The 70,388-nt window shown below is 44.8% G+C and overlaps 5 protein-coding genes and 1 long non-coding RNA gene across 7 annotated transcripts in view; 5 read left to right on the top strand and 1 right to left on the bottom strand.

Annotated features, from left to right (window-relative positions):
• Positions 1-8,613, top strand: part of LOC129714439 (C-type lectin domain family 6 member A-like) — a 15,685-nt gene extending 7,072 nt beyond the window's left edge. The window contains exons 6-9 of the mRNA XM_055664031.1: positions 505-570; positions 1,025-1,176; positions 3,169-3,281; positions 7,557-8,613. Coding sequence (XP_055520006.1) covers positions 505-570; positions 1,025-1,176; positions 3,169-3,281; positions 7,557-7,689 — 464 coding nt within the window. The 3' untranslated portion in view covers positions 7,690-8,613. The remainder of the gene's footprint in view (positions 1-504; positions 571-1,024; positions 1,177-3,168; positions 3,282-7,556) is intronic.
• A 5,601-nt stretch (positions 8,614-14,214) lies between these two features.
• On the top strand, positions 14,215-29,567 carry LOC129714469 (hepatic lectin-like). Its single transcript, XM_055664081.1, has 8 exons — positions 14,215-14,367; positions 15,448-15,549; positions 16,352-16,426; positions 18,452-18,523; positions 21,207-21,284; positions 23,151-23,302; positions 26,030-26,139; positions 28,866-29,567. The coding sequence occupies exons 1-8, from the start codon at positions 14,289-14,291 to the stop codon at positions 29,002-29,004; spliced, it is 807 nt and encodes a 268-aa protein (XP_055520056.1). The 5' UTR covers positions 14,215-14,288; the 3' UTR covers positions 29,005-29,567.
• A 3,507-nt stretch (positions 29,568-33,074) lies between these two features.
• LOC129714346 (deoxyribonuclease-2-alpha-like) lies at positions 33,075-45,700 on the top strand. The gene is made up of 7 exons (XM_055663891.1): positions 33,075-33,314; positions 35,595-35,707; positions 37,550-37,709; positions 38,075-38,150; positions 39,161-39,322; positions 40,954-41,151; positions 43,064-45,700. Exons 2-7 carry the CDS (start codon positions 35,595-35,597, stop codon positions 43,423-43,425), a joined length of 1,071 nt encoding a protein of 356 aa, XP_055519866.1. The 5' UTR covers positions 33,075-33,314; the 3' UTR covers positions 43,426-45,700.
• Positions 45,701-48,575: 2,875 nt separating this feature from the next.
• Positions 48,576-62,847, top strand: dcaf15 (DDB1 and CUL4 associated factor 15). Of its 2 annotated transcripts, none has more exons than XM_055664176.1 (13): positions 48,576-48,700; positions 50,708-50,805; positions 50,917-51,061; positions 52,136-52,242; positions 53,180-53,316; positions 53,416-53,586; positions 54,343-55,158; positions 56,066-56,154; positions 57,677-57,805; positions 59,604-59,686; positions 60,554-60,658; positions 60,743-60,879; positions 62,110-62,847. In XM_055664176.1, exons 1-12 carry the CDS (start codon positions 48,626-48,628, stop codon positions 60,867-60,869), a joined length of 2,082 nt encoding a protein of 693 aa, XP_055520151.1. In that variant the 5' UTR covers positions 48,576-48,625; the 3' UTR covers positions 60,870-60,879; positions 62,110-62,847. The 2 variants fall into 2 exon arrangements, with proteins under 2 accessions (XP_055520151.1, XP_055520150.1); XM_055664175.1 differs by having other exon boundaries at positions 60,743-60,858.
• Positions 59,145-64,310, bottom strand: LOC129714518 (uncharacterized). Its single transcript, XR_008726358.1, has 2 exons — positions 64,181-64,310; positions 59,145-59,973 (listed from the first exon to the last, which is right to left on the bottom strand). It is a non-coding gene; the product is annotated as an uncharacterized LOC129714518 (long non-coding RNA).
• On the top strand, positions 64,230-69,813 carry clpp (caseinolytic mitochondrial matrix peptidase proteolytic subunit). The gene is made up of 7 exons (XM_055664181.1): positions 64,230-64,391; positions 65,080-65,181; positions 65,858-65,929; positions 66,008-66,104; positions 67,503-67,690; positions 68,694-68,799; positions 69,564-69,813. The coding sequence occupies exons 1-7, from the start codon at positions 64,245-64,247 to the stop codon at positions 69,722-69,724; spliced, it is 873 nt and encodes a 290-aa protein (XP_055520156.1). The 5' UTR covers positions 64,230-64,244; the 3' UTR covers positions 69,725-69,813.
• The last annotated feature ends 575 nt before the right edge of the window (positions 69,814-70,388 follow it).

The following is a 70,388-nucleotide window of genomic DNA, read 5'->3' on the forward strand; positions in this document are numbered from 1 at the left end:
CTGAGTGACTCTTGATGGATGATATGTCCCCAAGCAGGACAAGGGGCCACAGTTTAAGGATAAAGGGGAAATCCTTTAGGACCGAGATGAGAAAAACATTTTTCACACAGAGAGTGGTGAATCTCTGGAACCCTCTGCCACAGAAGGTAGTTGAGGCCACAGTTCATTGGCTATATTTAAGAGGGAGTTAGATGTGGCCCTTGTGGCTAAAGGGATCAGGGGGTATGGAGAGAAGGCAGGTACAGGATACTGAGTTGGATGATCAGCCATGATCATAGAAACATAGAAACATAGAAAATAGGTGCAGGAATAGGCCATTCGGCCCTTCGAGTCTGCACCGCCATTCAATATGATCATGGCTGATATTCATATTGAATGGCGGTGCAGGCTCGAAGGGCCGAATGGCCTACTCCTGCACCTATTTTCTATGTTTCTATGTTTCTAAGCATGCTGTGAGCATGGGAGTTCTACTTGTTAATGTTTCAATCTGTTATTGTTTCCCAGTGTCTGCAGAACTACTGAAAATGCAGGCTAACATAACCAACGTGATCTCCAAGCTGAAACTGGGAAGTAAGTTGGAAACTATTTAGTCTGAAAGAAGTGCATGAACACGACCTCGGGTGAACATAGGGGGAGGATTGACTGAACTTTATTGCCTTACATCACAGTGAAGAAGGTAGACAAAAATGTTGGAGAAACTCAGCGGGTGCAGCAGCATCTATGGAGCGAAGGAAATAGGCAACGTTTCGTCCCGAAACGTTGCCTATTTCCTTCGCTCCATAGATGCTGCTGCACCCGCTGAGTTTCTCCAGCATTTTTGTCCACCTTCGATTTTCCAGCATCTGCAGTTCCTTCTTAGTAAGGAATGCTGGTTCCACCGTGATGGATGTTTATATTAATCTCTATCGTGCGTTGTGTTCTTGTTCCTTGTGTGGCTGTACGATGTCTAAAATATCACTGTACCTTTAATTGGTGCATGTGACAATGAAGGTGAACTTGATTCTCAATCCCCCACTCTCTCCAGATTTCTCTTGGCTCGAGTGCCCCAGCGACTGGATATGGTTCAATGCACACTGCTACTACTTCACAACAGTGTCAGGCTCCTGGCATTATGCCAAAGGGCAATGTGTCGCCATGGATTCACATCTGGTTGCCATCAACAGCGCTACAGAGCAGGTGAGTGTGCACAATTGCTTACTAAGATGGCGCCCCCCCCCCCAGGGTTAGACTATCTGCGGGCAGACCACAGAAGCAGATCTACAATCTCACAAGTCACAATCGCTCCACACTCTTAAATCTCTACTCCTCCAGCAACATGTATGTCAGGACTGTCTTATGAAGAAAGACTGGATAGACTTGGTTTATACTCTCTAGAATTTAGAAGATTGAGAGGGGATCTTATAGAAACTTACAAAATTCTCACAGGCTAGATGCAGGAAGATTGTTCCCGATGTTAGGGAAGTCCAGGACAAGGGGTCACAGCTTAAGGATAAAGGGGAAATCCTTTAAAACCGAGATGAGAAGAACTTTTTTTCATGCAGAGAGTGGTGAATCTCTGGAACTCTCTGCCGCAGAGGGTAGTAGTGGCCAGTTCACTGGCTATATTTAAGAGGGAGTTAGATGTGGCCCTTGTGGCTAAGGGGATCAGGGGGTATGGAGAGAAGGCAGGTACGGGATACTGAGTTGGATGATCAGCCATGATCATATTGAATGGCGGTGCAGGCTCGAAGGGCCGAATGGCCTACTCCTGCACCTAATTTCTATGTTTCGATGTTTCTATGTTTCTATGTATCCCATGCGCTTCCACATTCAACACATCATCCTTTGCAACGTCCTACAATCCAGCAAGATCCCACCTCCAGAATCACCCTCAACTTCACCACGGGACCACTCCATGTGCAACTCCCTGGTCTTCACTTCCATCCCCACCAGCGGTTTTCCAACCTACCCACGCAACCACAGGTTGACAAGAGACTGAAGGAACTGCAGATGCTGATTTATACTGAAGATAGACATAAAGTGCTGGAGTAACTCAGCGGGTCATGCAGCATCTCTGGAGAAAAAGGATGGGTGACATTTCGTGTCGGGACTGAAGAAGAACCCGCTGTCTGACCCGCTGAGTTACTCCAGCACTTTGTGTCTTAAGGGCCTGTCTCAGTGGGCGTCATTAGCACGTCACGCAGATGGCGTGCGAAGATTTCGTGAATCGTATTGAGTATAGGAGCAGGGAGGTTCTACTGCAGTTGTACAGGGTCTTGGTGAGACCACACCTGGAGTATTGCATACAGTTTTGGTCTCCAAATCTGAGGAAGGACATTATTGCCATAGAGGGAGTGCAGAGACGGTTCACCAGACTGATTCCTGGGATGTCAGGGCTGTCTTGTAAAGAAAGACTGGATAGACTTGGTTTATACTCTCTAGAATTTAGGAGATTGAGAGGGGATCTTATAGAAACTTACAAAATTCTTAAGGGGTTGGACAGGCTAGATGCAGGAAGATTGCTCCCGATGTTGGGGAAGTCCAGGACAAGGGGTCAAGGATAAGGGGGAAATCCTTTAAAACCGAGATGAGAAGAACTTTTTTCACACAGAGAGTGGTGAATCTCTGGAATTCTATGCCACAGAGGGTAGTCGAGGCCAGTTCATTGGCTATATTTAAGAGGGAGTTGGATGTGGCCCTTGTGGCGAAAGGGATCAGGGGGTATGGAGAGAAGGGAGGTACAGGATACTGAGTTGGATGATCAGCCATGATCATATTGAATGGCGGTGCAGGCTCGAAGGGCCGAATGGCCTACTCCTGCACCTAATTTCTATGTTTCTATGAATCCCAAAATCCTGGGGCCCCATGCACGACCGCACGTCACTGCCTGCGTCACCATGCACCATGCACACGTAATGCATGCCATGCGCGCATCACATGCGCGTCACGACGTACGGGTCGTGCATCGTGATGCATAAATGATGTCGCGTAAATGACGCGCAAATAACGCCCAAGTGGGACAGGCCCTTTACTCAACTCAACCTCATCGCCACCTATTCCTTCTCTCTGGAGATGCTGCTTGACCAGCTGAGTTACTCCACCATTCCGTGACCATCTTCCGAAACGACATGACCTGAGGAATGTGAGAGTGTTTTTGTTTACTCACAATCCTGTTCAATCTTTTCACAGAAGTTCATTAAAAGAGAAGGAGTCCCTGAACGTTATTGGATTGGCCTGTCCGACTCGGAGGCTGAAAAGAATTGGCAGTGGGAGGATGGTTCAGACTACAGTTCAACACCAAAGTAAGTCTCAACTGTCTGAAGAAGGGTCTCGACCCGAGACGTCACCCATTCCTTCCCTCCAGAGATACTGCCTGTCCTGCTAAGTTACTCCAGCATTTTGTGTCTTTATTTAGTTTAAACCAGCACCTGCAGTTCCTTCAGTCTCTTATGAACAAAATTATATTTCACATAATTTCATGAAAGTTACAGTGACTCTTATGAATAAGAAATAGAGAGACTCTTATGAATAAGCATGAAACACAAGCTTCTCATGAAATGGCATCTGACCTAATGATCCCCTTCAGAGATGAGAGATCATTTTGTCTGTCCTCCTTACCTGGTTTGGATGATGGGTGACTTGAGAATAGGAGTCTGTGTCTGGTTAACCCTTCAAGTCAAGTCAAGTCAAGTCAAGTTTATTTGTCACATACACATACGAGATGTGCAGTGAAATGAAAGTAGCAATGCTCGCGGACTTTTGTGCAAAAGACAAACAGCAAAACAACCAAACAAATTATAAACACAATCATAACACACATATTCTTTTACATTTGCCTCTGCAAAAGACCAGCAAGGCATTCACTTGTGGATGAGCAAGAAAAGCTGGCCTTGCATTAATGGTGTCTGCCTAATCCTGCCCACACTCTGCCAAACACATAGTCCTATATTCTTGGTGTCTGCAGGAAGGAACTGCAGATGATGGTTTACAGCGAAGGTAGACACAAAATGCTGGAGTAACTCAGCGTGTCAGGCAGCACCTCTGGAGAGAAGGAATAGGTCCTGTACTACTATCTACCTTATTGTGGACCCTCGGACTATCTTTGATCGGACTTTACTGGCTTTATCTTGCAATAAACATTATTCACATCATCATGTATCTGTACACTGTGAATGGCTCGACTGTAATCATGTATTGTCTTTCCGCTGACTGGTTAGCACGCAACAAAACCTTTTTGCTGTACCTCGGTACACGTGACAATAAACTAAACTGAACTAAACTAGGTGACGTTTCGGAAAGCCACCTATTCCTTTTCTCCACAGATGCTGCCTGACTTGCCGAGTGACTCCAGTATTCTGGGATTTATTAATGAATATGTGATCTTTATATCATTTAGTTCCTTTTTCTCCTATGTGCAAGAATCATCTCTTCATCTACAATGTCACACTTCCCCATACTCTCTTAGAGTTCTCCACTCCGATGTTTTCTGGGAGAAAAGGGTACCTACCTGTTTACAAATACTGGCATCCCTATGTATTCACCTGCCCAATATGAAGTGTATTCGAGGTACGGTCTAACTGAAGCCGTGTCAACAGAAGTGGTATCTGACTGACATTTCTTACAGCGGAGAGGGAAATTTAATAGAGGGGCTGAAAATTATAAAGGGCTTCAAAGAGTAAAGGGGCTGTCCCACTTGGGTGACCTAATTGGCGAGTTTAGAAGAGTTTAGGAGAGATTGAAAAAATGTTATGTTGAAGACCTCCTTCGACCTCCTTCGACTATGTTGAAGACTAGCTTCGACTAGCTACAACTAACTTCGAGAAAATTGGACACCGAATAGCAGAGAGTGAAGACAATCTCCTTCGATCTCCCTTCGACTATGATGAAGACTATCTACGACTATCTTCGACTACCTTCGATTACCTACGACTAACATGCCGACCTACTACGACAAAACCTACGAGTAAAAAAAGTATCGAATTTTTTCCATGGCGACCTTGTTTTACTCGCGGGCATTTTCCAACATGTTGAAAAATACGCCGCGACCTAGCTGAGGCCTCGAGTACGCGGGGACCACTCTCGAGCATGAAGGAGAGTTACAAAGACCTCCTACGACCTCGTGTCGACCATGCTGCGAGTATGAGTCAAGGGCAAACTCGGCAGAACTCGCGGATTAGGTTGCCGCAGTGGGACAGCCCCTTAAGTAAGGAGAAACTGTTTTGGGAAGATAGGCAAAAGAATCAGAGGGGAAACGGAAATTTATAAACCTATAAGTTGCCAAAACTTACACCTAGCAAGGGCTGCCTAAAGGTTCATTAGTTCAATAGTCCTAGGCCATTCGGCCCATTGAGCCTGCTCCGCCATTCAATCACTTACTTCTCAACCCATTCTCCTGCCATCTCCCCATCAACCCTGACACTGGTAATCAAGAATTTGTCAATCTCCGCCTTAAAAATATATCCATTATAACCTGCCATCCAGTTTAATAACTATTTGGTTTCAATTCTGCTTCCCACAGAAAGAACATACTGTTGTTGACTTCTTGGAGGGAGAAGTGAAAGTGTTCAGAAAGAGAGTTCCCGGAATCGGAGTCCAGACAGCTGGCCATGATGCAGCAATTAAATTTAGAAGCAGTCACGACACGATTAAACAGTACAGAGATATCAAGTTGTAGGGTTGGAGGGGAAAGACTCAGATTGGGCAAGTCAAGGCCACGGAGGGATGTGAACACCAGAGATTTTTTAATAGAAAGCAGTGCATAACCAGAGGAAAATTTGAGTCATTTTTCTTCGACTGGGCGAAACGTACACTAGGTAATACCCAGGTATACCCAGAATATATGCAGCAGAATATCACACATGGAACAAAGGAGGATGTCTATGTTAAAGAGGGAACTGCAGATGCTGGAGAATCGAAGGTTACACAGAAAAGCTGGAGAAACTGAGCGGGTGCAGCAGCATCTATGGAGAGAAGGAAATAGGCAACGTTTCGGGCCGAAACGTTGCCTATTTCCTTCGCTCCATAGATGCTGCTGCACCCGCTGAGTTTCTCCAGCTTTTCTGTGTAACCGAGGATGTCTATGTGCCTTGTATAATGTGCGGAAGAAACAAAGGCATGGTAGCGCAGCGGTAGAGTTGCTGCCTCACAGCGCCAGAGAGATCAGTGAAAGTCAGCGGAACCATCTGGGCTACACCATTACATCAATGACCCCATGGACGTCCCTGGCCAGGACCTGCCCCGAAAGCAGTGGACAACCCTCAACCGCTTGAGGATAGGCATCGGACGCTATGGAGGAGTGATGAAGAGGTGGGGCCTCGTGGACAGTGAGCGCCTCCTGCGAGTGTGGGGACCCAACACAGACAGTGGAGCACATGGTCACCCCAAACACCGGCCACCGAATGGTGAACGAGGTCTGATTGACCTGAACGATGACACGTTGGCCTGGCTCGCCTCAACGGAGCTGCAGGTCTAAAAGACACACGACAGAAGAAGAGCACCAGAGACCCAGGTTCGATCCTGACTATGGGAGTTGTCTGTGCGGAGTTTGTACGTTCTACCTGTGACCTGCGTGGGGTTTCTCCGGCTTCCTCCCATGCTCCAAAGACGTGCAGGTTTGAAGATTAATTGGCTTGGTGTAAGTGTAATTCCAGCGATTCCCGTACACCAGCACTATCCTACACACTAGGGACAATTTATAATTTTACTGATGCCAATTAATCGACAAAACCTGCACGTCTTTGGAGTGTGGGAGGAAACCGGAGCACCCGGAGAAAACCCACGTGGTCACAGGGAGAACATACAAACTCTATACAGACAGCACCCGTAGTCAGGATTGAACCCGGGTCTCTAACGCGGTAAGGCAGCAACTCTACCGCTGTTCCGACCTCTTCTCACGGATAATGCCTGACAACCATTATTGTTTCAGAAGGAACAGCAGATGCTGGAAAAATCAAAGGTAGACAAAAATGCTGGAGAAACTCAGCGGGTGAGACAGCATCTATGGAGCGAAGGAAAAGGTGATGTTTCGGGTCGAAACCTTTCTTCCTCTTCGGAGAGAGGAGGAGGACTTCTTCAAAGTAGGCATACCTTGAGGAGATGTCGCAGTGGAGTAGATGAAATGTTTAAGAAAGAATAGAGTCACTGGATGGATTTAAGAGAGAGTTAGATAGAGCTCTAGAGGCTAGTGGAGTCAAGGGATATGAGGAGAAGGCAGGCACGGGTTATTGATAGGGGACGATCAGCCATGATCACAATGAATGGTGGTGCAAGCTCGAAGGGCCAAATGGCCTCCTCCTGCACCTATTTTCGATGTTTCTAATGGTTAAGCAAGAAGAGTCTCGACCCGAAACCTCACCTATTCCTTCGCTCCATAGATGCTGCCTCACCCGCTGAGTTTCTCCAGCATTTTTGCCTACCTACCATTATTGTTTCAGAGTTTGGACATCTGCAGTATTTTGGATTTTCTATTAATGCTTATTTGCGAGTTGATTTGCTAGAGGATTGTGGCGATAGATTAGTTTGTGGCCAATGCACCATGTCGGACTTGTCAGTAACCATGTGGACTATTATGTGTTAAGGTTCTGGGCTGCTGGTGAACCCAATGATGCCCACACGAGTGAAGACTGTGCCCACATTGACAGCAGAGGATATTGGAACGACATCAGCTGCACCACCAGGTTCAGATGGATTTGTGAGAAAAGCCTTACATGAACTATGCGACACTGGGCTTGAAATTGCCACCAGCTGATGTTGGCAGTCGTTCTATTGACGAACTACAATGTGTCAGGCAAATAACAATGCACCAAACTCTGAAGAAAGGTCTCGACTGGAAATGTCACCCATTCCTTCTCTCCAGAGATGCTGCTGCCTGTCCCGCTGAGTTACTCCAGCATTTTGTGTCTATCTTCGGTGTAAACCAGCATCTGAAGTTCCTTCCCACACATTATCTCAGCTGCTCCTCATCCCTGTCATCCCCAGTAGAATTAGCGCATTTTTTATTATACATTTAAAAAAAATTATGAAATATGAGTGACATTTAATATTCAGATTCTAATTATCATTTAAAATAGACATAGAATAATACAGCATGGAGACAGGCCCTTCGGCCCGACTTGCCCATGCCAACCTAGATACCCATCTAGTCTTGCCCATTGAGAAAGTTATAGTTATATAGCACAGAAATATAAGTGTGTAAGAAGGAACTGCAGATGCTGGTTTACGCCGAAGATACTGGTGTAACTCAGCGGGTCAGGCAGCATCTCTGGAGAAAAGGAATAGGTGACGTTTCGGGCAGAGACCTTTCATCAGACAGAACTATAGATGTTCAATATTGATGTGTTTTAATTTGTCTAGAACTGGTGAATCTATAGAATTATTTGCTACAGAAGGCTGTGGAGGTCAGGTCAATAGATAATTTCAAGGTTATCAAATATCAAAGCAATATTTTTTTTAAAGGGAAGATGCTTCCTGATGGTCTGATTAGTATTTCTCCTACGCTCAGCTTTACTAACGACTAATATCTGCTTAATTTCACATGGTCCTTTGATAGAGCTTACTGCGAATAAATTTGCTGTAATGTTTGTTAGATGATAACAATAAACATGTTCAAATAAAAGTACTTCAATGGTTGTGAAATGCTGTTGGATGCCTTCATTCAAGCCGAGTCTGTCCTCCTTATCTCCTACTGTAACAATTTGTTCTTGTTATTCATGGTTCTCCATTGTATTAAACGCTCCCATCTCTCTTATTGGAGACCTTCAAACTATCTTTAATCAGGCCTGTGTTGGAAGGAACTGCAGATGCTGCTTCAAACCGTAGACACTACATGTTGCAGTAACTCAGCGGGACAGGCAGCATCTCTGGAGCGAAGGAATGGCTGACAGTTCAGTTCGAGACCCTTATTGGACTTTATCTTGCACCACATGTTATTGTATAAAACATCGATAATGTTTTATTCATAATGTTTGATGTTTTATGTGTTATTCCTAACTGTCACTGTATGTCATGTTGTCACTTGCGGGCGGAGCACCAAGGCAAATTCCTTGTATGTGAATATACTTGGCCAATACGCTTATTCATTCATTCATTCCGTTTATCCTGGGTCTGTACACTGTGGGCGGCACGATTGTAGTCACGTATAGGCTTTTTGTTGACTGTGTAGCATGCAACAAAAAGCTTTTCACTGTATCTCGGTGCACGTGACAATAATGATCAAGTCAAGTCAAGTGAGTTTATTGTCATGTGTCCCAGATAGGACAATGAAATTCTTGCTTTGCTTCAGCACAACAGAACATAGTAGGCATGAATACAGAACAGATCAGTGTGTCCATATATCATTATATAAATATATACACACATGAATATATAAACAGATAAGGTGCAAATAAACAGATAATGGTCTATTAATGTTCAGAGTTTTATTTCAGTTGAGTTTAATAGCCCGATGGCTGTGGGGAAGTAGCTATTTCTGAACATTAAATGGAGGTGAGAAAAAGCTTTTTCACCCAGAGTTGTGAATTTGTGGAATTCCCTGCAACAGAGGGCAGTGGAGGCCAAATCACTGGATGGATTTAAGAGAGAGTTGGATAGAGCTCTAGGGGCTAGTGGAATCAAGGGATATGGGGAGAAGGCAGGCACGGGTTATTGATTGGGGACGATCAGCCATGATCACAATGAATGGTGGTGCTGGCTCGAAGGGCCGAATGGCCTCTCCTGCACCTATTTTCTATGTTTCTATGTTGCTTTGAACCTGGACGTTGCAGTCCTCAGGCTCATGTACCTTCTACCTGAAGGTGGGAGGTAGAATGATCTAAACTAAACTAAACTAAACGTACGGAAAGCAGGTCTCCCCACTACACACCTACGGACTTTTCATAGGGGGACAATCGAGAGCACATTAACCTACGGCATCACTTCCTGGTTCGGGAGCTGCAAGGCGTACGAACGGCACCAACTAGACAGGATTGTGAAGACCACCAGCAGGATTATTGGTGCTCCACTCCCTTTCCTGCTGGATATATACAGGAAGAGATGTATCAGCAGAGCCATCTCCATCATCAAAGACCTCTACCACCCATCGCATCACATATTCTCCATCCTGCCATCTGGGAAGAGGTACAGGAGCATTAGCTGCAAAACCAGCAGGATGCTCCTCAGCTTCTTCCCGCAGGCTATAAGACTGCTAAACGGACTTTGCCCCCTGCCAAAGTATCGCGCACCAACCACCAACCTGGACACACTGCAGCAGAGCCACTGTCGTGCCGCTGCCGATCGGAACGCCTGTTGATGTTTAGTAGAGAGTAGAGTGTTTAATTTGTTCATGATATATGTATTTTTATTTCTATTTATTTTCTACTGCACACTGAATGGACACTGGTTGAGCAACGTTTTTGTTGTTTCCTCTATGTGAGTACTCAGGAAAATGACAATAAAGATATACTATACTATTATAGCGAGTCACTGCCTCAAAAAGGCAGCCAGCATCATCGAGGACCCACACCACCTTGGCCACACTCTCATTTCACTCCTACCATCAAGCAGAAGCTACAGGAGCCTGAATACTGTGACCACTAAGTATTAATAACAGCTTCTCCCCATCAACCATCTAACGCTTCAACACCACACAATAGGGTGAAACCTCGATATTAATGCAAAAAGGCCAAAGTCCTTAGTGCAATCAAAAACTCTTCACAGTTCCTCGTTTAGTTAGTGTCGTGTAGTGTGGCACAGTGGTGCAGCGGTAGAGTTGCTGCCTTACAGCACCAGAGTCACGGGTTCGATCCTGACTACAGGTGCTGTCTGTACGGATTTTGTATGTTCTCCCTGTGACTGCGTGGGTTTGCTCCGGGTGCTCCGGTTTCCTCCCACACTCCAAAGACGTGCTGCTTTGCAGGTTAATTGGCTTCGGTAAAATTGTAAATTGTCCCTAGTGTGTGCGTTAGTGTTAATATACAGTGTGATCGCTGGTCGGTGTGGACTTGGTGGGCTGATGGGCCTGTTTCCGTGCTGTATCTCTAAAGTCTAAAGTCTACAGGAGCCTGAATACTGTGACCACTAGGTCTCAGTATTCACTACACCCTAACCTCAACTATGAACTACTAGGGACTGTGTCTTTGGTTGCACCACGGACTTCGGGGAATTTTTAGCGCTGATATCATTGTTATTAATTTATAGTATTTTTTATTATGATATTGATCAGTGCGTTTTGTGTTTACAAGACTATTAAGCTGCTGCAAGTAAGAATGTCATTGATCCGTTTTTGACTGACTCTTGAGATTCATGGCAGCTGCATTTTAACTCCTAGCATTTTTTAAAACTATTCAGTTACTGTAGATCTTCTGGGAACAATAACATTCTTACTTGCAACATAACAGGCCCATAAACACAATGCACACAGACAGATATAATTTTTAAAAAAATCTATACATTAATAACCATAAAACTTGGGCCAAAAACCCCCTGAAGTTTTTTACCGAATAGATTGAAAGTGAGGCATGGTGGTGCAGCGGTAGAGTTGCTGCCTCACAGCGCCTGAGAGCGGGTTTGATCCAGTCTATGGCTGCTGTCCGTGTGGAGTGTGTACATTCCCCCTGTGACCGCGTGGCTTTTCTCCGGGTGCTCCGGTTTCATAGAAACATAGAAACATAGAAATTAGGTGCAGGAGTAGGCCATTTGGCCCTTCGAGCCTGCACCGCCATTCAATATGATCATGGCTGATCATCCAACTCAGTATCCCGTACCTGCCTTCTCTCCATAGCCCCGATCCCCTTAGCCACAAGGGCCACATCTAACTCCCTCTTAAATATAGCCAATGAACTGGCCTCAACTACCCTCTGTGGCAGAGAGTTCCAGAGATTCACCACTCTCTGTGTGAAAAAAGTTCTTTCTCATCTTGGTTTTAAAGGATTTCCCCTTTATCCTTAAGCTGTGACCCCTTGTCCTGGACTTCCCTAACATCGGGAACAATCTTCCTGCATCCAGCCTGTCCAACCCCTTAAGAATTTTGTAAGTTTCTATAAGATCCCCTCTCAATCTTCTAAATTCTAGAGAGTATAAACCAAGTCTATCCAGCCTTTCTTCATAAGACAGTCCTGACATCCCAGGAATCAGTCTGGTGAATCGTCTCTGCACTCCCTCTATGGCAATAATGTCCTTCCTCAGATTTGGAGACCAAAACTGTACGCAATACTCCAGGTGTGGTCTCACCAAGACCCTGTACAACTGCAGTAGAACCTCTCTGCTCCTAGACTCATTTCCTCCCACATTCCAAAGACGTGCAGGTCTGTAGATTCATTGGCCTCTGTAGATTCATTGGCCTCTGGTGTGTAAGATGCAAGAGTGGGATAACATAGAACTAGTGTGTGGGTGATTGGAGGACGGCGTGGACTCAGTGGGCCAAAGTGTCTGTTTCCACGCTGTATCTCTAAACTAAACTCTCGAAACTAAGTTACATTTCTCTGTTGCCCTCACAAAGTGAATCACCTCTATTTTTTGTATCCACTCTCCATCTGCCACCTACAAATAGGCTCTGTATGTTGCACTGTATACACTCCCCACAAATTATATTTAGCGGTAGAGTTGCTGCCCTGCAGTGCTTACAGCGCCAGAGACCTGGGTTCGATCCTGACCATGGGCGCTGTCTGTACGGAGACGTTGTATGTTCTCCCCGTGACCGCGTGGGTTTTCTCCGAGATCTTCGGTTTCCTCCCACACTCCAAAGACGTGCAAGTTTGTAAGTTAATTGACTTGGGTTGGTATACTTGGTTGAAGTGAAAATTGGCCCTAGTGTGTGTAGGATAGTGTTAATATGCGGGGATCGCTGGTCAGTGTAGATTCGGTGGGCCAAGGGCCTGTTTCCAAGCTGTATCTCGAAACTAAAAACTAAACTGGCTTTGCAAGAAATGTATTTTGTCCACATTATCTCCCAGATACAATTAAAGGTTCTAAGCACATCTTTTTTCCTGAGGATATCCAGTGATTCTATCAATAGTACACTGTCTATGTGAGTTTCTAATAATCAGTTGCTGAAACATTACTGGGTGTAACTGATGAATCTCTATAGGATCCAAGGCAAGTGCATGGTTTACCATCAACCTGACTCCTTTCCAAGTCATCCACAGTCTTGTGTCCAATTTTACACACCCAATTAGCCTACAAACCTGCACGTCTTTGGAGTGTGGGAGGAAGCCAGAACACCTGGAGAAAACCCCACACAGGTCAAGGGGAGATCGCACGAACACCGCACAGACAGTACCCGTAGTCAGGAAGGAGTAGGAGGGGAACCCACGGCCCCGTTTATATTAACGGGTCGATGGTTGAAAGAGTCAAGAGCTTCAAATTCCTGGGCGTGCACATCTCTGAAGATCTTTCCTGGTCCGAGAACACTAATGCAATTATCAAGAAAGCTCATCAGCGCCACTACTTCCCGAGAAGATTACGGAGAGTCAAGGAAGACTCTTTCTAACTTCTACAGGTGCACAGTAGAGAGCATGCTGACCGGTTGCATCGTGGCTTGGTTCGGCAACTTGAGCGTCCAGGAGAGGAAAATACTACAAAAAGTTGTAAACACTGCCCAGTCCATCATCGGCTCTGACCTTCCTTCCATCGAGGGGATTTATCGCAGTCGCTGCCTCAAAAAGGCTGGCAGTATCATCAAAGACCCACCCACCATCCTGGCCACACACTCATCTCCCCGCTACCTTCAGGTAGAAGGTACAGGAGCCTGAAGACTGCAACGTCCAGGTTCAGGAATAGCTACTTCCCCACAGCCATCAGGCTATTAAACCTGGCTCGGCCAAAACTCTGATTATTAATAACCCATTATCTGTTATTTGATCTTTATCAGTTTATTTATTCATGTATGTATATATTTATATTATGGTATATGGTATATTGATCTGTTTTGTAGTCAATGCCTACTATGTTCTGTGTGCTGAAGCAAAGCAAGAATTTCATTGTCCTATCAGGGACACATGACAATAAATTCACTTGAACTTGAACTTGAACTTAACCCGGGTCTCTGGCGCTGTAAGGCAGCAACTCTAGCTCTTTGGCAATTTAGAGATGTTCATATTGCTGAGATGATTGCTTTAATTTTGCTGAGGGATACACATCTTGCATTATCTCTGTTCCTTTCCTAATATTCTTAGAATATCTACAAAAGCCCATGTCAGCATTTCCAGAGCTGGTTTCAATTCGTCAACGTGTGGTTGGAGGGGATAGGTTGTGCAATATTATTCATAAAACAATCCACTCCCTATTAAACCCAGTGGGCTGCCTCCCAGTATCTGCACTGTCTTGCAGGAAGGGCCATGGAACCTGCTTATGATGACTTCGAAAATTTCAACCTTGGCGATCAACAAAAGCATCAGAAGGCCAAGTGGACATCAGGTATCTTTTAGTGTGAATCAGAAGAAATGTGCCTTTGTGAGTTTGTATTCACTGGTGATTTGGCCAAAGATAATGGGAGCTGTCCACTTCATGTATATCACGTTGGTTTTGGCTGAGGGTTGAGTATTGGTTAGAAAATTATTCATGATTTTATTAGCTTCTTCCCTACAGCCATTAGGCTATTAAACAATATACTGTAACCTCCAAATAAGCTCTGAACTACATAGACTATCATTGTTATTATTGCGCTATTATTGGGGGGGTTTATGTGTACGTATGTATGCTTGTGTACATATGTATGTATGTATATGTGAGCCTGTGTATATGTATATACATACATATATATGTATATATATATGTGTGTGTGTGTGTATATATATATATACATACTGTACATATATATGTATCTATATATATGTATATGTGTGTGTATGTATATATGTGAAAAGCAAGTGTATATACTGTAGACATACTCAGATATACTCACATACACACACATATATATATATATATACATACATCCACACACATAGAAATATATATGTATGTGTGTGTATGTATGTATGTATGTATGTATGTATATATATATATATGTGTGTGTGTGTGCGTGAGTATGTGTATATACACAATGAACTGTTTTTATTGGTTATTATACTGTTTATACTTTGTTCACATATTCTTGCTGCTGCAGGTAGAATAATGTCATCGTTGCGTCTGGGACATGTGACAATAAAACACTCTTGACTCTTGACAAATATCTTCCTGGGACTTCAGCAATATCCAAATAAATCTGAACATTTGTTTCAGCTGTATTCTTGTTAATTGACCATTATAAAGAGTCTGAAGAAGGGTCTTGACCCGAAACGTCACCTATTCCTTCGCTCCGTAGATGCTGCTGAGTTTCTCCATCATTTTTGTCTACCTTCTATTATAATGTGTGGGGTCTGAAGAAGGGTCTCGACCCAAAACAGCAGCCAGTTCGATTAGTTTGGAGTGATGGTGCATGGGTTAGCATGGACTTGTTGGGCTGTGATACTCATGGAATTGAATATGATATTTTAACTATGTTTGAAATCTCAGGTATCCGAGGCAAGTTGTGCTTCCGTGAAAAGTGGTTGCAGTTCCTCAAGGCCTTGATTCTGATTGTCCTGTTCATCCTCATCATCTATGGATTCCTTAAGTGTAAGTAGTCAGCATGTCCCTACTTCATTCTTTCTTAAGAGATGCGTGTATCTGACGATATGTGTAAGAAGGAACTGCAGATGCTGGTTTAAATCGAAGACAGACACAAAAAGCTGGAGTCACTCAGCGGGACAGGCAGCATCTCTGGAGAGAAGGAATGGGTGACGTTTTTCGGGTCAAGACCCTTCTTTAGACTCTGCTGAACTCTCGTCGGAGAGAGGAGGAGAACTTGTTCAAAGTAGACATACCTTGAGGAGATTTTGCAGTGGAGCAGACAAAATATGTTGGAAGGAACTGCAGATGCTGGTTTAAACCGAAGATAGACACAAAATGCTGGAGTAACTCTTCAGGGTCTCGACCCGAAACGTCACCCATTCCTTCTCTCCAGAGATGTTGCCTGTCCCGCTGAGCTACTCCAGCTTTTTGTGTGTATCTTCATGTATCTGACGATGTTTAGTTTATTGTCTCGTGCACCGAGGTACAGTGAAAAGCATTTGTTGCGTGCTAAGCAGTCAGGGGAAAGACTATGTGTTTAAGAAGGAACTGTAGATGCTAGAAAATCGAAGGTACACAAAAATGCTGGAGAAACTCAGCGGGTGCAGCAGCATCTATGGAGCGAAGGAAATAGGCAACGTTTCGGGCCGAAACGTTACCTATTTCCTTCGCTCCATAGATGCTGCTGCACCCGCCGAGTTTCTCCAGCATTTTTGTGTACCAGCGGAAAGACTATGCTTGGCGAATTTGCCGGGAATCCTCTTAACATCCGGAACTAACAGCACCTCATTTCTGGCTGCATTTTAAGATTCACAAATGAACGGGAGTGTGAAGGAATTTCCATCACAGGTCAAGGAGGAGATCTCACAGGCCATGACTAATGGTGAGTGGACTATCACCGACTACATCAAATCGGAATCAATAGAAGAACATAAACTCAGTCCCAAAGTGTATGTAATGGCAAATTTCCATAGAGGGAGTACAGAGAAGGTCCACCAGACTGGAATGGCAGGACTTTCATATGAAGAAAGACCGGATAGACTCGGCTTGTACTCGCTAGAATTTAGAAGATTGAGGTGGGATCTTATAGAAACTTACAACATTCTTAAGGGGTTGGACAGGCTAGATGTAGGAAGATTATTCCCGATGTTGGGGAAGTCCTGAACAAGGGGTCACAGTTTAAGGATAAGAGGGAAATCTTTTAGGACCGAGATGAGAAAATCATTTTTTTACACAGAGAGTGGTGAATCTGTGGAATTCTCTGCCACAGAAGGTAGTTGAGGCCACAGTTCATTGACTATATTTAAGAGGGAGTTAGATGTGGCCCTTGTGGCTAAAGTGATCATGGGGTATGGAGAGAAGGCAGGTACGGGATACTGAGTTGGATGATCAGCCATGATCATATTGAATGGCGGTGCAGGCTCGAAGGGCCGAATGGCCTACTCCTGCACCTATTTTCTATGTTTCTATATTTCCGACTTTTCCAGTCTCCTCTTTTCCATTGCCATTACTACACAGGTAATTAGGAGTGATCTTACGCAGATCTAATAGAACAGATCTTCCAGTCATTATTTCCAGTTTAATTGGTTGTGTATTGAAGTAGGTGTACAAACAAAGAGATGAACATGCCAGGTTTTCCTTATTCTGCATCCGAGCTGTAGCTGGCTGTTCTCCCTGGTCTGGTGAGAACTGTATACCTTCCGCCCCTGCGCCTGGTCTGTCACTCCCTGTCCACTATGCCCATATTTATATATACGCCCCTCTGTCCATCTGACCATCCCCAAGTGTCCAAAATAATACTGCAAGATATATCTAGCCAAAATAATATATATTGTGCCAACAGTTGCTAGCCTAAACATAAATGGTTTAGACGGTGTAAAAACAATAATCAGGAAAGTAGTCAACCCAGGGATATGAATATTAATTTCTCTAACTTCAAGTAATCCTTGCTGGCTCTGCAAGATATTTGTTTGCATTATCTCCTGTCATCCTCCTGTGCTCCAAGGCCCGCACAACCTTTCCCAATAGCTCAGTCCCTCAGGTCCTGCCAATATAAATGTCAAATGTCCCTAGTGTGTGTAGGAATAGTGTCCTACACACACGGGGATGGCTGGTTGTTGCGGTCCTGATGGGCCGAATGGCCTGTTTCCGCGCTGTATCTCTAAACTGTATCACTAAAAAAGTTGGGTGGCTGTATGACTCCATGACTCGAAGTGGAGGTGGTTTACCCCTTCCACCTGAGTTTGCTCCCATGACTATAAACTTTCATAAATGTGGTACTTGGTGCGATTTGGTTCCACTCTAGTTTAGAAACATAAAAACATAGAAATTAGGTGCAGGAGTAGGCCATTCGGCCCTTCGAGCTTGCACCGCCATTCAATATGATCATGGCTGATCATCCAACTCAGTATCCCGTACCTGCCTTCTCTCCATACCCCCTGATCCCCTTAGCCACAAGGGGCACATCTAACTCCCTCTTAAATATAGCCAATGAACTGTGGCCTCAACTACCTTCTGTGGCAGAGAGTTCCAGAGATTCACCACTCTCTGTGTGAAAAAAGTTCTTCTCATCTCGGTTTTAAAGGATTTCCCCCTTATCCCCCTTTAGTTCTATTTAGTTTATTGTCACGTGTACCGAGGTACAGTGAAAAGCTTTTGTTGTGTGCTAACCAGTCAGCGGAAAGACAATACATGATTACAATCGAGCCGCCCACAGTGTACAGATACAGGATAAATGGTATAATGTGAATAACGCACAGAGCCAGTAAAGTCCGATCACTCCATTGCTCTCGGCAGGGTAACTAAGACAAGGAGTTCCCTTTATCCCACCCTGTATCTCACACTGCCACCAGCCTCAGTCTACTTTCCGAATTCTAACCTTGTGCTTGATTTATTTCTCCTGTTTCAGTTTCCCACAAGGTGGAGATGATGGTGTTAAAGCAGAATATTGAGGACGAGATGGCGAGCCTGAGCTCCAGAGGTGAATGGCTTTCTTTGATGAGTCAAATTATTTTTTATTTCGTTTAGAGATACAGCACGGAAACAGGCCCTTCGGCCCACCTGGTCCGCGCTGACCAGTGATCCGCGTACACTAGCACTATCCTACGCACACTTACACATACACCAAGCCAATTAACCTACAAACCTGCACGTCTTTGGAGTGTGGGAGGAAACCGAAGATCTCTGAGAAAACCCACGCAGGTCACGGGATGAACGTACAAACTCCGTACAGACGGCACATTGGGATCGGACCCGGGTCTCTGTCAATGTAAAGCAGCAACTCTACCGCTGTGCCACCGTGCCACACACTTGAGTCAATAGCAGCAGCAGCGTGGATTTGTAGAATTATTCCAACACACAAGGTGGCTGTTCAGCCCATCGTGACCATGCTGACCCCTGTGAGAACCATCCTATCTGTTCCATCCCTCCGGTATACCTTGCAATATCCAATTCTGTAAGAAATGCCCTGACTCAATGTTACCGACACCCCACTGCAGACCAGATTGTTATTTCCCCCCCCCCCCTCTCTTTCGCTGTGCCCAATTCTGGATCAAAACCATTTCTACTGGTCTTAGTGTCCCTCTTCTCTCCTGCCTCCCCTCTGCCTGACCAGCGCCTTATAGAGCCTCAACATTACATCCTAGTAGCGGCAGAGTTTTAAAATCATTCAAGAGATTACTCCCTCTAGGCACTAAGTCGAACTACATGTTCAAGGAGAATGCCGTAATACGCATGTGAGCTCTCCGTGAGACTTTCAGAGCTTCTTCACAGATAAATCTTCAAAACGCAGTCCTTTGATTAATAGTTTTTGATGATTTATTGTTGAAGAAAAACAATAAGGTTCATCCAACCCTTATACTCCGACTCGTACACTTTAATCTTCATCAAACTCCAGCATATCGCTTAAACATTCGAGAACTCCTCATGTCTCGGTTAAACATCACATGGTCAAAGAGTTAACCTTCCCCATGTGAGTGCAAAACTAAACTAAAAACTAAGCTTCTGCGCTAGAAACCTAGCTCCAAACATGCCCTAGAATACGTCATAAATCCCACTCACATAATAACCGGCAGTCTGAAATTTAAAGACACTCGCCATAATTAATGACCCACAAAATCCTGCGGTCCAGGCATAAGCTCGGGGGTGACCGCGCCTTTGCGGTTGCAGCTCCTAGCCTGTGGAACAGCATCCCTCTTCCCATCAGAACTGCCCCCCTCCATCAGCTCCTTTAAGTCGAGACTTAAAACTCATCTCTTCTCCCAAGCCTTTCTTGACGTCTTCTGTCTGAGCGAGGGCTATATGTATGTAGTGATGTTTGTATTTAATCTATGAACCACTGCTGTTTGTTATACCATTCTTTTACCAGTGTAAAGCACTTTGGCCAACGAGAGTTGTTTTTTTAATGTGCTATATAAATAAAAGTGACTTGCCAAAATAAGCCAAATGGCCACTACATCCCTGTTTTTGTATACAAGGCCTCTCAAAATAAATGCTAGTTCCTGATAGTTCTTGTAAACAAAAGCCAGAGTCAGTGTGTGATTTAAACACATCTTTTATGAGCACTTAGCAGCGTTGAGGACAACAGGTTATCAATGCATCCTGGCTGCTTGGACTGAAGTGCTGGGAACCAGTGTTAGTATAAGTGTTATAGAGGGGTGGAGTTAGTGATGCTGGCTTGTGTGTGATTGGTTCACATGCATCATCAATCTACAGTTTTGATTCCCGTTCCTGGGTAAAAGCTTGTGCATTCACCCTATAAATACATTTAGAAACATAGAAACATAGAAATTAGGTGCAGGAGTAGGCCATTCGGCCCTTCGAGCCTGCACCGCCATTCAATATGATCATGGCTGATCATCCAACTCAGTATCCCGTACCTGCCTTCTCTCCATACCCCCTGATCCCCTTAGCCAGAAGGGCCACATCTTACTCTCTCTTAAATATAGCCAATGAACTGGCCTCAACTACCCTCTGTGGCAGAGAGTTCCAGAGATTCACCACTCTCTGTGTGAAAAAAGTTCTTCTCATCTCGGTTTTAAAGGATTTCCCCCTTATCCTTAAGCTGTGACCCCTTGTCCTGGACTTCCCCAACATCGGGAACAATCTTCCTGCATCTAGCCTGTCCAACCCCTTAAGAATTTTGTAAGTTTCTATAAGATCCCCTCTCAATCTCCTAAATTCTAGAGAGTATAAACCAAGTCTATCCAGTCTTTCTTCATAAGACAGTCCTGACATCCCAGGAATCAGTCTGGTGAACCGTCTCTGCACTCCCTCTATGGCAATAATGTCCTTCCTCAGATTTGGAGACCAAAAACTGTACGAAATACTCCAGGTGTGGTCTCACCAAAACCCTGTACAACTGCGATTGTATTTATTGCTTTTATGTATTGTCCGAATTTTATGTATTGTCTGCTTAACATTCTGACTGTGTTGGCTACTGGACATCTGAATTTCCCTGAGGGGATTAATAAAGTATCTATCTATCTATCTATCTATCTATCTATCTATCTATCTATCTATCTATCTATCTATCTATCTATTCCTCTCATGCTTTTCAGATTTTATTTTGTTAGTGTAATTAGAATAATAAGAAGCATAGAAATATAAGGGTGTCTCTCTGGGATAACAATGTATTCCTCATCTCTTTGCCTTGTGGTGTGTAGTGTTGGCAGACATGTCAAAGAAGCTCGATGACATAATGCACCAGATCATGATCAAAATGAGAGAACTGGCAGAAATCGGTGAGTTATCCAAATATGGTCAATATAAATATAGCCCCATTTTACAAATTTTCACTGTCATAGAAACATAAAAAATAGGTGCAGGAGTAGGCCATTCGGCCCCTTCGAGCCTGCACCGCCGTTCAATATGATTATGGCTGATCATCCAACTCAGTATCCTGTACCTGCCTTCCCTCCATACCCCCTGATCCCTTTAGCCACAAGAGCCACATCTAAGTCCCTCTTAAATATAGCCAATGAACCGGGCCTCAACTACTTTCTGTGGCAGAGAATTCCACAGATTCACCACTCTCTGTGTGAAAAAAAATGTTCTCACCTCGGTCCTAAAAGACTTCCCACTTATCCTTAAACTGTGACTCCTTGTTCTGGACTTCCCCAACATTGGGAACAATCTTCCTGCATCTAGCCTTTCCAACCCCTTAAGAATTTTGTAAGTTTCTATAAGATCCCCCCTCAATCTTCTAAATTCTAGCGAGTACAAGCCGAGTCTATCCAGCCATGTCTGTCCGCACTGGTACACCTGGGGATGATCAACATCGGTTGTGCCCATTCAGTTACATCTAATGGTCACAGCACAGAGCCAGACATTCGGCCCATTTAAACTGCTGCTCCCTACACACTATATGAGTGATCCAGATGAGTCCACTCCTGCCCTTCTTTCAGATGTATATCCAGTCTCCCTGTCCAACACTACCATTGCATCTGTCACTCTGGCCATGAACTGTTGAACTAGCCAATTTCTGTGCTAAATGTTTCATAAGGTCAAAAGGGACAGGAGTAGAATGAGGCCATTCGGCCCATCAAGTCTACTCCTCCATTCAATCATGGCTGATCCATCTCTCCCTCCTAACCCCATTCTCCTGTCTTCTCCCCATAACCTCTGACACCCGTACTAATCAATAATCTATCTATCTCTGCCTTAAAAATATCCATTGACTTGGCCTCCACAGCCTTCTGTGGCAAAGAATTCATGGCTGATCTCTGCTTCCTACTCCCATTCGCCTGCCTTGTCCCCATAACCCTTGACAACCCAAAAACATCCATTGACCTCGGTACACGTCACAATTAACTAGATCAAGGGTTCCCAACCTGGGGTAAATTTACCCCTAGAAGGTAAATATGTTGATTCTGGGTTTTGTACATATTTGTTCTCATTGACTGACTGTGTTTGGTTCTGGTATACGGGTATCTGTTCATCATTAGTTGTTCATAAATAAGTGTAATAACATTGTTATGTGCTATTAATGTGTCCAGCCATAAATGTCTGAGAGTGGGCTCAACTGGTGAGATCTCGAAAGAACTGCCAACAACCGAGTGAGGGGGAGGACCTTTGTCAATGGCCTCTGCTTCCTAGAGGAGCAATGGGCTTAAGGCCCTGTCCCACTTACGTGACCTTGGCACGCAATTTACACGGCCTGAGGATATTTTTAAGGCAGAGATAGATAGATTCTTGATTAGTACGGGTGTCATCGCATTGAGGCACACGGGCATCGTGTGGCCGCGCGGGGCCGGTCCCACTGAGTATGTAGTTGTGCACGACATCGCGCGGGGCTCCGAAATTTTTGTAGCAAACAAAATCTTTGCGCGCCAACGGCCTGTCGCGTAACTGACGGCCAAAGTGGGACAGTACCAAGACCCTGGCGCGACGCAAGGTCTCACCTCCAACAGCAGCAGAAGCAGGCAAACCATCACCGAACTCGGCCTGGGGCTCACGGCCGTTGTGGTCCGGGTCCGCCCCCACTTCTACTCCCAGAGCGGGGCCAAGAAAATTAAAGATAGACACAAAAGGAGATTAAAGTTACCAGGGGTAAGCAGGACGAAAAAGGTTGTGAACCCCTGAACTCGACTGAACTGCATGTTTTTCAGAATGTCAGAACCTTCAATGCCCCAGTAACTGGATCGCCTTTGATGAGAGCTGCTACTTCATCTCAAACAAGGCAGCCACGTGGCACAATAGCCAGCAGTACTGTTCCCTCCACGGGAGCAATCTCCTTGTCATTAATAATGCGAATGAGCAGGTAAGTGGGACCTTTTAGCATTGTGTGTTGTGAAACTCTGCAAGGAAGCATCAGATTTGCACAGATGCTGGTTTAAACCGAAGATAAAGACAAAAAACTGGAGTAAATAAGCGGGCCAGGCTGGAATGGGTGACGTGTCTGGTCTGGAGAAGGGTCTCGACCTGAAACGTCACTCATTCCTTCTCTCCAGAGATGCTGTCTGCCTCTCCCGCTGAGTTACTCCAGCATTTTGTGTGTATCTCTCTAAACCTTTCCTACCCGTGTAGTTGTCTGAAGAAGGGTCTCGACCCGAAACGTTGCCTATTTCATTCGCTCCATAGATGCTGCCTCACCCGCTGAGTTTCTCCAGCATTTTGTCTACCTTCGATTTTCCAGCATCTGCAGTTCCCTCCTAAACATGTAGTTGGCCGAATGTCTTTTGAATGTTGTTATAGTATCTAACTCAACTACCTCCACTGGCAGCATATTCTATCTGTGAAAATATTGCCCCTCCGGTTTCAATTAAATCTTGCCCCTCTCACCTTAAACCTTTATCCTCTGGTTCTTGCTTCCCCTACAATGGGTAAAAGACTATGCAATCACCCTACCTTTAACCTTCCGTGAACCTGTACACGTCAGATTTTACGCATGTTTCTTGTTTTTTGTACTAAATTATATGTATGCACTGAGTACGAGCAGCTTTTAATTTCATTGTACATGTATAGTGACAATAAATGGCATATCTATATGCACCACCTGCTGCACCAAAAAAACCTAGAATATAATAAAGGACATTTCCCACCCCGGACACTCCCTGTTTGAACTGTTGCCGTCAGGCAGACGGTACAGATCCACAAGGACAAGGACAAATAGATTAAAAAACAGTTTTTACCCCACTGCTATAAAAGCACTAAATGTAGCCGCCAAGGAACGCAGGGGCGATACAGACTAAGGGACTGTGGTAACTGTGAAATCGACAGAAGGATGGAGGGTTGGGTGTGTATGCGTGCTTTGTCCGTGATATTTATTTATTTGTTTATCTTTATTATTTTACCGTGGATGTATCGTTAGCTTTAGAAATGTTTGAATGCTGCACTGACTGGCTGACATTTTAAATTTTGTTGTACATGGCCCATGTTACAATGACAATAAAGAAACTATTCTATTCTATTCTATTCTATTCTATTCTATATCTATATCTATCTATATCTATATATATATATATATATATATCTATATCTATGTCAGAATCACCATCCCCATCAAAGATCCTATAGCGGAGCAAGATAGACCACTCCTGCTAAATGCAATGGGCTGACGTGTAGTACGCAACGGAGCGGAACGTGGGCCTTTTTTTCATCCATTTCCGTAACCAGACCCGACCCGACTGGCAGTGTAATCAACGTTGCGGGGGAACAGTTTGTGTTAATAAATTATAATCCTGAAAATGAGGAGAAGATTTTTATCAAAGAACTTCTATTTTTACGAGGATGTTTCCGTAACCGGCTTCCGTCTCTTATAGAAACGCACAAAATTCTTAAGGGGATGGACAGGCTAGATGCAGGAAGATTATTCCCGATGTTGGGGAACTCCAGAACAAGGGGTCACAGTTTAAGGATAAGGGGGAAGTCTTTTAGGACCGAGATGAGAAAATAATTTTTTACACAGAGAGTGGTGAATCTGTGGAATTCTCTGCCACAGAAGGTAGTTGAGGCCACAGTTCATTGGCTATATTTAAGAGGGAGTTAGATGTGGCCCTTGTGGCCAAGGGGATCAGGGGGTATGGAGAGAAGGCAGGGATGGGATACTGAGTTGGATGATCAGCCATGATCATATCGAATGGTGGTGCAGGCTCGAAGGGCCGAATGGCCTCCTCCTGCACCTATTGTCTATGTTTCTATGTATGTCTCTGCACTAGTATCTTTGCTCCGCTACGGGATCTTTGGCGCGGAGACGGAAGCCGGTTACGGAAATGGGGCCGAAAATTACCCACGGATCTGCCCATGACCGTACTACATCGAGTGGGCTATCTTGCTCGCGATAGGATCTTTGATTGCCAGCCCCTGCCTGAAATGACTCATAGTCTGCAGAAGGGTCTCGACCCTCTCCATGTTCTCCAGAGATGCTATGCTGCCTGACCCGCTGAGTAACATTGTATTCGTTTCATTGGTCAGTGGTGTCTGGATGCGTCCAGGGCACTTTCTGCGGCGCACGGCCTTCTGGGTAAGCAGTGCTGCCATTGCTGGCTTGGTTCTGACGTAAACTTGAGTGATCCAACAGTGTTGTGGAAGTTACAAACTGCCTTGATTCCACTGGGGACTGGGTACAGAATTCAGTCTCAGCTTCATTTCAGTTTAGTTTATTGTCACGTGTACCGAGGTACAGTGAAAAGCTTTTGTTGTGTGCTAACCAGTCAGCGGAAAGACAATACATGATTACAATTGAGCCGTCCACAGTGTACAGATGCATGATAAGGGAATAACGTTTAGTGCAAGGTAATGCCAGATCAAAGATAGGTCTAGGGTCACCAATGAGGTAGATAGTAGTTCAGCTCTGCTCTCTGGTTGTGGTAGGATGGTTCAGTTGCCTGATAACAGCTGGGAAGAAACTGCCCTTGAATCTGGATGTGTGCGTTTTCACACTTCGATGCCTTTTGCCAGATGGGAGCAAAGTTGTTTGTGAATTGTTTAGCTAAGTGTGAGTGTGTGCACTTTAATGCTGATGGTGCTTTCTTCAATTATTTTATAGACGTTTATCTTCTTGACTAGTAAACATAATTTTTGGATTGGTCTGAATGACAAAGGGACTGAAACTAATTGGGAGTGGGTCGATGGCACACCCTTCAACACATCAGCGACGTAAGTCCCTTTTAGCTTTCCAAGTTTGCACTCTACTGCAGAGGACTTTGCGGATGCCACAGTGGAATGAGTCAATGTTTGTTGAGGGGTTCAGGGTCATGCTTAGGTATATTATTGTCAGGTGTACCGAGGTACAGTGAACAGCTCATGCAATCCAATCATGGGCGGCACGGTGGCGCAGCGGTAGAGTTGCTGGCTTACAGCGCCAGAGACCTGGCTTCGGGTGCTGCCTGTACGGAGTTTGCACGTTCTCCCTGTGGCCTGCGTGGGTTTTTCTACGGGGCTTCCAGCTTCCTTCCACACTCCAAAAGCGCACAGGTTTGTAGGTTAATTGACTTGATATAATTTATAAATTCTCCCTCCTGTGTGTAGGATAGAGTTAAGGGCCTGTCCCACTGGGCGATTTTTTTCAGCGACTGCCAGCGTCATATCAGGGTCGCCAAAAGATTTTGAACATTTCAAAATCCAGCGGCGACAAAAAAATGTTGCAAAACTTGAGGAAACACCGTGTGTCAATACATCATCACGCCGTGTCACGCCATGAATATTTCGGCGACCTGACACGTCAGTCAATGATGCCGGCAGTCTCCGAAAAAATGTTAAGTTGGACAGGCCCTTTAGTGTGTGGGGATTGCTGGTGGGCATAGACTCGGTGGGCCGAAGGTCCTGTTCCCACACACTATCTCTAAACTAAACAATAACATCGGGCCCCGTAACGCCAACTATGGAGGCCTCAATAGGCCCGACTCTCGGTGGACGAGAGGATGGGGACTGGACTTTGTGCCTTCCCCCACGGTGGGAACCACTGTGGGGGGATGTTTTTATGTTTTAATGTTAAACTTCTTAAATGCTATGTTGTATTTTTATTAGTGTGCTGCAAGGACATCTGAATTTCCCCTGAATAAGGGGATTAATAAAGTAATATCTAATCTAATCTAATCTAATCTAATCAGATCACATCATAATGTGCATCTATGCAATCAATTGGGCAGCATAGTAGCACAGCTGGTAGAGCCTCCACCTCACTGTGCCAGAGACTCGGGTTCAATCCTTAGGTGCTGTCTGTGTGGAGTTTGCATGTTCAAGGTTTCAATTCAATTCAATTCAATTCAACTTTATTGTCATTGCACCAATACGAGTATAGGTACAACGAAATGCAGTTTAGCGCCTGGTCATAGTCATAGTGCAAGATAGTAGAAGTAAAAATAAAAATAGAAAATACTGCTTAACAATGTGTGGATTGTGGATGAATTAAAACTGGTACATAGGCAAATAACTGTATACAAATGGGAGAGTCTAAAGATAGTTAGGTCAGGTCAGTTGAATATAGGTCAGTTTATTGTCAGTTAACGTACAGTGAAATTTGAGTTACCGTACAGCCATATACTAAGTGAAAAGTAACAAGACACACAACCACATAAAAGTTAACATAAACATCCACCACAGTGGATTCCACATTCCTCACTGTGATGGAAGGCAATGAAGTTCAATCTTCTTCCTCCTGTACTCCCATGTTCGGGGCAGTCAAACCATCTGCAGTCGGGGTGATCAAAGCCCCTGCAGCCCCTAACGGGGTGATCGAAACTCCCGCATCCGGGCGGTTGAAACTGTCTCCGTGGCATGGAGCTCCCGAATCAGCCACTTCTTACCAGAGACAGTGGGCTTCACGATGTTAAAGTCTACAGGCCCCGCAGTTGGAGCTTGGACCCCCGGCAAAGGGATCACAAGCTCCGCAATGTTAAAGTCCAGCAGACTCCCGCGGCTTGGAGCGCCCGTCAGGCTCCAGACCTCACATGGGTTTCCTCCCACATCCCAAAGACAGGCAGGATTTGAAGGTTAATTGGCCTTTGTGAAGAGTGGATGAGACAGTGGGATAGTATAGACCTAGAGTGACGGGGTGAATGTGGTCGGTGTGGACTTTTCCTTGATGTACCTCTACACTAAGGGCCCGCTTCCTTGATGTACCTCTACATTAAGGGCCCGCTTCCTTGATGTACCTCTACACTTAGCTAAACAAGGAAGATACAGAGTGCAGAATATAGTTCTCAGCATTGCCGTGCACAGGTGGTCCAATTGATCAAAACTGCTGTTACTGCAGTTTGTGAACATCAACCATCAGATTTTGACAGTGCCAGCTGTATCCAGGGCACACCTGAGCCTCCGCAGTGCCCACCATTCAAGGCTTCGAATCTCCCCATAAACACAGGGACACGTGGGCATGGGCAGAACCCCAGAAGATGGGCAGGCAGTGGATTCCGGATTCCGCCTGGTCCCCCTAGGCCAAGCCCAGGATCATACCGATCACCCCATCAACTCACCACCCCTCCGTACCGGGTGTGGAAAGCGTGGCGCAGTGGCACAGCGATCTCCCCGACACCAACACACACTGGGGACAATGTACAAATTTATTACCAAGAAAGTTTACCGACAAACCTGCACGTCTTTGGAGTGTGGGAGGAAACCGGAGCTCCCAGAGAAAACCCACGCAGGTCACGGGGAGAACATACAATCTCCAAACAGACAGCACCCGTAGTCAGGATCGGACCTGGGTCTCTGGCGTTGTGAGGTAGCTGTAAGGCAGCAGCTCTACCGCTGCACCACCCCATTGTATACTAAATTTTGCTCGGCATAAGTGAGTTTGGGCAAAGGGGTCTGTTTTCTGTGCTGTGTGCCTTTTGACTCTAACTTCATGCTCATTTTCCACTCTGGGGCTCTCCTGGTCTAAGGGACTGGAATGAAGGTGAACCCAACAATGCCGGGCATGGAGAAGATTGCGTTCATGTTCAAAATGCAGGAAAATGGAATGACGCCAACTGTAACTCAAAGCTTCACTGGGTTTGTGAGCAAAAGAGAAAACTGGTATGAACCTCCTCCAGCCTCCAATCTGGACCAGCCCGGCCGATCAGATCTCTCCGCTGGGTCCTGAGCAAAGACCAATCATGCCCACTCCAGAGGCATTGCATTCAACTACACACAACTATTCCCAGGCCAGGGCAGGCAACTAAAGATAGACACAAAAAGCTGGGGCGATTCTGCCGTTCAGGCAGCATCTCTGGAGAAAAGGAATAGGTGACGTTTTCGGGTTCTGAATAAGCTAGAGAGTTGTGAATCTGCGGAATTCTCTGCCACAGAAGGCAGTGGAGGCCAATTCACTGGATGTTTTCAAGAGAGATTCCATCGTCTGCCATTCAATCATGGCCAATATATCACACATCACATTATTTATGCATTCAAGAGAGAGTTTGAAGGGCCTGTTTCTCGCGGAAACAGGCCCTTCAAATTTCCTACCAGTGGGAGAGCCTAGGACTAGAGGCAGGAATCCGATGGCATTGTCTGCATTTCCATTGCCTTCTGCTAACATTTGCACCTGACATTTCATTTCATCTTGAAGTTCAAGTTGGGAGGAACAACCTTGCTATTTCCATTACTGTTTTTTTTTTTTTTTTTTTTGGTTTAATTTTACTGTTTTAATGTTACTGAGGATCACGTCATACAATGAGAGTTGTAAATCTGTGGAATTCTCTGCCACAGAAGGCAGTGGAGGCCAATTCATTCGATGTTTTCAAGAGAGAGTTAGATTTAGCTCTTTGGGCTAACGGAATCAAGGGATATGGGGAGAAAGCAGAAACGGGGTACTGATTTTGGATGATCAGCCATGATAATATTGAATGGGTCGAAGGACCGAATGGTCTACTCCTGCACCTGTTTTCTATGGTTCTATATCTCAACCCGAGACTTCACCCATTCCTTCTCTCCAGAGATGCTGCCTGTCCCGCTGGGTTACTCATCTTTTGGGACTATCTTCGGTTTGAAGCAGTTCCTGCCAACACACAAGGCCCGACAACTAGATCCTCACAACATTCCCTGCGTTACAATTACAAATGCAATGAATGATTGAAAGCCGCAATGTAAATGCAACTTCCCCTAAGCCATTTTCTGTAAAACTGCTATAACTCATGGGACTTTGGTGGACCTGGTTTTCTGTCAATAGTAATAATAATATTAATTTTATTGTGATAATATCATTTTTTAATAATATATTAAAAATGGTTTAATATTATATTAACACTCAGTTTTGCTGGACATTTGGTTTTGCCAGATTGTTAGAGTTTTAACAGACCAGAGGATTTTAGCCAAGAGATGTTCAACATTTTGCTTTTTGCTTTAACGTATTTAATCTCCGTTCTTTAAATTGATTGCTGTTTTTAACTCTCCCCACCAGTTGCTTTTCCAATCACTTTGTCAATTCAATAAATCTGAGAGATCACAATGAAACTACTTGGTGTTCATTTGCATGTGTGTGTGTGTGTGTGTGTGTGTGTGTGTGTGTGTGTGTGTGTGTGTGTGTGTGTGTGTGTGTGTGTGTGTGTGTGTGTGTGTGTGTGTGTGTGTGTGTGTGTGTGTGTGTGTGTGTGTGTGTGTGTGTGTGTGTGTGTGTGTGTGTGTGTGTGTGTGTGTGTGTGTGTGTGTGTGTGTGTGTGTGATTCACTGGAAGGATGAGAGGGTATGGCGGGCTAAATAAGCAAGCCACGTGTGGTGAATCAAAGAGATCTTTATTTCTGAAGCAAAGAGAACAACACACATGCTAATGGGGGAAGGTTGACATTTCATCTCCTGTTCCCAACATTATTCCACCTAATAATAATAATAATAAATTTTATTTTTGGGCGCCTTTCAGAAATCTCAAGCACACCTTACAGAGATGAACAAGAATAATAAAACATATAATCGGAATAAAATAAATAATAAAAACATCACAGAAACACAAATTAAAAACAGAATTCAGCCCAAAAACAAAAAAATCAAAAACGCAATGTGAAGAGAGAGCAGCAGCAGCTAAAGCGCGCCAGTGTCCACTCTCTCTTCCGACACTACTGTGAGCTGCCACAGTGGACGGAGATTGCTAAGAAGGGGTTTTTCAGTGGGATTGCCAGATCTGAAGGAGGAAACTGTGTAGTTCCTCTAACCATAGGTCAAGTTGCTTCACAGTTTGCGTCCACACGTTTTCATAACCCTGAGTTATCCTACCTCCAGAAGTTCAAGTTGGGAGGAACAACCTTGCTATTTCCATTACTGTTTTAATTTTACTGAGGATCACAAGTCATACAATCTGATGATTTGTCAGCTTTCTGCTCCATAATTTCTCTGAAAAATATTGAAAAATGTATGTCAGCATTTCTTCAGTTGGTTTCAGTTCTGCAATTGCTGGCCAACTGGTCAGAGATATTGCAAACGTCCTTGGATTTCAGGAACAGTCCTCCATTTATAAACTGGGACATAAAAGTGGCACCAAACTGGCGACTCTCCATACTATGTTGGTGTGTTACTGCTACTGTATACACTTGTGTTGCATCTGCCGCCAAGGAACGCAGGGGCGATACATACTAAGGGACTGTGGTACACTGTGAAATCGACAGAAGGATGGAGGGTTGGGTGTTTATGCGTGCTATTTTCATGATATTTATTTTAGTTGTTTATCTTTTGATATTTGATCTTGTATGTATCGTTAGCTTTTAGAAATGTTTGAATGGTGCACTGACTGGCTGACATTTTAAAATTTCATTGTACATGGTTCATGTTACAATGACAATAAAGAAACTATTCTTATCTAATAGTCTCAAAGTGCTTATGTACAGTGATACGTGCTGAACTGTACAAAAAATGAATTTTCACTGTACCTCGGTACATGTGACATACCAAAGACACAACATCACTCCAATTCCAGCCTCAACAGACATTAAACAGAGAAATTTCAGAATTTTTTTTTCAATTACATACTGGGGTACAATACACTGTGGTCACTATCACAAACTTTGCTATTGGTCTGATGTGGGGTCCCGACCTGAAACGTCAACTATCCCATGTTCTCCAGAGATGCTGCCTGACCCACTGAGTTACTCCAGCATTTTGTGTCTGTCTCTGTTGCCCTAATTCAGCTTCCACTCGCTCACTGATCGGATAACCTTGTTTGACAGAGTGCCCCGTGGTTGTTGGGGTTACAGCCAGTGAGATAAGACTCAAAAAGCTGGAGTAACTCAGCGGGACAGGCAGCATCTCTGGAGAGAAGTGATGGGTAACGTTTCGGGTAACCCTTCTCGGGTTGAAGACCCCCTTCTTCAGGCTTCTATTCTGCAAGAGTCCCCCCCAACCCACTCTTTCCTCCTCCCCCCCCCCACTCCCCTTCTATCCCCTCTCCCATATAACAATTACAGCCGGAAACAGGCCATCTCGGCCCTACAAGTCCATGCCCAAATTATTTTTTTCCCCCCCCCTTCTCTATCCCCTCCCCCCCCCCTCCCCCCCCTCCCCCCCACTCCCCTCTCCTCCCCTTCCCCCCCCCCTTCTCTCCCCCTTCTATCCCCTCCCCTTCACCCCTTCTATCCCCTCTCCTCCCCTTCCCATCCCCCTCCCCCACTCTCTCCCCCTCCTATCCCCTCTCCCCCCCCCTATCCCTTTCCCCCCCCCTCTTCCCCCCCCCTTCCTCCCCTTCTCCCTTCTCTTCCCCCCCTTCTATTCCCTCTCTCTTCCCCTTCTCTTCCCCCCCTTCTATTCCACTCCTTCCCTCCCCTCCCTTCCCCCTTCTATTCCCTCTTCCCTCCCCCCCTTCCCTCCCCCCCCCCCCTTTCTCTCTTTATCCCCTCCCCCCCCCCCCCCCCCTTTCCCATTCCCCTCCCCTCTTTCCCACCCCCCTCTCCGATTATTTAGTCTGCTTCCCAGTTCTGTCGAATTATCTTCACCCTGGAACCCGAGTTCTCTTTCTCATCTCAGGGACATGAGCCGAGCCTGCAGCCCCTGCCTGCCTGTTAACCAAAGATCCTATCGCATGCTACATGATCTTTGCTGTTAACTGCTGTGCAAAGATCTTTGCTGCTGTGTGTGCGTGCGTGTGTGTTTTGTCCACGGTCTGCTGACCAAAGATCTTTGTTGCTGACTAATAACTCGCCTCAAGCCCTGCCCTCCAGCTCTGCATGCGGCACGCGTATTATGCAAAGACAGTGGTTGTGTAAAAAAAAACAGGAAGTAAAACCTTGTATCTCTCTGGCTTCTTGCATTCACCCAGCAAGCCTTTGCATTTCAGTGCTCCGTTTATAAATATATATTCCATACATAATAAAACTCGATTTATTCAGCGACTGTGTACTCACACATAAGTGGATCAGACGGGGCAAAAAAAGGTAGGTTTCAGATTTAAATCACAACTTTGACCATAACTTTGTAAACAATAATAAAGGGAGAATGAAGAAGGGTGTCGGTCCGAAACGTCGCCGATGCATTTTCTCCAGAGATAGTCACAAAGTGCTGGAGTAACTCAGCGAGACATGCAGCTTCTCTGGAGAGAAGGCATGGGTGACGAAGGGTCGCGACTCCCGAAACGTTACCCATTCCTTCTCTCCAGAGACTATGCATGTCCCGCTGAGTTACGTTCATCTTCTATCTTCAGTGGGGTAGAGTTGGGTGCTGAGTTCCTGTTTCTATTCCTGTGTTTCTGTGTTTCACCTTCCTATCAAGTCAAGTCAAGAGAGTTTATTGTCATGTGTCCCAGATAGGACAATGAAATTCTTGCTTGCTGCAGCACAACAGAATATTGTAGGCATGAATACAGAACAGATCAGTGTGTCCATATACCATAGAATATATATATACACACACATAAATAAACAGATAAAGTGCAATAGGCTGTTATAGTTCAGAGTTTGTTTCAAGTTGAGTTTAATAGCCTGATGGCTGTGGGGAAGTAGATATTCCTGAACCTGGATGTTGCAGATTTCAGGCTCCTGTACCTTCTACCTGAAGGCAGCGGAGAGATGAGTGTGTGGCCAGGATGGTGTGGGTCCTTGATGATGTTAGCAGCCTTTTTGAGGCAGCGACTGCAATAGATCCCCTCGATGGTAGGGAGGTCAGAACCGATGATGGACTGGGCAGTGTTTACAACTTTTTGCAGCCTTTTCCGCTCCTGGGCGCTCAAGTTGCCGAACCAAGCCACGATGTAACAGGTCAGCATGCTCTCTACTGTGCACCTGTAGAAGTTAGAGAGAGCCTTCCTCGACATACCGACTCTCCGTAATCTTCTCAGGAAGCAGAGGCACTGATGTGCTTTCTTTATAATTGCATCAGTGTTCTGGGACCAGGAGAAATCTTTGGAAATATGCACGCCCAGGAATTTGAAGTTCTTGACCCTTTCCACCATTGATAAAAACGGCACTGAGGGTCCACATCCTACCCCTTCCAAAGTCCACACTCAGTTCCTTGGTTTTGCTGGTGTTGAGAGCCAGGTTATTGTGCTGGCTCCATTTGGTCAATCGGTCGATCTCACTCCTATCATTTTAGTGTCCAGTTGAAGAGTGGTGGGGATTATTCTCATGATGTAACACACCACAATAATAAAGTTGTGGTGCTTGCATGGTGAAAAGAATTGCATTTCTATAGCAAATTTGTCAGACTTCCCAAAGCACTTTACAGCAAATGAAATCTGCTGAAGTTCAGTCACTGTGGTAATATGTAAAGGTGGCAGGGATACTCGATCATGCCAAACAATGGTTTCGATGTTGTTAAGGAAGGATAGTTCTGTAGATGCTTGTTTAAACTGAAGATAGACACAAAATGCCGGAGTAAGTCAGCGGGACATGCAGCATCTTTGTAGATTCAGATTCAGATTCAGATTCAAATATTATTGTCATTGTGCAGTGTACAAGTACAGAGACAACGAAATGCAAGAAACATCTCACCCAGAAGTGTGAACACAGAATAATGGACTAATGGACAAGTAAAAAATATATATTTATATACAGTAGCAGTAGTGCAAATTTCGAGGTGGGGGGGGAGATCAGTCACTGGGGGAAGGAGTATCTAGGGGGGGTGGGGGGGGTGACTGCAATCACCAAGGTGCAGAGTTAAGTAAGGTATTGAGCTGGCATTAGGCGACATTTCGGGTTGAGACCCTTCTTCAGACTCGACCCGAAATGGCACCAGTCCCTTCTCCCCAGAGATGCTGCCTGTCCCGCTGAGTTACTCCGGCTTTTTGCGTCTATCTACGGTTTGTATTTTGTTGCGGAATAGCAGGAAGTCTGATATTTCTGCACGTGCGTACGTTCAAAATGTATTCAATGTTGTTGCTTCAGTTTTCATCTTGCTCAACATGAATTTCAACAGGGTCCCATTTCCAAACCTCAGTTAAAACTTACTGGGCCCTGTTCCTGCACTCTTTTTATACACTCCATGGCCCTATTACACCATGGACTCCCCCAACATCGGGAACATGTTTCCTGCCTCTAGCATGTCCAAGCCCTTAACAATCTTATATGTTTCAATGAGATCCCCTTTTCAAACTGAGATACCCTCTGGACTCCCCCAACATCCTTCTAAACTCCAGAGTGTACAAGCCCAGCTGCTTCATTCTCTCAGCATATGACAGTCCCGCCATCCCGGGAATTAACCTTGTTTTCACTGTCTTGCAGATGACCATTTCTAACCATTGGTACGGGTTGCCTTCTCTGATTGTTGCCTGTTTGGCGTCACGGGTGACCACTGACATTTCGTGCCAGGATGACAATGGGCAGCCGGTCGATTGGTAAGCTGGGTCATTGGCCTTTCAAACCTGGAAGCTGTTCAAATAAACACTGGGTTGGCATTCCCATCAACATCCACCCAGATTCTGTTTATCATCTACACAAAGGCAGAATTGAATCTAGAACCGTGGACTGTGAGGCTGCAGTTCTACTAGCAATGCAACATGCCATTCTTATGCCCCTGGAAAGCTGTGTATTTGTAAGGGGGTTCCGGGAATCCTGATATTCCCTGTATATCTCTGTGGTCATTGGAATGCTGTGGAATAAATAGGGTGGGCAACATTTCTGGTTGGGACCCTTCATCAGTCTGAGTATCTTCGTCTGTCCATTTCCTCCACAGATGCTGCCTGATCCACTGAGTTCTTCCAGCATGTTGTGTTTTTTTCTCATGATTCTAGCATCTGCATTTCCTTGTGCCTCAACTCTCATAGTGAAAGTGGGTCTAATAGCAGAAGGAGGAGATGAATCCTCTCTTCCTCCTTCCTTACTGGATCTCTGATACCCGTGACCTGTGAGAAGTTTGGCAGCTTCCTAATTGAACCTTGCTTGCATTACATACGTCCCCATGAACTCAACCCATAATCCACAGGAGGTCTGAAGAAGGGTCCCGAACCTGAAACGTCACCCATCCTTTTACTCCAGAGATGGAGGAGCAATTTGATGACATGCTGCACATTTTTGGTATGTGGGAGGAAACCAAAGGACACCCACACACAGCACACGATAGAACTTGCAAACTCCACACAAACAGCACCAGAGATCAAGATTTGACTTGGATTGGGGTTACTATAACTGTGAAGCAGCAAGTCTACCTGCTGAGTCATAGTTCCTTTTGTAAATTATTTAGCACAGTTTGTTGCACGCTCTCAACAATTACTCTGAGATTTTGACAACAGGATTCATCCTATCAGAGGTATTCCTCAACTACTTTTTCTGCTACCTCAGCTGACGTTTTTCTGTCTTTCCGGGTAATTTTGAGTGTGCCTTGACCTGAAACATTAACTGAATCTCTTTGCCAAGATCAGGGCTATATGTCTCCAGCATTTTATCTCTGTTTTTAACTCTGGATCAACCGTCCAATTTTCTGGAGAGGAGCCCAAAGTTAAATAGGTGTGGACCATGCCCTCTGAAAAGAGGAAATATTAGATTGAAGCCCCGTGTATGTAGGTGGATAGTACCTGCCTAGATTATGTAAGAGAATTATTATTTGAGATTATTCAAGAGACGGTTATTTACGAGAATAGCCACAAAGGGAATAATCTCAAATTACTTCCCAGGATGGAAATATCCAACAGCAGAGGGTTTAGCTATCAGGTTTAATCGAGATGTGCGGGGTAGGTTCTTTACACAGTGTGGTGGGTTGTAAAGAGAACTTCCCTTTGCTCATAGAAACGTAGAAACATAGAAAATAGGTGCAGTAGTAGATCATTCGGCTCTTTGAACCATTCAATATGATCATGGCTGATCATTCAGAATCAGTAATAATAATAATAATAATAATAAATTTTATTTATGGGCGCCTTTCAAGAGTCTCAAGGACACCTTATAAAAATTTAGCAGGTAGAGGAAAAACATGTAAGGGGAATGAAATAAATAGTAGAGACATGACTAGTACACAAAGTAAATACAGAATTCAATACAAAACCCTGTTCCTGCCTTCTCCCCATATCCTTTGATTCCATTAGCCCTAAGAGCTATATCGAATCCTCTTGTGAATACATAAATAATGTGATGTGTGATAGATCGCCATGATTGAATGGCAGAGTAGATTTGATGGAATCTCTCTTGAATACATCATTAACTGCCTTTGCTGTTAATGCTTCCCACCCCTTCTCCACGTTCAGGTTCATAGTTTACAAGTTGCCCAAACATGTTGACGGCTCTGGTATAAACTACATGTACATGGACCATGGGGCGTCTGGCTGGAGAACTGGGAGATACACAGTGAACAGCACTCAAGGGGCAGTGGGAGCAACATTGCAGCAACTCTACGGACAACCTCAGGTAAATGAAGTGCATGGACAATTTACACATACACCAAGCCAATTAACCTACAAACCTGTACGTCTTTGGAGTGTGGGAGGAAACGGAAGATCACGGGGAAAATCCACGCAGCTCACGGGGAGAACGTACAGGTTACCAATTCCTTTTCCCCAGAGATGCTGTCTGACCCGCTGAGTTACTCCAGCTTTTTGCCTCAATCTTTGAGATGGATGAAAAGTCACTGTGTTTCACTCTCCGCAGATGCTGCCTGAACTGCTGTGTGCTTCCAGCATTCTGATTTTATTTATGTCTGCAGCTAATAGTGGAATTAAAAGCAGTTGCGAGGAGGCATTTCCATTCTGATACCCTTTGTCTTGCTTTTGCAGAGCAACAATGTGGCGTTTGTGCTCTACAATGACCAGAGCACGATTGGATCGAGATCTGACGGTGGCCACACAAAAGGTGAAACATAAGTCATAAGTGATAGGAGTAGAATTAGGCCATTCACCCCTCAAGTCTACTCTACCATTCAATCATGGCTGATCTATCTCTCCCTCCTAACCCTATTCTCCTTCCTTCTTCCCATAACCTCTGACACCCGTACTAAACTAAAATCTGTCTCTGCCTTAAAAATATCCACTGGGCCTCCACAGCCTTCTGTGGCAAACAATTCCACAGATTCACCTCTGTGAATCTTCTGATTAAATAAATTTCTCCAAACACTATGCTACACACACTAGGGACAATTTACATTTATACCAAAGCCAATTAATCTACAAACCTGAGGTAGACAAAAATGCTGGAGAAACTCAGCGGGTGAGGCAGCACCTATGGAGCGAAGGCAACGTTTCGGGTCAAAACCCTTCTTTAGAAGTCCAAAGAAGTAGGCAACGTTTCGGGTCGAAACCCTTCTTCGGACTTCTAAAGTATGGTTTTGACCCGAAACGTTGCCTATTTCCTTCGCTCCATAGATGCTGCCTCACCCGCTGAGTTTCTCCAGCATTTTTGTCTTATCTTCGATTTTCCAGCATCTGCAGTTCCTTCTTAAACATCTAATCTACAAACCCGCACGTCTTTGGAGTGTGGGAAGAAACCGGAGATCCCGGAGAAAACCCACACAGGTCACGGAGAGAACATACAAACTCCGTACAGACAGCACCCATAGTCAGGATGGAACCTGGGTCTCTGGCGCTGTAAGGCAGTAACTCTACCGCTGCACCACCCTGCCCCCTTGCATCTACAAAGATTCCCGCTCTTGTTCCAAACTTGCTTCCCCTTCCAAGAAAGAGCTTGTTAGGCCAACAACCTTGTATAAAATAGGATATTGCACTGGTACTGCACAGGATATTCTAATGGGCATAATTGGAATCCAACCTAGGTTTTGAAAACTGCTACATCACTGCAAACAATTGCTACAATTCAGTGTAACTCTTTTATTGATCATTGTCTGTTTTTTTTCTCCATAAACCCAGGAGTTGTACTTTTGGATCAGACACAAGGCTTCTGGTTAGTTCACAGTACGCCACATTTTCCACCGCCAGCTCAAGAAAGTTATCAGTGGCCAACCAGTGGAAGGAAATATGGCCAGTCCTTCCTCTGTGTAACATACCCGTATTCGCAATTTCAAGAAATCGGTAAGGTCCTTTCTCAAAAGGTACTTCTTCAGCACTTGAGACAGACAGCATTTGGTTATAAACAGCCCATGAGTCTGAAGTTTACTAGAATAATCCCAGGACTGATTGGAGTGCTGTTCAGGTTCAGCAATAGCTACTTCCCCACAGCCATCAGGCTATTAAACCAGGCTCGGACAAAACTCTGATTATTAATAACCATTTTCTGTTATTTGCACTTTATCAGTTTATTTATTCATGTGTGTGTATATATTTATATTATGGTATATGGACACACTGATCTGTTTTGTAGTAAATGCCTACCTACTATGTTCTGTGTGCTGAAGCAAAGCAAGAATTTCATTGTCCTATACAGGGACACACGACAATAAACTCACTTGAACTTGAACTTGTTCCTCTAACAGTGTAACACTGCCCCTCTACATCGGGGACCTGGGGTGGTCCCATGCAACCTGTTTCTCTCGCGGTTCACAAGACTCACCAGCCGCCTGCTACTTTTGCGGGCTGGAAGAGTCTGTGTTCCACGATTATGTGGAGTGTGTGTGGCTGCAGCCCCTGTTTCATTGCCAAAAAGGGGCTGCTTGTTGCCTTTTGGCTGCACTTCACACCCACCATCCTCATCTTTGGACACCCTGTGCATGGGGGAGAGGGCAGGGCTGAAGATGTCCTGGTTGGGTTACTCCTGGGCCTGGCCAAGCTGGCCATTCGCGAGTCATGGCACCAGGCAGAAGAGAGCTCTGCCCGAGTCGGCTGCCTGCCCCTTTTCCGGGGATACGTCCGTGCCCGGGTGGTGTTAGAGAGGGACTACACACTGTCCACGGGCGCCCTGGGGGATATCCGGGGACCGCTGGGCACCGCGGGGGGTGGAATGTGTCCTTAATAAAGGGGGGGAAATAGTAATTTGAGAATATTTGTTTCGCTTGTATTGTGATGGTGTGTTTGTTTTGAATAATTTGGTATTTACATATTGTAAATTATTTTTGGTTAAAAAAAAACTGTGGCACTCCCTTAACACTGCCTCTCTGATAGTGTGCAGCTTCCTCGATACTGCACCTCAGACAGTGTGGCACACTCTCAGTACTGCACCCATTCTCCTGCCTTCTCCCCAAATATCCCTGACACCCTTACTAGTCAAGAATCTGTCAATCTCCGCCTTTTGACGGCACTGGGCCTACACTCACTGGAGTTTAAAAGGATGAGGGGGTGGGGTGGGGTACCTCATTGAAACTTACCGAATAGTGAAAGACCTGGATAGAGTGGATATGGAGAGGATGTTTGCCACAGTAGGCATGTTGGTGCAGTGGCCTTAGCACCAGAGACCCAGGTTCGATCCTGACTACGGGGGGCTGTCTCTACGTTCTCCCCGTGACCTGTATGGGTTTTCTCCGGGAGCTTTGGTTGCCTCCCACACTCCGAAGACGTACGGGTTTGCAGGTTGATTGGCCCGATATAATTGTAAATTGTCCCTAGTGTGTGCAGGATAGTGTTAATGTGCGGGGATCCTTGTCGGTGCGCCAAAATGGTCTGTTTCCACGCTGTATCGCTAAAACTGAAAACCTTTTATTTAATTAACTGCAGGACTAAACGATGATGTAAAGTTCCGTAACCTCCCCCCAAACATTGTTCCCTTGCAGGCACCCAGTTATTGTACAACAGCCCTCATGTGTTTGACCATTCGATCCCTCCATCCTTTGCTAAGGATCTACCGGATCTCCAGAGAGCAGCAGCCGGTGAACACAAGAAAACCCCTCCGTGGTCCCGAAAGGTGGTCCTATCGTCGGCAGCAGGGAAGCAATTCACCAGCTTTGCAAAGCACAAGAATTTTGGAGCAGGTGTAGTATTCTCTCGATCGTCACTTGTGGCTCACTTCGTAGGTGGGGATGGATCAGTTGTAATTTAAGATTGACACACTGGAGTAACTCAGCGGGACAGGCAGCACCTCTGGAGAGAAGGAATGGGTGACGTTTCGGGTCGAGTCCCTTCATCGGAAGAAACGTCACCCATTCCTTCTCTCCAGAGATGCTGCCTGTCCCGCTGAGTTACTGCAGCATTTTGTGTCTATCTATCTTCAATTTAAACCAGCATCTGCAGTACTTACCTACACAACGATCGTAATTTAGTTTAGTTTAGAGATACAGTGTGGAAGCTGGCCATTCGGCCCACCAAGTCCGCACCGACCATTGATCCCCGCACATTAACATTATCCTACACACACACGAGGAACAATTTACATTTATACCAAGCTAATTAACATGCAAACCTGTACGTCTTTGGAGTATGGGAGGAAACCGAAGATCACGGAGAAAACCCCTTTGCAGGTCATGGGAAGAACGTACAAACTCCGTATGGACAAGCACCCACAGTCAGGATTGAACCTGGGTCTCTAGTGCTGTATGGCAGATGCTCTACCTCTGTGCCACCCAAAAATCATGTTTTGTCTTTCCGCTGACTGGTTAGCACACAACAAATACATTTTACTGTGCCTCGATACACGTGACAATAAACTAAACTCAACTTCCTTCTATGAGGAACAATGAAGCAGCTTGGCCTCATACTCTCAGCAGTACAGAGAATGAGGGGTGTCTTAATGAAGTGGTCTTGCCCCGTCCTACCTATCTGAGCTTCTTCACCCTTATTCGCCCTCCCGCTCTCTCAGGTCAGATGATCAGCTGCTCCTGATTGAGCCAAAGACTAAGCGGAAGCTCAGAGGGGACCGTGCCTTTGCTGTGTCGGCTCCGAGATTGTGGAATGAATTGCCTCTGCACGTTAAACAGGCCCCTTCTCTAGCTGTTTTTAAGTCACTCCTGAAGACATATCTATTCTCCATGGCCTTTGTAGACCAGTGAGGTGTTGAATTGTTTATTAACTTTATTTGCTTGGTTTTGCTGCGTTGTTCGTACTCGTGTTTTATGTTTTTTAATTTATTGTTTGGATTTTTGTATGTAATTTATGCGCCTCGTGTTAGTTGTATGTTCTGTTGTTCTGCCTGTTTTATGATGTCTTGCTTGTTTTCTTTTTTCTGTACAGCACTTTGGTCAGCTTTGGTTGTTTTTAAGGTGCTTAACAAATAAAGTTATTATTATTATAAGAATTGACAAGATAGTGTGAGAACATTTCTCCTGGCAGGAGATGAAGAAACAAGGAGCAAGAACCTCAGGACAAAAGCTTGCCTATTTCAGATTAGTTTAGGATGGAAACAGCATGGAAAGAGGCCCTTTGGCCCACTAATGCCATGCTGACCATCGATCACCCCTTCACACCTGCTCCATAGTATTTTACTTTCCCCTCCACTCCCTGCACATATTAGGGACATTTTACAGAGGCCAATTAACCTACAAACCCACACGTTTAGGATGTGATGGAATTGAAGAGGAATTTATTTTCTCAGAAGGTCGAGCATCTTTGGGACCGTGAATGCTAAGGATATTTTGGATATTCAAGGCTGAGATTAATGGATTTTTAGTACAATAAGGGAATAAGGGTTGTGGGGTCATGCAGGAATGTGGAGCTGAGAGCAATGATCAGCTCAGTCACCATGTTATTGATTAGCAGATCAGGCTCTAGGGGCTGTGTAAGCTAATTAAGAAATAGTTAGACAGGTACATGGATAGGACAGGTTTGGAGGGATATGGACCAAGCGCAGGCAGGTGGGACTAGTGCAGCTGGGACATGTGGGCCGGTGTGGGCAAGTTGGGCCTGTTTCCACGCTGTATCACTCTCTGACTATCTCTTGTTGTTCTGCAGATCTGTACAAGGACTGGGTGGCAGGGGTCTTCCAGAGTGACCTGTTTGTGCAGTCGTGGCTGAACTGTCTGCGCGCTCTCCCCTCCAACTGCTCGGGGCAGTACGCGGTGTACAACGTGGAGGGAATACGGTTCCCCACGGGCGCTGCCTTCTCCACTCACGTGGACCACTCAAAGTGGTGCGTGACGAGGCCTGGAGGAGGCAGCAGCTGGACCTGCATCGGGGACATCAACCGAGACCAGGCCCAGGAGGAGCGGGGCGGTGGGACCGTCTGCAACGATGACCCAGCCGTCTATGATGCCTTCTCCATCCTGGTTGTGTCCTGTCAGCTCTGCAAGTGCACCTGCAGTGGGAATGCCTGAATGGCAGTGCCTGGAGCATTGGGCACCCATCTTTGCTTTGGTGTATGTGTGCAAGAAACCTTGGGGGACTTTAGCACCCACAGAGTTGGTGTGTTGGTATTCCCTGTTGGTACCTGTGTATGCTGCTGGTGCGTTGGTACCGGTGTACGCTGCTGGTGCTGGTGTGTTGGTATCCTGTGTTTAAGAAAGAACTGCAGATGCTGGAAAATCGAAGGGAGACAAAAGTGCTGGAGAAACTCAGCGGGTGCAGCAGCATCTATGGAGCGAAGGAAATAGGCAACGTTTCGGGCGGAAACCCTTCTTCAGACTGAAGATATCCTGTCCTGTGAGCTTCCAAGTCTTGCCCAGGATTGGGCTTCAGATATGAAGTATAGTCGGGTCCCCACCCGATACATCACCCATTCCTTCTCTCCAGAGATGCTGCCTGTCCCGCTGAGTTGCTCCAGCTTTTTGTGTCTATCTTGGGCTTCTGATAGCTGACCAGGTCGAGAGTTTTCACTCGGATATTAGAAGAGACATTGACGTTCTCGAGCAGATGTAAAACACCCACTTTGAAGAAGTTCATAAATTCATGTTCATACGTGATAGGAACAGAATTAGGCCATTCGGCCCATCAAGCCTACTCTGCCAATCAATCATAGTTGATCTATCTTTCTCCCTCAACCCAAATCTCCTGCCTTCTTGCCATAACCCATGACACCCTTACTAATCAAGAATCTTATCTATCTCTGCCTTAAAAATGTCCATTGCCTTCTGTGGCAAAGAATTCCACAGGTTCACCACCCTGTGACTAAAGAAATTCCTCCTCATCTCCTTCCTGGAAGAACATCCTTTAATTCTGAGGCTGTGACCTCTGGTCCTAGACTCTCCCACAAGTGGAAACATCCTCTCCACATCAACTCTATCCGAGCCTTTCACTGTTCAGAGGAAGGGTCTAATGCAGCATCCTGTCCAATATTATCGTTCCAACAACATTACCAAAATCAGATGAGGTCCACATGATTACATCAAGAGTGTTGGATTGTTATATGTACCAACAACAGAACAATGTAATTCTTACTTGCAGCAGCATAACAGCTCTACAAACATAATATTCCTAGATAACATGCAATAAACAAAAAATTAATAAACTGAAACAGAAAATAGGTGCAGGAAGACGCCATTCGGCCCTTCGAGCCAGCACCGCCATTCATTATGATCATGGCTGATCGTCCCCAATCAATAACCCATGCCTGCCTTCTCCCCATAAACCTCAATATTAATGCAAAAAATCCAAAGTCCTTAGTGCAACATACGAGGAATTTGATTTGTCATACAGTCATATCATAAATCAACAAAACACACAAAATACATTTTAACATCAACATCCACCACAGTGACTCCTCCACATTCCTCACTTTGATGAAAGCCGAAAAAAGATCAATCACCCCAATTTTAAAATTACTTTCTTTGTTTCTTGTATTGTATTGTATTCTGTAGTTTACTCGAGTTTTTGAGGTCCTACAGACCTCGTGAAATTTCCAAGTTCCTCTATTCTGCCCGCATTCCCGTCTCGAAATGTATCCAATCCACCATCTGTTGCCAAGGCCTCGGGTGTAGAATTATCTACCCTGAACCCCCCCCCTTTTTAAACGATTCCTTAGAATTAGTTATTTGTCTAAGCTTCTGATCGCCGGTTCCAAGATCACAGTAAAGTATCATTTTTTGTTCCATCATATTTCTGTGGTGGGACGTGGGACGTTCTCCCAATGGTAAACTTGTTACACCAATGGAAACCTCTTTTGTTTCACTTGGTTGATATGCTGCCTACATCAGGAAAGACATTAGAAAACAAAATGTGTGGGAATGAACTGCAGACGCTGGTTCATACCACAAATAGACACAAAAAGCTGGAGTAACTCAGCAGATCAGGCAGAATCTCCAGAGACCCTTCACCAGACTGAGAGAAACAAAATGTCCATTGTGAGAAGTTAACAAGAAAATGACAGTATTGTCCAACAACAGAAATGTGGAGCAGGCCAACACAGATCGCATTGCCCCTCTTGTCTTCATCCCTTACAACAATTACTCACCTTACTCTGTGTTGGTCAATAGATCCCAGCTGAATTATCCACCGTGGCAGTTCTTTGTTTCTTGTGGAGCTGGTGACAACTTCCATGCACTGTCCTCCTACACTAGACTGCTGCCCTTGGCATTCTTTGTAACATTAAATATCTTTGTCTGAATTATCAGTAAATTGTAACTGTAACTAAATAAATTCTGTTTTTTGTTTAACCCAGGACTTGCACGTTGTTTTTACAAGGTTTTACTCTGCGTATATATTTAACATCACTTGTATTGGGGCTTCAAGGCATGATACCCAATGATGTCTTTCAAAAACACGTGAAAAGAGGGTTACAGCCACACATAATTAGACACAGAGAACATAGAGATGTAGCATGGAAAGAGGCCATTAAGTGTGTGCTGAACCTCAAGCACCCATTTACTCAAATTTTATGATAATCCCATTTTATTCTCTCCAAATTATCTCGTATATCTTCGTGCTGTACCACTCATCTACACACAGTTTACTGCCCCCAATTAACCTAGTATTTCTTTGCAAACCCTTCCAATTGATGTATTCACTGTGCTCTAATTTTTTTATTTTTGAACTAATGATTGTATCTTTTTGGAAGCTCCCATGAAATGTTTCCACAGCACTTTCTGGTGGTTATTTCTGGGTTACAGGTATTCACTGGGTAAAAATGTAGATTTGGGGGCATTGGTTTTGTCTTTTTGTACCATTATTGTTTGTTTGGCTTCGTGTGTGTATATATGTGTGTGTGTGGTGTGTATATATATATATGTATATGTGCATGTGTGTATATATATGTATATGTATATGTGTATATATATATACATATATATTTATATATGTCTGTGTATATATGTGTATATATATATGTGTGTGTGTATATATATATATGTGTATATGTGCGTGTGTGTTTTTTTTGTCTCGTCTATTATATTGTTTAGGAGCAGCACGGTGGCGCAGCAGTAGAGTTGCTGCCTTACAGCACCAGACTTGGGTTTGATCCTGACTACGGGTACTTGTCTGTACAGATTTTGTGCGTTCTCCCCGTGACCACCTAGGTTTTCATAAGATCATGTGATAGCAATAATATGCTTACAATACTCTGTTGTGCTGCAGCAAGCAAGAATGTCCTTGTCCTATCTGGGACACATGACAATAAACTCTCTTGACTTGACATACGACAATAAAACACTCTTGACTCCAAGTCGACTTGACCCATGTGGAGGAAAGAACTGCAGACACTGGTTGAAATCGATGATAGACACAAAATGCTGGAGTAACTCAGAAGGATAGGCTGCATCTCTGGAGAGAAGGAATGGGTGACGTTCCGTGTAGAGACCCTTCTTAAAGACTGATGTCAGGGGAGTGGGAGGTACATACATAGATAAGGTAGACACAAATGCTGGAGAAACTCAGCGGGAGAGGCAGCATAGATGCTGCCTCACCCACTGAGTTCCTCCAGCATTTTTGTCTACTTCGATTTTCCAGCATCTGCAGTTCCTTCTTGAACATACATAGATAAGGCAGTGTACAGATAAGGAAGTGTAAGGTCTGTAATAGGAAAAAGGAAATGATGTTCAAGGAAAACGTAGAGTAGATAATTGTTAGTCATCAATGGCCCATCTCAAGTCTTGGCAGTGAGGTCCCTCCAATCCTCAGTTCCTGTAGTTCATCCAGTCCTCCAATCCTTAGTTCTCCAGTCCTCCAATCCTCAGTTCTCCAGTCCTCCAATCCTCAGTTCTCCAGTCCTCCAATCCTCAGTTCTCTAGTCCCTCCAATCCTCAGTTCTCTAGTCCCTCCAATCCTCAGTTCTCCAGTCCAATCCTCAGTTCTCCAGTCCTCCAATCCTCAGTTCTCTAGTCCCTCCAATCCTCAGTTCTCTAGTCCCTCCAATCCTCAGTCCTCCAATCCTCAGTTCTCCAGTCCTCCAATCCTCTCCAGTCCTCCAATCCTCAGTTCTCCAGTCCTCCAATCCTCAGTTCTCCAGTCCTCCAATCCTCAGTTCTCCAGTCCTCCAATCCTCAGTTCTCCAGTCCTCCAATCCTCAGTTCTCTAGTCCCTCCAATCCTCAGTTCTCCAATCCTCAGTTCTCCAGTCCTCCAATCCTTAGTTCTCCAGTCCTCCAATCCTTAGTTCTCCAGTCCTCCAATCCTCAGTTCTCTAGTCCCTCCAATCCTCAGTCCTCCAATCCTCAGTTCTCCAGTCCTCCAATCCTTAGTTCTCCAGTCCTCCAATCCTCAGTTCTCCAGTCCTCCAATCCTCAGTTCTCCAGTCCCTCCAATCCTCAGTTCTCCAGTCCTCCAGTTCTCCAGTCCTCCAATCCTCAGTTCTCCAGTCCTCCAATCCTCAGTTCTCCAGTCCTCCAATCCTCAGTTCTCCAGTCCTCCAATCCTCAGTTCTCCAGGTCCACAAGTTGTCAAGTCCCTCCAGTTCTCAGGTCCCTCCAGGGTCCTCCAATGCCCAGGGTCCTCCAATGCCCGGGTCCTCCAATGCCCGGGTCCTCCAATGCCCCGGGTCCTCCAATGCTCAGGGTCCTCCAATGCCCCGGGTCCTCCAATGCTCAGGGTCCTCCAATGCCCCGGGTCCTCCAATGCCCGGGTCCTCCAATGCCCAGGGTCCTCCAATGCCCAGGGTCCTCCAATGCTCGGGTCCTCCAATGCCCCGGGTCCTCCAATGCTCAGGGTCCTCCAATGCCCCGGGTCCTCCAATGCCCAGGGTCCTCCAATGCCCAGGGTCCTCCAATGCTCGGGTCCTCCAATGCCCGGGTCCTCCAATGCCCCGGGTCCTCCAATGCCCAGGGTCCTCCAATGCCCAGGTCCTCCAATGCCCAGGGTCCTCCAATGCCCAGGTCCTCCAATGCCCAGGTCCTCCAATGCCCAGGTCCTCCAATGCCCAGGTCCTCCAATGCCCAGGTCCTCCAATGCCCAGGGTCCTCCGAGGTGGGGGCGCTACAGCGGCTCCATGGACAAAACAAAAACCCGTTAAGGCTTGCTGTCGCATTGATTGACGTGAGCCCTGTCCAATGGCAAGTGGGGGCGGGACGTGTAGGAGCCAATAGCGGGCCGGCGGGGGCGGGACCGGAGCATCAAGTTGGGTTGCGCGGAAGGAGGCGGTTTGAGGGAGAAAATGGCGCCGAGCCGGAGTAAGGGTCCGGTTGTGAGGAGGAAAAACAATGTGCTGAGGAGCTTATACCGGCTAAAGGTACTGGAAGCGGCGGTACACCGGGCTGGGAACACTAAATGCTGCATTTGCAACGTGAAAGCCCCCTCCCAAATAAAGCGTAAGGGGGATAAAAGTCAGGCTGTGTGTGTGTGATTTAACATGACCCTTGTCCCACAGTAACAAACATAGAAACATAGAAATAGGTGCAGGAGTAGGCCATTCGGCCCTTCGAGCCTGCACCGCCATTCAATATGATCATGGCTGATCATCCAACTCAGTATCCCATACCTGCCTTCTCTCCATACCCCCTGATCCCCTTAGCCACAAGGGCCACTTCTAACTCCCTCTTAAATATAGCCAATGAACTGGCCTCAACTACCCTCTGTGGCAGAGAGTTCCAGAGATTCACCACTCTCTGCGTGAAAAAAGTTCTTCTCATCTCGGTTTTAAAGGATTTCCCCCTTATCCTTAAGCTGTGACCCCTTGTCCTGGACTTCCCTAACATCGGGAACAATCTTCCTGCACCTCCAGAATATAATCATATAACGTGCATCATAATGAAACACTCCCAATAGACCATTCCCTTCATATTCAAAAATACACCCACCTCCTAATTAGAGTTTCTGGGTCGAAATTGGATTGTGTGATTTTTATTTTTTTAATTTTAGATCGCCCTAACTCAATTGTTCAGAAAGACTGGGTTGCATTCCTATAGAAATGTTCACCTCTCCTCCAGGCTGTCCCAAGATGCAGACAAAGAACTACTTTCAACCAGCCCCGTGTAGTAGGGAAATGCAACAGTCAGTTTTGAAAATGGAAAGTTCTCACTTTCTTAACAGTGTTCTTGATATGCACTTGCATTTAAAAGTCACGAGGCTGACCCAAAATCAAAAAACAAACATGGATATTTGAAATTAAAAGAGGGGCCAACACCTCTTCTGAAAATGGTGACTGTCTTATCAGGATTGCCCAATGTGAAAGCAGCATTTAGTTTTCTGCTAGTGTGAAATTGATCAGCTTATTTTTGCAGGTATTAGGGCTGAATATTGACATTTGTGGTGTGTCTTAATGATTGAGACTGAAATGTGAACTTGCGGGTGGTTGCATACACTGATACCCCAATTAGTGTTCCCCACAAGAGCACTGATTTGTTAGAGTGGCCTTGTTCTTGGGGACTGAACATGAACAGGTTTGTTCATACCTTAGTCTGCAGAAGGGCTCGACCCAAAACATCATTTACTCAAGTTCTCCAGGGATGCTGCGTGACTTGCTGAGTTCCTCCAGCACTTTGCGTTTTTTTATTCTCAAGTCTGCTCTACTATTTGATCGTTGCTGATCTATTTTCCCCAATCAACACCATTCTCCATTCCATACAGCTGTCTGTTTACATCTTCCCTTTTTTTTATAATACAGGCACTTATAGAGGGGTGCCGACCAAAAATGTCCCGTATCCTTGTTCTCCAGAGGTGCTGCCTGACCTGCTGAGTTATACCAGCACTTTTAACCTCAACACTCCTTCCATGTGATGCCGTGTTTCAACATTGAAATCATCAATTTCGGATAACAATGTGTCCCATTTGATTTAGAATTAACCAGATCTGATAAAAGAGCGCAAGTGTCTGGTAAAGCTGTCGCCTAGTCTACGCTTGGTCTCGCTGATGTAGAATCCATTTGCATGCACCTCTGATCTCTTCCATTGTATTTAGTGCTCTGAATATGGCCTCCTCTGCACCAGTGTAGCCTGGCGTAGACTAGGCAAACTCTTAGTCAAACATCTGTGCCTGTCTTGCAGAATTACTCCAGCATTTTGTGTCTACCTTCAGTTTAAGCCAGCATCTGCAGTTCTTTCTTACATACTTAATTTGGTTCTTGTCTGAACTATTTGGGTAGATGGAAAGAAACAATTTGTGGTGGTTTGACAGGAGCCCTGGACTGGAGATGATTAGACCAGAAGTTAAAATTTGTATAATTAGATGCCCATCGTCACATGCTCTGATTTTGCATGACTGCAGTAGGATGTTACATATTTCATATTTTTAATTACAGATAACTGGACAGTTTTCTCATCGAATGTTTCAAAATTTGCCACCCATTCTTTGTGTCCCCTTGAAAAACATAGTGGATGATGATTTTTTACTAGCTGGGTAAGTACATTTCCTGTCAGCAAGCATTTATACAACATGAGAGTCATTTCAATACAAAGAGGAATACAAATGTGTCTGTCTTTTTTGAATTTCATTTTCCTGTTTCCACAGTCATATATTCCTTGGTTTTACAAAATGTGGTAGGTATGTACTGTCCTACACCAGAGATGTGCCAGAGCAAGACTTTGATGAATTACCCTACTATGTGTATTACCTGTACTGGTGGAAGTTCAACATCCATGACAAGTTGAAAAAGGCGAGTAACTCTTGAAGAAAGCAAACCAAACTCAGTGACCCCTGAAAGGGTCTTATTTTTTTTCCTCTACCTGTTGGGATCCATTCCGTCAATTTTTTGGGTTAGAAATGACTTGCATTTGTCTATTATTTTTTTTAACAGAGAAAGCTCTCAGATTTATATGATATATTGAGAAGTCACATAAGATGACATGAGAACAGATAATCAAATAGGCAGGTTTTATCAACAAGCCATGTAAGAAAAAACAGAAAGGTAGCGGTGCAATTCAGGCAACGTTCCGATGAACCTCTTCTGCACCCTCTCCAAAGCCTCCATCTTTCCATGTGGCAAGCGAAACTGCTTGAAATACTCTGAATGTGGTTAACCAAAGTTTTATAAAGCTGCAACATGAGTTCCTCACTTCTATACTCTGATGCTACGACCGATGAAGGCAGGTATGCCCTACACCTTTTTTACCAACCTATCCACTTGTGTTGCCACTTTCACAGAGTTATGGACTTGTACCCCAAGATCCTTCTGTACATCAGATATACATGATAGAGCGACTAAACTTGGGATCAACAAATCAGAATTGGAAGGTAACGGATATCGGAGATAGAGGTCACAAAGCAAAGTGACATTCTGCTTGTGAATCTCTGTGCAATACGCAATGGCAGAGGCCAGCCAATTAGCCTGTTTGCACCACTTATCAGCACTGGGAGCACTAGAGGTTGAGCCAGCCAGAGCAGACACCATGCTTTGTTGCTATTGTGAAATTAGTGTAATAAATTTAATGTGTGTGTAGATGCCCGCATGCATGCAATTGTGGTACATCTGTCACTCGCTGTCAATGGCACATTAATTACCTGTACAGTACCAATTTAACACATCCCATACTGGAAGCAGGGAAAAACTTGTTATCCTCGAGCTGGGAGTGATTTCCAATTTGCTCACAGTCACACATTTGGACACATTAGCTGTGCTTAATTCTATACTCACTTTTTAGTTTTTTTTTTAGAAAAACGTGCAAGTTGAATTACTCTGCGGAAGACGACTAAAGATTGATTTCACTCTTTTTGCTTTATTGAATTTTAGGTTAGGCAAGTGCTTCTTTTCAAAGATCAGGAAGTGTACAGTGACCTGTATCTAACTGTGTGTGAATGGCCAAGTGATCCCTCAAAGCTTATTGTGTTTGGATTCAAGTGAGTAAACTTGGAACAAGATTTGGATGTTGCTGGCAAGGTTGGCGTTTATTGTTCATTCCTAATTACTCTTGAAGTGAGTGGGCTGCTCTGTTATTTCAGATTTAGTCAAACCACATTGTTATTCAGATTCAGATTAGTTTACTGTCATAAACACCAGGGTGCAATTAAATAAATCGTTCTCAGGAAACTCAGATTACACACTATGCACAATAATAACAGATGCAACAATAAGTACATATAATAACGTCATAAAAGGGAACTGCAGATGCTGGTTTATACCAACGATAGTCCAAATGCTGGAGTAACTCAGCGGGTCAGGCAGCATTTCTGGAGAAAATAGATAGACTCAATCGAAAGAAGGGTCCCGGCCTGAAATGTCAATGAAAACATGCTGTCACTTTCCCTACATTATAGCAGTGACATTTGTAGTACCGTGTCGGCAGTAAGGTCCTTTGAGATGCCCTGAAAGTTGCTATACAAGTCTATCTCTCACTCTGATTTAGATGCATGTGAGCTCAAATCCTTCGGTTAAAAACCTGTCACAAAACTAGTGTATTTGCTAACCATTACTAAATCAGTTTACTCACTTCTCTGTCACTGCATTTTAAGTAAGGAGTTATCACAGTGCCCTTTCTGAATGTAAACCATCCAAAAGAGATGAATGATTCATTAACTTTTAGTTTCATCATGGTTTTCTGGTGGGTTTATTTTTAATATTTCCCCTATCTAGTTCTTTCCAATGGAGGCAGCCAAGTAATAGTGTTGTATTTCCCTTATGCCTGTGGCTGGTAGAAATGTGGGAGACACCCTTCTCATTGGGACTGTTATTTATAGGGGATGGGTGGGGGATGTTTGAGAGATTGTGTTTAAAAAATAAATAAATATTCTACATTCCCTCCACAAAGTTGAAATGCAATCTTTTTGTTTAATACAGCATTCGGTCAGTAAATGATCTGCTGATAAATATGGTTATGAGCGATGAAAATGATAGAGATATTTATATCACAACTGTTGCCACACCGCCATTTGTGCTGTGTCCCGACTGCAGAGATATGGCTTTGCTTAATACAGGTATGAATGTTAACCATTTTTTTGTATGTGTGCGCGTGTGTGCATATGTCTTTGAGTGTTTAAATTATTGCATTTCACTTGCTGTTGTATGTTTTACAGGTGAGCAGAATGCCTATTGCCTGCAGCACGGCTTCATGCTTCACACTAAGTACCAGGTGGTGTATCCCTTTCCCACGTTCCAGCCTGCTTTCCAGCTCAAGAAAGATGGAGTAGTGTTACTTAACACCAGCTACTCTCTGGTAGCATGTGCAATATCTGTAAATACAACAGGTATGGCCCAAGTGGTCATTGTTCATACGGGAACCTAGATAGTATGGGGCTGGAATAGGCGCAAGATAATTTTACAGGAAAATTATGGCATTGTTTTGTTCAGGCAGTGTAGCACAGCGGTAGAGTTGCTGCCTCATAGTGCCAGAGATTTGGGTTCAATCCTGATTACGGGTGCTGTCTGCACCGAGTTTGTATGTTCTCCCTGGGACCAAGTGGGATTTCTCCCGGGTGCTCTGGTTTCCTCCCACACTGAAAAGGCGTGCAGGTTTGTAGGTTAATTGGCTTTTGTAAGTTCTCCTAGTGTGTAGGATAGTGCTAATGTACTGGGTGATCTCTGCTCGGCACGGAAGCGATGGGCCAAAAGGCCTCTTTCCAATCTGTATCTCTAAACTAAACTAACTCTTGGGAGCGTGGTGATAGTATATTTGAAGCTGAGGGCTGAGATCAAATAGGAAGGTGGAAAGAATGTGAGAATTGAAATTGGAAAAAACAGAACATTGTTGTCATGGATAAGGTGCGCTTGCAGTGGAATGAGGAGATATAGGTGAGAAACGAAAGATTTGAGGTTAGGACTGAAGGCCCTTGCCTATTTCCTTGCAGCAAGCAACCTAGTGGGAGAGGAAAGATAGAGAGAAAGTAATCCGGTCATAAAATATTGCTCACGTGTTGAAACTAATCGAGAAGATGTGCATTGCTTTAACTATGTTTTCCCATTCAGATCCATTTTACACCTTTTGTTTTCTGTGTGACTCGCAGGGAAAAATGAACAAGTTCTGTACGGCAAGAGCAGAGAAAACGGTGAGCCTCCAGGAGATCATGAGGTGGATCCAAGGACTTGTATTTCACCGGGATTATGCAGTCCCAAGTCAATTCATAACTGTGAAGGCACAAAACACCCTTTATGCAGCCAAGGAACCCTGGACTCTGCCTCTCACAAAGCCAATGCTGACAACTGCCCGCACACGGAAAACTGTTTGGAGGAAGCGTTGAGCTGGGAACATGAAGCCTGCAAGCACGCCGTTTTGGCAGCGTGTAACCCTGCCCACTGCGACCGTCTGTCTGCTGCGGGCAAAGCAAAGGAGTTTGCAGCTGACATCTTCAGACGAGCGAGAGCTGCCACCGGCACCCTGGAGCCGTTGGGCAGCGTAGACATGCGCAAGGAAGATGCCCTACAAAGGAAACTTGCGGAAGACTGCCTCCATATCCCTAATCTGCAAGGAAGCGAGACTTCGGAAACCCTTCCTTCCGCCTCCGGTGAATCCAAATTACCGAACCAGTGTTCTAGTTGTGTTGCAGATACTTGTAGTTATGCCTTAAGTACCAAGGAATCACATTCCGTTGTTTTGGGGTGCACTTGTACCACCCATGGGAAGCCCACCCTGGACAATAGTGCATCATCTGATGCTCAAGCAAGGACTGAAGGGACAAGTTGTTTTGTGCAGAGTGACTGGAGCACAACGGATGATTGTAGTACCCAGCACCAGGAAACTGTACAAATAGACCCAGGTTATGTGAATTACATAAAGCTGCACTATGTTTTGGAACCCACTGGCATGGTGGTAGATGATGAAGGTAAGTAGTCTTGTGAAATCTATCGTGGCTTAGTTTTGTTTATTGTTTTACGTGTACCGAGGTACAGTGAAAAGCTTTAGTTGTGTGCTAACCAGTCAGCAGAAAGACAACACATGATTACAATCGAGCCATTCACAGTGTACAGATACATGATAAAGGGAATAACATGAATACCGTTTAGTGCAAGCCAGTAAAGTCCGATCAAAGACAGTTTGAGGGCCTCCAATGAGGTAGATAGTAAATCAGGACTGCTCTCTAGTAGTGGTAGGATGATTCAGTTGCTTTATTTGAGGAGTCGCTACTGTTCCTCACTGCAGAGCTGCAGACAAGAAAATATCAGGACCAACAAGGCTGGCCACAATGACTTCAGGCGGGATGGTGCCCTGGTAGGCCCATTGCTGTTAAGGGACGGCGTGATCTCAAAAGGGAAACAATGTGGAGAACTGTGGAACTGATAAAATGAAAAGAGATGAAGGGAGCGTAAGTAGAAGCTACTTAAAGTGAGAGAATTCAATGCTCACACTACTAAGTGGTAAGCTACCCCACCAAAATATGAGGCGTTGTTCCTCCAATTTGTGTGTGGTCTCACTCTCAACAGGACAGAATGGTCAGTGCGGGAATGGGAATTGAAATGGTTGGCATACCGTAGGCCTTGGCGGGGTGCCTTGGTTATCACCAGGAGCCTTGAGGTACTGTGTTGAACAATGCTTTTAACATCATGGGAGGTTGGGGTGTTGTTTGCAATATGGAAGTGTGTAACAAGCCCAAGTTGATTGCATTCCTTTTTTCAATTTTAACTCTGGCTGCATCTTAGAATCATTATTTCAGACCTGATTCAGTAACATCATCTCTTATGCAAAACTGTACCTTTTATGTGGGAGACTAAAAGTGTTTTTGTTTCTCACAGGATATGATGATAAGATCTCATTGCCCTTTGTAGTGACTGACTTGAGAGGAAAGAATCTGAAGCCTTTTAAAGAAAATGCCTTGTTTCAGGTAACTTACCCAATCCAAATCCATTATATAAATGAGACTGTGATCCTTATGGCCTTGAGAACCTACTGTGGTATTAAAAAAAAAAAAGGCACAAAATGCTGGAGTAACTCAGCAGGTCAGGCAGCATCTCTGAAGAACATCGAAAGATGATGTTTCGGGTTGGGTCCCTTCTTCAGACTCCCGACCTGAAACCACATGCCCATGTTCTCCAGAGGTGCTGCCTGACCCACTGAGTTTCTTCAGCATTTAGTATCTTGTTCTTTGTAAACCAGCATCTGATGTACGTTGTTTCTAATGTGCATCAAATCGTACATGCTCTTCATAACCTTTGACTCGCCTTGTTAAAATCTGGCTCATGGCCTTAAACATGACTTGTAGACAGTGTGCATCATAATTCTTTCCAACATTCAAGGATAAAGCTCCCTATTGAGTAACCCAACCGAGTCATCAGAAGCCTTGAGGATTAATTGACATGACTGTAGCAGACTGCTGTGCTAAACAATGCTTTTAACATAGGAGTGGTGGTTGAAATATGGAAGTGTGAAACTAGCCCAAGTTTATTGTGCAGAAAGGAACTGGAGATGCTGGTTTCTACCAAAGATAGACACAGCTTCATCTGTATCAGTACCTTGTATTCTGAAGAAGGGTCTTGACCCGAAAATTCACCCATTCCTTCTCTCCAGAGATGCTGCCTGTCCCGCTGAGTTACTCCAGCATTTTGTGATCTACATTCCTTTCTCGCAAATCCATTCTTTTTACCTCGACATCTCCAGATAGAAGTGAGTTCTGTGTTCTGAAGGATAGATTCTTGTAGATCTAACATAGCTGGCTTTTAAAATCTATTTAAATGCTTAAGATGAACAGAGACATTTTAAAACAGTTCATACAGATTTATTTAATTGGAAGAATAAATGTATTTAAAATCATAATGGAGAATTAATTAAATTAATGAAAACATTCAGATTGAGTAAAATGAACAAAAAAATCCAAACCACTTATCTGCACTCAACATTTTAGACATGTGGGTGACCTAATTTGCCTTGCATGTTGCTGTAAAGCCATCAGATCAGGATAGAGTCGAGCAGTGGGAGAGAAGGCCAGATGGTCCAGTTCCGACTAATGCATAGCAACGCACTGAAAGGAAATCAGACATCAGGTGACTCCTTAGGAGCAACCTGGGACTTCTGGCAAATTGTATTTCCAGACATTCAACAGAGGCCCCATCTGCAAATGTTTCTACTGTAGATTAACCAGCTGGTATGTTTCACACACTGAAGCACAGATAGAATCAAGATATAATGCATACAGATCCTCAGTTTAATGTCTCATCCAAAAGATGGGAACTCTTACAGGTTGTATTTCCCTGTGCCATTCTACAAAGGATTTATGTGTGTTCCATGTTCAGTGCAGTCACGGCTGTTCTGTGGATGTAGATTTATTTATGGAAACTATTTATTGCATGAGATGTTGCACTGAAATCATGTGCCTGCAAGTGATTGTCCTATATTTTGTCTGTTTCTAGGGCAAGTACCTGACTGTAGAGCAACTGACACTTGACTTTGAATATGTTATTAATGAGGTGATAAGGAATGATGCTTCCTGGTCAAAACGCTACTGTTCCTTCAGTGATTATGACATAGTAATCCTAGAGGTGAGTAATTAAACAGAACAAAGGAAGGGTTATGAACCAAAGAAGGGTTTCTCCAGCATTTTTTTCCTGTAGATGCTGCCTCACCCGCTGAGTTTCTCCAGCATTTTTGTCCCATAGATGCTGCCTCACCCGTTGAGTTTCTCCAGCATTTTTGACCCATAGATGCTGCCTCACCCGCTGAATTTCTCCAGCATTTTTGTCTCTCTTCAATTTTCCAGCATCTGCAGTCCCTTCTTAAGGGTTTTGAACTGCTTGGCAGTGGTGTGGTGTCGGAATATATCTTGTCATGTTGAATAGCTGTTGACCAGTTCCTGATCCATCTTAAATATTCACTACTTCCATCACCGGCATACAGTGTATCTATAAACACCATCGAGCAGCTTGCCACGGTATGTTCAACATTGTCTTCCAAACTCATGACAAACAGTACAAGAGCAGAAGTGTCTGGAGAAGTGTCACTACCCCGCGGACTCCTTCAAAGTCCCAAGCCATCATGATTTGGAAATACGTTGTTTACTTAGTGGCCATTAGATTGAAATGCTGGATCTCACTCCCCCAACAATGCAGCTCTTCAACACAGCAACATGCCACAAGTTTAGGGTATGAGGGGATCTAAATCGGCCAGGCATTGAAGGCAATAGGATAAGTACTGAGAGATATGGTGCCCTTTGGTCAGCCTGGATGTAGTGGGCCAAATGGACTTTTTGTGAGCTGCATGACTTTATGATTCTATCTCAAAATATTTTTGATGGTTTTGTCAATCAGCTCAGCAGGGATATATACTGCGTCACATGTCAGTATTTCTGCAGGAGTAGCTTGTTCTGGCTTGTAACAAGGTGTAATCCATTGCAAGTGTTCCCAATAATATGGGAGAATGCAACTTATCAGGGTCCTTCAAGATAAGGACAGACTTGTTGAATAGGTAAGCTGCAAATGCAGGCAGACAAGATCCTGAGCCATATTTCTAGTTTTGTTTTATACAGCAAGCACGCTTGGTTCCACACGTGCTATGAATCTGCTGGATTCACTCAAACTATCTATTCTGGCCATTTGACATTAGTCTCTTGATAATGAAATTAGCTAAGTGATACAAACCCTTTGATCCATTGCTGAAGAAGTGTAATATCATCCAATTAAACATTAAATTGAGACTTGTTCTGCTGCTTCTAGATCCAAAAGATCACAAGAATTTTTCAGAAATAGGTATTGGTGATATGTGTTACCGACTACATTATTTTCAATTTTTGGCATTCATACAAGATATGTTACTGGCACGAGCAAGATCTGCATTGATTGCCCAACTACCTTTCAATCTATTCTATCTCTGTAAACATTCTGGTTATTATTATGTCACTTTATTTCTCACATGTACCGAGGTACAGTGAAGTTAGTTTTGTATATAGTTCAGTACAAGTATCATGATATATAAGCACTTTGATACATATTAGATAAGTATCTCATACAGTTAAAGTAAATAGCAGTAGTACACCGAGATAGTATACCGAGTCGGCAGTTGGCGCCCATTCCAAGTCCCAGTTGTTGTAAGTGCAGGGATCTTGATCTGACCATGAAGGCCTGTGGTCCTGGTGGTGTTGCAGGGTTGGCCTGGCCAAGCGAAGCCGTGGTGTCCTCTGCCGCTGCTTCACCGCTAAAATGGTCTTGTATGTTGTCTGTTGAAGGGCCTTGTGTGAAGACATAAATCAAAGTTCCGCTGCACGCAAGTGCAGTTCGATGTCTGCTCGCTGTATTTAGATACGTAATTAGCACCTATAGAACACTGATCTGTTTTCGTTCCAAGGTATGTCCGGTAACCAACCATGTCATCATTAACATAGGACTGCTGCTCTTAGCATACCCTTCAGATGAGGAAGGACAAGCAAGGTAAGTTCAAACTATGAAACTTAAAAAACTTCAGCAACATTTGGACAGAAACATGGACTGGATAAGTTCAGAGGGATATGGCCCAAACGCAGGCAGGTGGGACTAGTTATAATGGGAAAGTTGGGCCAAAGGGCCTGTTTCCAAGCTGTTTGGCTCTATGTCTCTATGACCTATTAGAACAAAGGCACATTTCCACATTACTGCCGGGGGGGGGTCCATGAAATTTGTTCGCTAAGGGCGAGTTTCATGTTGACCAGGCAGGCTTCTGCACCATATTGCTGCTCTTCCTGTAAATTGGAATAAAAGGATATGCTGCAGTTATTTTTACCACCAGATAAAAGTACGGGATTTTCTCAATGGGGATCGGAGCATGTGACCCATCAAAGTTACCCCGACTGCAAGGTCATTCACATTGTTGCTCTTTAATCTGAAACATTAAGTACTAGTTAATTCCTGCACTCTCACTGTACTCCACCTTTCATGAGTACAGGAATCTCAGTGTTACTGTTTTGTTATTATGTGCCTGTCCCTTTAAACAATGTTTACAGTCTGAACTATGTATTAAATTGCTATTAAACTTTATTGTTCCAAGATGGCGGCGAAACCGGTGTTTGCAGCGGCCTCTCTCAGTGAAAATCAGTGCTACCGCGTGTTATTGGAGCGAGCGGTGTGACTGTAGCCTATTTTAGATATGGTAATTTTAGATATGGTAATTTTAATTATTTAAAGCTATATGTATTTATTCTGTTTTTATTAACCGCACTGATGGGAACTGATTGAGAAACAATGTTTTTGCTTCATCTGTGCATGTAAGTACTCAGTTAAAATGACATTAAAGTAAATACTGAATACTTAATGATTTTTCAGACCCAAGGCATATCACACTTGTTTGAAGGGTGCGTGGAACCTGAACACAGGCATCTTTGCGACTGTGGGTGTTGGAGAGTTGACCGCTGTCCAGGGTCAAACAAGGTAAACTAAACGGTGCATTTTCCCTGCACCACCTCGGTTGCGAAATGGAAATTCAGCCCAGCTAATATTTGCTCTCTTACACAGCGGCAGTGTTTGGAGTACCTTTCGGAAAAGCTGCGTTGATGTCGCAATGCGATGGCTCGTTCCCGAAAGTACCTTTCGCAATGTCAACAGGATGACCAACGAAGCTTTGCATAAAGGTGTGCGGTAATGCCGTGGATGTGAGTTGTATGTGGCACACACCATCCAGCCAATCCACTACAAACTGCCTTCCCTTCCCCAGTGCGAAACAGCAGCCACACACCTCCCAGTGCCTTGAGGTTTATGTGCACTAATTGACCTTGTCGACAAGCTGTTTCTTCCTTTCCCATGTTCTTTATTCAGAGAGGGTGTGCCCATTGAAGGAGCTCAGCTGCAATATTACGAGGCATATTCCCCCTTCCCCTGTGAATTGTCTGTTATTCACTTGGATAGTTTCGTTTAGACATAGTGCTGAAACATGCCCACAGAGTCCACACTGACGAGCAATCACCCCCTCACACTGACCTGCACACCCTAGGAACAATTTTACAACTTACCGAAGCCATATAACCAACAAATCTGTACCTATTCGAAATGTGTGAGAAAACCAGAGCACCCGGGGTAAACCAACATGGTCATGGGGAGAACTTACAAACTCTGTACAGAGAGCACCCGGAGTCAGGATTGAACCTGGGTCTCTGGCGCTGTATGGCAGCTGCTCTACCGTTGTGCCACTGTGTCGCCCATAGAACTGCTGATAACAGACTTAAAAGTCAGGAGATGTGTAAAGGCAACCTTATTTTGACAATAGATAAATGCACTGTTATTTTGTGCATTTATCTATTGTCATTTTTCTTACCAGCCCCTCAAAAATCTGTTCCAGTTAATCACTCCAGTAGAGTTTGAGTCATCTTGCCTGTGAAGTTGTTTCACAGCCATGTTGTTGTTTAGAGATCAAACATGGAAACAGGCCCTTAGGCCCACCTAGTCCACGCCATCCAGTTCACACTAGTTCTGTTATCCCATTTTTGCATGTACACTAAGGGCAATTTTACCGAGGATATTAACCTACAAACCCCATGTCTTTGGGATGAGGGAGGAAAACAGCGCCCCCAGCGCAAGCCTCCTTGATCACAGGGGGAACATGCAAACTGCACACAGACAGTGTCTGAGCTTGGGATTGAACCCGGGTCTCTGGGCTGTGCAGCAGCAGCAGCACGACCAGCTGCGCCACCATGCTGATCGCTGAGGCAACGCAAATGACCTGTGCCATATTTAATTTGCCTGCAGTAATCTCATGATCATGTTGTTTCAATTGCATGTATCACACTGTATGCCGACGAGCTGATTAGCCTTTGCGATTGTCTGGAAAACCAGGAAACAAAGGGTAGGTATACAATGATTTAATGTGAATCTTGGCTTCTGTCTAGGTCGCTCGCTGAAGCGCCTGGCGGATAGCGGACGCAGTATGTGGATTGTTCTGTAGTCGTGACTCTCCATCATCCATTCAGACGATGACTATTAAAGGGAAGATTCAAGAGACCATCTCTCAAGAACAAAGCCAGTGCCAATGAAGATTTTAAGAAGTTTTTTTTTATAAAGCTACCTCTTTATTCAGAATTGTGTTTCATTCATTCCTTCGCAAGCCATTAAGAAACCCTTGGAGATTTTAGGAATAAGAATTGATATTCCAAGTGTGTGCACAACATTTGAATAGTTATGTTTTTTTGAGACTGGTACTTAAATACAAGTACTGTCCTTCCCCTTCACTGAAGTTTAATATCTCTGATGTTTGCATTACCTCAGTATCTAATTTACGACTTTGTTAATTTGTGTTAATGTCTTTGAAGATTTCCAGAGTGCTTATCTGGATAGTATTTTTGTTAGAAAGGCAGTGCAAGTACGTTTAACATTATTTAGGGTCTAGTTTAAAAAAAATTGAGGAGCTGGTTGCACTCCTTCTTTGATTCATGACTCTGGCCAACAATACTTGTTGTCACTGGACATAAGGCATTCTTCATAGCAGCCAGTCTCCTTCAGAATCCATCAGTGAGATGGGTTTCCTGGTTACAAATTTGCAGATAATATGTGATGTAACCAGTTTCCACGTTTAGCTGTTGCTGAGTATGAACATGTTCCTCTGATTTTTAATAAAGGAGATTCAGAAACTTGGTGTGATTGTCTTCTGTGGAAATGTAACACAATGTTGGCTCACTGAGTAGAGATTGGCCCAGCTAAGTTGCCATTAAAACTCAGACAGCATCAGAACTTGCTGCCAGTAACATCAAAAGACAGGAAGCAGACTGACAAGATTTAAAGCCAAGATTTGCATTAGATATTTACTGCAAATTATCTACTATTGAGGGGAGCTGAAAATGTATTTGCAAAGTGGAGATTTAAAAAAATATATTATTTTCCTGCTAGAGACAGTTGGCTCCATGTGAGCAGAAATTACTGGATTTACTAACAAGCCATGGTCTACATTTGTGAGTATAACCAATCCACAAAGATGTTTGGATCACACATGGGAGGAAGCAGTCTCAATCTGAAAACGAATCAATTTATTTCCCATGTTGTTGTAGTGGATGGGTCATGAGGGAGTGGACTGGCAGTTGTGTGTCTGTCTATGCTTGCAATATTACCAGCACCATCAAGAGCTGTATCTAATGGTGACCTAAAATGTTCATTTTTTTTTTATTTGCCCCCACGCACTGTTCCTCAGACAAACCTTCCTGCCTCCTCTTCTATTTCAGACAGATATCAAGCAACCCCTGCCCCAGCCTCAGCTAGATAGATAGATAGATAGCCTTTTATTGTCATTCAGACCGAAGTCTGAACGAAATTGCATGTCGAAGTCTGAACGAAATTGCAAGTCTGAACGAAATTGCAAATTGCAACGAAATATCTCTGTATCGATCAGGTTTGACAGCGAACTGTTGACAGAAGAGTCAATTCCACTAGTTTCTGCTGGGAAGTCCACTCTGGGGAAGAACAAAAAAAGGAGGAAAACCCTTCATTTGCAACTTTAATATGCAATGAGATGAGCAGATAGATTCTTGCTCAATCCAACTAACCCTTCTAGTTTATACCATAGGCCCAACTATGTTACCTTTTGATACAGGGGGCTTCCAACATACAAAAGTATATTCTAATGCAAGCTGGCTCTAGGCTCGAGAAGCAGGGCCTCTCCCCGACCTGCCGAGTATTTGCAACCTTCTGAATGCTGTAGTCAATAGGTGCAGGAGGAGGCCATTCGAGCCAACTCTGCATATCGAGCCAACTTGGACAATTTCGCATTTATACCAAGCCAATTAAACGGCAAACCTGCACGTCTTTGGAGTGTGTGAGGAAACAGAAGATCTTGGTGAAAACCCACGGGGAGAAGGTACAAACTCCGTACAGACAGCACCTGTGGTCGGGATCGAACCCGGGTCTCAGGCACCAACTCCACCGCCGCGCCACCGTGACCGCCCGTTTCTCCCCCCGCCGGACCTGACTTACCCTCAGCGGGAGCTCTGCCGGCCGGCAGCGTTGACTCTGGGCAGCAAGAGGACTCTGGCTCCTCATGAATCATGAAAACAAAGGCCGGGAGTTCCCGGAGCCTGGCGCTAGGCCGCGTTGCCATGGAGACGGAGGCTGCCGCTGCCGGGGTGCGTCACTTCTGGGGGGTGGATCCGGTGAGGGGGAGAAGATGGCGGCGCACAGGCTGGGGGTGAGGACAGGGAATCATCCCGAATGGGAATAGACTGGGATCGGGAATGGCAATGACACTGGGAATGGGAATAGGTGTAGGGGAGGAGATGGCGGCGCACAGCCTGCGGGTAGGGACGGGGACATGGACAGGGGAATGGGGACAAGCTGAGGGTGAGCATTGGGAAGGGGAAGGGGAATTGGAATGGCAATGGGACTGGGAAAGAGTCTGGAAGTGGGAATGGGAACAAGGGACTCGGAATGGGGACAAGCTGAGGGTGAGGAAGGGGAATTGGAATGGGAATTGGAATGGCAATGGGACTGGGAAAGAGTCTGGAAGTGGGAATGGGAACAAGGGACTCGGAATGGGAACAAGGGAATGGGACTGAATCAATGGGGAGACCATGACGCTATACAGGCTGAGGGCGAGGACATTTTCTTCTTTCGTGTGGCATGCACAGCCTAAAGTTGTTGGACAATTTGTTCTATTTGATCTTTCGTTTTGTGCACGTCGAGTTGATTGCATTAGTCGAAACAGAGCGGACCACGTGAAGGTTGCATTCTCCCACCCCGGGCGATGACTGGGAACCAGGGACTGGAACTGGGTTTGGGTCAAGGGGAGACCATGGTGCTGCATAGGCTGTGGATGAGGGATGGCAATGGCAATATTCACCATGCACTTCCATGCATGTATATATTTTTTTACACAGACATTTCTGCACCGTTCCAAGTGGCTGGCGGCAGGGTGCAGGAAGATCCATCAGACGTCAGGCTGCAGCCATCCATTAGTCCCTATCGTCATCGAGCAAACTGTAAGTGCTCTAAGGGGAACAAATCCCTTTGTGAATCAGATAACATGCCACTTCCAGTACAGGTAGTTCTGCTGGAATGCGATAGTTGCATTTTTAAGGCCTTGAGTTAGAGAGAATCCCGTTATACAAAAAAACTGTCAATGGGGGGGGGGTTTAGCTTGAGAGTTTCACACTCAAAATAACAACGCTTTTTTTCCCCTAACAGTCATCAAAAATAATGGTATTTTTAATACTTTAAATGACTGCAAGCTGTGAATGCAAGACAATATATTAAAGGTCCACCGCCGATTTTCCGGCAACTGCCGGCTCGTCTTTGGGAAGTGGGAGGAAAAGAGAGCACCCTGAAGAAACCCATGTGGTCACAGGGAGAATATGCAAACTCCACACAGACAGCAGCCGAGGGCAGAATTGAACCCAGGTCTCTGCCACTGTGAGGCATCATCTCTACTAGTTGCACCACCCGCAAGTTGAACAGGAGTGTGATGGAATCATCACATCTGTAGGTAGTGAAGGCACTTGTGAGTTTTAATAACTTGATTTTTGAGACAAGGCTCAGATATTGGAAAGATCTGACTGATGGTAATGAAGGGGATGTGGAATTAGGGGTTCAACTCAAAACTAATTGCTCGATCAAACAAATAGTCATTTGTGCTCTGCAATCATCTCTCCCTTCTAGGGCCGTGGAGAGCGAGCTTATGATATCTACTCAAGGCTACTGAGAGAGAGAATTATTTGTATCATGGGGCCTGTGAGTATTATTTGTTTTGAGTGTCTCCTTACTTTGGCCGTGTTAGTCGACTTCATTAACTGTGTGTGTTTCTCTCAGATAGACGACAATATTGCCAGCTTGGTCATCGCTCAACTGCTGTTCCTTCAGTCCGAGAGTAACAAGAAGCCGATCCACATGTACATCAACAGTCCCGGTGAGCTCCAGTCATAGATTGTGGAAACAGGCCCTTCAGCACGGTAGGAGGGGCCCCAGTTCCATCACCTACCGCCCTTGCTCCTCGTCCATTGCATCCGACATCAACACCAGCTCCCTCCTCCCAGATGCCTCCATGTTGAATGCTGAAGATGTTGATCCCTGGGCGGCACTCCATACCCCACCTCAATATTGTTTAACAAATGCTGGTAGCACGATGGTGCAGCAATAGAGCTACTGCCTTACAGCTTCAGAGACCAGGTTTGATCCTGACTACGGGTGTTGTCTGTACGGAGTTTTCACGTTCTCCCCGTGACCTGCATGAATTTTCTCTGGGTGCTCCAGTTTTCTGTCGCATTCCAAAGACGTACGGGTTTGTAGGTTAATTGGCTTTGGTAAAATTGTACATCGTCTATAGTGTGTGCAGGATAGCATTAGATTCAGATTTCAGATTCAGATTCAACTTTAATTGTCATTGTCAGTGTACAATACAGAGACAACGAAATGCAGTTAGCATCTCCCTGGAATAGCGACATAGAATATGATTTCAATAAATAAATCTATTTACATGTATACAGACATAGTGTTTTTTCCTGTGGGAGGAGTGTCCGGGGGGGGAGGGTGATTGGCAGTCACCGAGGTACATTGTTGAGTAGAGTGACAGCCGCAGGGAAGAAGCTGTTCCTGGACCTGCTGGTCCAGCAACGGAGAGACCTGTAGCGCCTCCCGGATGGTAGGAGGGTTAACAGTCCATGGTTGGGGTGAGATCAGTCCTTGGCGATGCTGAGCGCCCTCCGCAGACAACGCTTGCTTTGGACAGACTCAATGGAGGGGAGTGAGGAACCAGTGATGCATTGGGCAATTTTCACCACCCTCTGCAGTGCTTTCCAGTCGGAGACAGAGCAGTTGCCATACCATAATGTGATACAGTTGGTAAGGATGCTCTCGATGGTGCAGCGGTAGAAGTTCACCAGGATCTGAGGAGACAATGGGAATCGCTGATCGGCGCATACGCGATGGGCCGAAGGGCCTGTTTCCGCTCAGTGTCTCTAAAGTAAACTAAACAAAGCTATACTGCATTTCATATTTTTGTTTAGTTTATAGTCTCGTATACAATAAACCAATAAACATTTATTGTACTGTGTTGAACAGTGAAAAGCTTATGTTGTATGCTAACCAGTCAGTGGAAAGACAATGCATGATTACAATAAAGCTATTTACTGTGTGTAGACACATGACTTACTAGAGAATAATTACAGTTTAGTTTATTGTCACCTGTGCTGAGATCCTGTGAAAAGCTTGTGGTTTTGGAGTTCAGGACTGTCCTCTAGTTGTGGGAGGATGATTTGGTTTCCTGATTCCTTTAAAGCATGTCCACCTCCCCCCTTCTCTTATGCAGGCGGTGTGGTGACAGCTGGCCTGGCTATCTACGACACCATGCAGTACATCCTGAACCCCATCTCCACCTGGTGCGTGGGACAAGCTGCCAGCATGGGCTCCTTGCTGCTGGCTGCGGGCTGCCCCGGAATGAGGCACTCCCTGCCCAACGCACGTGTCATGATTCACCAGCCCTCGGGAGGGGCATCTGTAAGTACCCAGACTCCATCTGGCCTTGTGCCATTGTCCTAGCTCAGAAGGATAGAGCATGAAATCGGCATTACTTGTCCATGCCGACAGAGTTGGTATTCTGGGCTAGTCATTTGGAAAAGAAAGGCCTAAATAAAGTGGACGGAGAGAGGACGTTTCCTATAGTGGGACAGTCTAGGACCAGAGTGCACAGTCTTAGACTAAAAAGATGCGCTTTCAATATGGAGGTGAGGAATTTCTTTAGCCAGACGGTGGCAAATCTGTGGAATTGTTTTGCAGAGATGGCTGTGAAGGCCAATAGTACACCTATATACACCCCTTAATGCCCTTGCACCATAGCAGGTGGTGGAATCAGATACAATAACCCCATTTCTTTCAGAGGGGTGAAGGGAGACAATTGGAAAAAGCTAGCCATGAAAGGAGGCACAAGTAACTGCTAATGCTGGTTTAGTTCAGTTCAGTTTACTTTATTGTCACGTGTATGAGGTACAGTTAAAAGCTTTTGTTGCGTGCTACCCAGTCAGCAGAAAGGCGATACATGATTACAATTGAGCCATTTACAGTGTGTAGGTACATGATAAGGGAATAACGTTTAAAGCCAGCAAAGTCTGATCAAGGATAGTGTGAGGGTCACCAATGAGGTAGATAGTAGTTCAGCACTGCTCTCTGGTTGTGGTAGGATGATTCAGATGCCTGATAACAGCGGAGAAGAAACTGTCCCTGAATCTGGAGTTACGCTATTTCACACTTCTGTACAAAGAAGGATAGAGGCATATGGTCGTAATGTGGGCAAACAGGCAAATAGGTTGGCATGGATATGGTGGACCGAAGAGCCCATTTTTGTGCTGTAATATCCTGTGACTCTATATCAGTGGCTTAGAGTGGTGCAGTTACCAAAGATGCAGGAATACTTACAAAGCTGATTGCAATGAGGGGACGTGTAATGCAGGTGCAGATACAGATGCAAGCACTAATTGCTGGTGTGTGTGGTGCTTGTTTACAGGGCCAGGCAACTGACATCGCCATTCAGGCAGAGGAGATCCTCAAAATTAAGAAGCAGATCAATAATATTTATGCCAAGCACACTAAGCAGCCACTCGAGGTGATCGGTAAGTGCTGAATGCAATCAGTAATTTCAGATTGAAGTGATCATCTTCACAGAAACATAGAAAATACGTGCAGGAATAGGCCATTCGGCCCTTCGAATTGCACCGCCATTTAATATGATCATGGCTGATCATCCTAAATCAGTACCCTGTTCCTGCTTTCTCTCCATATCCCTTGATCCCATGAGCCCTAACAGATAAATCTAACACTCACTGACTAAAGAAATCCCATCTCATCTCCTTCCTAAAAGAACGTCCTTTAATTCTGAGGCTATGATCTCTGGTCCTAGACTCTCCCACTAGTGGAAACATCCTCTCCACATCCACTCTATCCGAGCCTTTCCCCATTCTGTAAGTTTCAATGAGGTCCCCTCTCATTCTTCTAAACTCCAGCGAATATAGGCCCAGTGCCATCAAAACGCTCATCATATGTTAACCTACTAATTCCCGGGGCAACGGGGCTTAGGTGTTCATTCCCTGGATCTGATTAATGCTGATGAGACAAGGGTGGCATGGTGGTAGAGGTGCTGCCAGAGACCCGGGTGCAGGAAAGAACTGCAGTTGCTGGTTTAAATCGAAGATAGACACTAAATGCTGGAGTAACTTAGCAGACAGGCAGCATCTCTGGAGAAAAGGAATGGGTGACGTTCACTCCACAGATGCTGTCTGTCCCGCTGAGTTACTCCAGCATTTAGTGTCTGCTGGCAGCGGGTGCAGTGCGTAACCCTTGTCCATTGTGCTGCCCTGACCACCCTGTTGCTTTGCAGAAGGAGCGATGGAGAGGGACCGCTACATGAGCCCCGTGGAGGCTCAGGTGTTCGGGATCATCGACAAGGTCCTCGTCCACCCTCCGCAAAACGGGGAGGATGAGCCGCAGTTGGTTCACAAGGACGACCCCACCTCGACATCGGGCTCAGCGGAGCCCTGAGCTGTGCCCCCCGCCCCATCTGTTCACCGCTCGCCCAGCTTCTCCGCAGTGTGTAGATTAATATTTTTATTAAATGTTCACCACCCAAAGCCTCTCCGATGTTGTGCTACTTCACGTTTCCGGCCCTCACCCAAGATATGTGGTCTTTCCACCACTGACACACACCATTACAAGTTTACTTTCAAACTCTTGAATGGCGTCAAGAGCGTTTTATTGTCATATGTCCCAGACAGATCAATGACATTCTTACTTGCAGCAGCACAACAGAATATGAAAACATAGTGGACTGTAAACAATTTAATAAATTGAAAAAAAAGTTCAGTGTGTGTGTGTATATATATATGTGTGTGTGTATGTATATGTGTGTGTGTGTGTGTGTGTATATACGTAATTTTGTGTGTGTATATATATATATATATGTATATATACACACATGCACCTGCACACGCTCACACACACACACACACATATATATATGCATATATACACACATACACGCACACACTTGTGTGTGTGTGTGTGTGTATATATATATATATATTATAGATAAAAACAGCAAATAATATTAGTGCAAAAAGGCAAAACCAATGCCCCCAAGTCTATGCAGTTCAGAGCTTATTTGGAGGTTATAGTGTTTAATAACCTGATGGCTGTAGGGAAGAAG

Source organism: Leucoraja erinacea, chromosome 39, assembly GCF_028641065.1.
Source record: "Leucoraja erinacea ecotype New England chromosome 39, Leri_hhj_1, whole genome shotgun sequence".
NCBI classification, from domain to species: domain Eukaryota; kingdom Metazoa; phylum Chordata; class Chondrichthyes; order Rajiformes; family Rajidae; genus Leucoraja; species Leucoraja erinaceus.

What these genes read in the sequence shown, in the direction of transcription:
- LOC129714469 (XM_055664081.1), top strand. Translation starts at nt 14,289, where the DNA reads ATGGAACCTGCTTATGATGACTTCGAAAATTTCAACCTTGGCGATCAA. An exon ending in GAAGGCCAAGTGGACATCAG is followed by an intron (nt 14,368 to 15,447) that starts GTATCTTTTAGT and finishes TTGAAATCTCAG; the next exon opens with GTATCCGAGGCAAGTTGTGC. An exon ending in TTAATAATGCGAATGAGCAG is followed by an intron (nt 23,303 to 26,029) that starts GTAAGTGGGACC and finishes ATTATTTTATAG; the next exon opens with ACGTTTATCTTCTTGACTAG.
- LOC129714346 (XM_055663891.1), top strand. Translation starts at nt 35,595, where the DNA reads ATGACCATTTCTAACCATTGGTACGGGTTGCCTTCTCTGATTGTTGCC. An exon ending in TGACGGTGGCCACACAAAAG is followed by an intron (nt 38,151 to 39,160) that starts GTGAAACATAAG and finishes CCATAAACCCAG; the next exon opens with GAGTTGTACTTTTGGATCAG. An exon ending in GCACAAGAATTTTGGAGCAG is followed by an intron (nt 41,152 to 43,063) that starts GTGTAGTATTCT and finishes GTTGTTCTGCAG; the next exon opens with ATCTGTACAAGGACTGGGTG.
- dcaf15 (XM_055664175.1), top strand. Translation starts at nt 48,626, where the DNA reads ATGGCGCCGAGCCGGAGTAAGGGTCCGGTTGTGAGGAGGAAAAACAAT. An exon ending in TATGGCTTTGCTTAATACAG is followed by an intron (nt 53,317 to 53,415) that starts GTATGAATGTTA and finishes TATGTTTTACAG; the next exon opens with GTGAGCAGAATGCCTATTGC. An exon ending in ATGACATAGTAATCCTAGAG is followed by an intron (nt 57,806 to 59,603) that starts GTGAGTAATTAA and finishes TTTCGTTCCAAG; the next exon opens with GTATGTCCGGTAACCAACCA.
- clpp (XM_055664181.1), top strand. Translation starts at nt 64,245, where the DNA reads ATGAATCATGAAAACAAAGGCCGGGAGTTCCCGGAGCCTGGCGCTAGG. An exon ending in TGGCGGCGCACAGGCTGGGG is followed by an intron (nt 64,392 to 65,079) that starts GTGAGGACAGGG and finishes TTTTTTACACAG; the next exon opens with ACATTTCTGCACCGTTCCAA. An exon ending in GCAGCCACTCGAGGTGATCG is followed by an intron (nt 68,800 to 69,563) that starts GTAAGTGCTGAA and finishes GTTGCTTTGCAG; the next exon opens with AAGGAGCGATGGAGAGGGAC.